The sequence below is a fragment of the Aulonocara stuartgranti genome (genome assembly GCF_965226115.1).
Source record: "Aulonocara stuartgranti genome assembly, chromosome: 16".
NCBI classification, from domain to species: domain Eukaryota; kingdom Metazoa; phylum Chordata; class Actinopteri; order Cichliformes; family Cichlidae; genus Aulonocara; species Aulonocara stuartgranti.
In genome coordinates, this window is record NC_138952.1 from 11699748 (window position 1) to 11771836 (window position 72089).

The window sequence follows — 72089 nt, forward strand, 5'->3', positions numbered from 1 at the left end:
GACATGCACTAGGAATTTCAATTGGTGGTGTAATCAATGGTCGGCTGCGCAACCAGTACGGTGCTGTAGGTGCCACAGGTTCTGTTGCTTGACCAACGATTATCTTCCACGCTTTTCGATCTAAGGCGATGGTTCTTGCCTGCTCGAGGTCAAGTCGAAGGGCCTTCAAATCATCCTGGATTTGTTTCATCCATGTCTTTTTTGGTGCATTTCGATGCACCCTCCAATCGGTGGGGCGGATCAACCAGAGTAGGCCATGGGGGTAGCGGCTCTGGTCCATTCGACAAATGTGGCCAAACCAACGGAGTCGGCGGCCCTGGATTAGGTCGCCGATCGTCAGTTGGCTACCGCAGCTGATGAGGATGGTGTCATTCGAATGACGGTCGCGAAGGGAAACGCCGAGAACGCATCTAAGGCAACGCATTTGGAAAACTTCGAGCTTGCGGTATATCAGGTCGTGTTTAAACATTGTCCACGTCTCTGCGCCGTAAAGTAGAATGGGCAGGATCAGGGTTCGGTAAAGACAATGAGATGTTGTTCTTCTTCCAAACGCACCAGTGCAGGGAAGCAAATGCTGCCGCCGTCTGCCCAATTCTGGAGCGTATCTCCACTGATGATGCCACTTTCTTCTCCTCGACGAGAGACCCCAGATATTTAAATTGTTGGACTTGTTTGATCTGCACACCGTCGAGGTGGACGATCGCTGGTGAGCCGTCGGTGGTCAGGACTTTGGTCTTCTCTGTGTTAATCTTGAGGCCGTACGGTTTGGAGTGCCGGGCGATGTCATAGAGGATGCGAGTCGCCTCGGTGTCGTCTTCGGCAAAAATGGCACTATCGTCAGCGAACATTAGATTGGTGATAAATTGATTTGTGTAAACACTTAAGGACATGTTTAAGGTTGTTCCTTTTTTCTCTTGACCGCAGGATCTGTGTGTCCTCGCTGGAGTCTATCTAGGTATTGGACGAATTTCTGTTTTGGCGTATTACATTTTCAGTCCATAGTTCCTCAACTTACTATGCAAAAATGGTTGTCTGCATATAGAAGCTAAGTTTTTCTATTCTCCCAGCATTTTTCAAGAGTTCCTTATAGATATTGAAAAGAGTTTGAGGCTCCGGAGCGCCATGTCTAAATTGAACATCTGGTGGACCCTTCGATGTATGCTTTTGTGCTAGTGTTTAAACCACTAAGAACTGCTACTACTACTACTACTACTTGGTTTGAATCTTCGCCAAAGTTATCTTTGACACTTTTATAAAACACAACAATCTGGCCAAAACACTGCTGACACAAATGATGCTGTAGTAAGGTTTAACTTGTCCCTATTGTTATAAAAAGAAAAAAAAAGCCCTTTGGACCTAATATCACAAAAAAAAAAAGAAAGAAAGAATCATGACTGCAGTACAATATTGAACACATTGAACAGCTTGAACACTATATTGTATGGCATCTGTCCAGCAGAAGGGTGAATTTGGTATTCATTGTCAATGAAGAACATCACACCAGGGATAAATATTCTTCTTCACAGCACTTTTATGGGACATACACGGGGGAGGGACTGAAATAAGAGTTTAGAGAGTGTATGTGAAAAAAAGAGAGATAAAATGACAAGGAAATGAGGAAGTGTACAGAGAGAGCAGAGGCAGCACTGTGGAGCTTATTAGGATTGACTCCCCCATGCTGCAGACATTTTAATAACTGTTCTTTATGTTATAATAACACAGGGCTGTCCTGGCATAGACGGTTTCAATTTCTCCACCAGTGTCCATCATCCACTAGGCAGATTAAGGGCCTTGTGTGGCCTAATCGCAGACAGAGTCAGATTGCCCTTAGCGTGGCTTCGTTGGCTGTTAATGAGTCAATTTTCTTGGAGTGAGCTCCACTCAGGGAGAACTAATCTTTGAGTGGTGTGAAGTAGGGGCTACAGAGGGGGCAGAGTACAGCACTGAACTCAGGGGAGGGGGAGGTGGAAGTTCTTATATCAGTGTCGTCAGGAGGATCTAAGGATTGTAGATAACATCAAATATTGAAAGTTGCAAATGCTGTCATTAATAGCATAGGTGTGATGCATGCATGTGTTTAGTATTCGAGATTTTGCAGGATGAAATGTTTAATTTCCCTTTTTTTTCCTCAAGATTTCCGTTTGTTTTTTTTCCGTTTAAACTGAGCTTCATAGTTTTGTGGCATGCCTTGTGAAATGCAATAATAAATTATAATTCCAGATGATACATCAAACAGAAGGATTATGCTGTCAAAATCATTTTTTAAAATTTGCAATCATGTGAGGAAACTTGACATTATTTCCATGTGGTCAAGTACAAAATAACACTGTGGTATTCTCAAATGGGTCTTACTGAGACCTTGAAGGTGTCATGGCTGTGTGGAAAAAAGCAGGGAAAGGACCCAAAATGCAGGACTCACAGAGGCAAGGTGAACTCAAAATGCACAACTTTTTTGTGGATTGCAGACTGGGCAGAAAACTAGCTATACTAACAGACAGGCAAGCAGGTAAACAGTACACACAGCGTAGTATGAGGGCGAGCAGATGTTAACGACGCGACACTGACACAGAGAAACACAGGCCTTAAATATACAGAGGGAGCAATCAGGGGATGACAGGAGGGAAACACTGCTGGGTCAAATCAGGGCTGACGAGACAAGGGGGAGCAAAACCAGACACACTAGACTCAGGACAGGGACTATAAAAGGAACAGGAAATACAGAACACAGGGAAGCCACATGACAAAACCTATAACTGGACTCAGGAAATACTAAAGGGCAAGGGAGCAAGAGACAGTGAGAAAAAAACACTACAGTGGAAATCTAAACACAAAAAATGTACAAAACTCAGAAACACTGGGTCACCAACACAGGACCATAACAGAAGGACTGTGAATTGGAACCTTCAGGAAGTAACAGCTATTGCTTCCTGTGCTATGACATTATTGGATGTCATGGCATGACAGCTGGGTAGTGTTAACAATTGCTGAAATATTACAATTCAGAGTTAATAACTTTTACCAATATTAAATGTATTGAGGTTGAGGGGTGGTGAATTTTACCTTCCTGACTGCAGTTTTCATCCAATAGAGACCTACAACTAACATTTGCATCATATACAATAATCGTTACTCTGGTTTAAACTCTACCTTTGCCTAACTCTTACTTACACATAAACATACGTGTAACCTCACAAACACTAACCCCACTATAAAGCAACTTAGTCCCAAGCAAAATGTGAGACAATCCAAATGTTCCCATTGTATGAAAATATAAGTATATCAAATTAGTCAAAGCACAAAGAGCACATACAAAACTCTTAACTTCCTGTTAATCTTGATGTCCTAAAAAGTCAAAAACATTAAAAGTTTCCTTTTGCTCCCTGTCAATAGACATATTGGCAAACAAGTCTCATTTACTGGATTCACTAATGTGCTGAAATAATCCACTTGTCTGTTGATGATTAATAAGAGCTTTAAAGCATCTTGATTCCCTTTATTGAATTTAAACCAAATCCATCTTAGCAGTCTGAGCCCAATGCGAGTTTGTCAAATAATATATTGACTGCAATATATTATGCAAAACACAGGTCTAACTATTAAAGACCACTTACTTCAAAAATGTCAAAATAGAAATTGATGGGTGGGAAGGAATAGTAGAAAGAGTTCCTGAAATGAGGATATAAATGTTATGTCTATGAAGGTAACAGTTTCATCATAGTTAAACTAAGGTAAGGAAGGTCAGTGATGTACAAAACAGCCACATGAATCATCTTTTTATACACCACACACTTTTGCACGTGATAGAACATTTTTAGGTAAAACAAGTAGTATCATAGTGTATTTACATAATTAAGTTTATCTTCAGTTCTGCAGGTGTTACAACACCTGCAATGGTTTAACCGTTTCAAATATATCAAAATATAATATGAAAATTCAAATATATATGAAATAGATCTGCAAATCAAATTCATGTTTTTGTGATTTAAATCATTTCTGATGCAAACCTGAGTTTGCAGTTGTGCTTGCACCTCTGTGAGGCATTGAAACTGAGCTGAATTCCATTAGTTTTTTTTCAGAAAGTAAAGGATTGGATAAACATAAAATTTCACCTGATACTGGTTGAAAGTCAGGAGACAACATTCCAACCTAAAGAACAAGTTAATGTTTGTACAGTATTTTATGGCAATCCATCAAGTAGTTTTTAGAGACGTCACATACAAATCTCTCTATACTTTATAAACTCTAGAAGGGGGCCTCATACGTTATTGACCTTGAGGATTACATATTTCAAAAGTCTAAATATAGAGAGTGTTATGTGGTGTACAGTTTGCAGTCCCTAAAAATGGTTTGCAATGTCTGATAGTGGCCCATGAAAATAAATCAAATTTACCCTGCTACGACCCATACTTTACCATGCATTGTGAACTCTTACACAAAGATGGCATATTAAAGCCTTAAAACAGCTACAGAATTCACTGGCATTGTGGTTAAAAAGGAACAAAGAAGGCTAAATGCACCAAAAGAGATGGCAAGCAGCAACAGTTGAGGCTAAGAAGTGAGCTTACATCATGATTGAGACTGTTCTGTGCAGTTTCCAGGACCTAATTTGTGGAACTGAATAAGTTGAAGACTTAAAATGTAAATGCAGCAGTGAGGACAGACACAGTTACAGGCTGCCTAGAGAAAGAAAGAACATTACCAGCGAGAGAGAATGATGTACTTGTGACACAGACCTTGGCAGGACAGGATATGTCTTTGTGTGACGGATGGCAGTTTGGACACTTAACAACTGGCCATTTACTTCCACTGACCTGCTTCTGTGGTGTATTTTGGGAAATCTCATTTCCTGCTGCTTCTAAAAGGTTACCATCTACATTTAGGAAATGTGATTTTGATTAGGCATTTATTAGTGATGGTACAGGCAGGCCAAAGGAAAAAGGAAGGTTGGGAGAGAAGGAAAATGACAGAAATTAAAGACTTGAAAGTTTATCCCATCCAAAAGTGAACCTGTGATCTTTATAATATAGTGGGGTTTTTTTTTCAAATTATATTTTCCATTTCTCCCCCCACTTTGCCTTAAGCAATCAGTTTGTTTTATATTATAACTAGATCATCTTTGTGTGTTCGTATGTCCACTATTTTATACTGTATGCTGGGTGTCCAAGGATGCCATGACAAAATTCTGTATGTCCGGCCATGAAGCAGTCTAAAAAGTCCAGAAACTAGAACACATGATGTAACTTAGAATTATATTTTTCACCTTAGATTGGCCTCTGAATGAATGGCTTAGATACGTCCTAAATTAATACATTTGTTTATGTGTCTCTCATATTGACCACATTAAACACATTTACCTTCACCCACTCCCACACACAGTCTCAGATCATTGTCTTGCCCTGTAGGGTGAGTGAAGGACAGTGTGCACCGGAGTGAACTCGTAGTTGATGAGAAAATCTGCTCTGGTGGTGGAAGCTTGTCCCAAATGAGTCAGTGCATGAGCAGGTGTGAATGAGTCAATTAAGAGTTTTAATGAGGGGGAGGCTAAGATGAAGGAAGGCATGGAGATGATGGAGAGAGGGGTGTTGAGGAGGGGAGGTGGTAGTGGATCTGCATACCTAAGTGAAGGCAGGATTCTGATCTAAGAAGGCTCTCATGTGGATCGGATCTCTGCCAAGCTTGGGCTCTCAGTAGTCTGAGAGCCTGTCTGTCTGCTTCTGCCAGTTTCTGTTTGCCCTGTTTGTGGAGTCTCTATTGTAACTCAGTTGAACCAAAGATGAAGATACTGACAGACTTTTGGTGGAAAAAAACTTCTGATGTTCTTTTATCATCATCCCAGAAAAGGCTCTTACTGTTCTTGTATGGTGAATCGCTTGTACTGCATTTTCCTTCAACTTTCTAGGAAGAGTTGAGACTGCAGCTACAGTTTGAAAAAGTCCTAACAAAATCCACTAATAAACTTTGTATTTCTGAGGATATAAAAGACAGAACTTATGTTACACGTAATATTTCAAATCAATTACAATTTAAAAGGTTTGGATTTTGTAATTGTGTAATGTTGCTACCAGTGTGCCTTTTACAATCAATACTATTATTAATTCTTTAAGACTTCTTTAAGGTATAGTTAAATCTAGGCCATATGTTCTGGGTCACCTTACTTAAAATGACTGAAATGTATGATGTACTGATTGTTCAGCAAACCCGCTACATGTGCAACTAATCAAGTGTAGCCAAAAAAGTGAGGCTTTCAATTCTCACAAAACTGCAAGGTACCTACTATGCAGTTGTGGTTTCATAATTGCCTGGGTCAGCCAGTTTTGGATATATTTTTGTCAGGCTTGCCAAAAAAATGGATGGAGCTATAGAAAACATTGACCCAGTTCTGAATAGAGTTCTTTATATTTCGTTTACTCTATGCCTTTCTCTGCAGAGCTACTGGTTTTTGTCTGTTCCATTTTCATGTGTGACCAGCTTCTTTCTCTTGCTCATTGAGTGGGCCCTGTTCCCAGGCCAGTTGGGATAATTAGATGTGGGAATGCAGAGAATAAGTCAGTGCTCATTCCAATACACATCCACACACACACACACACATACAGACACAGTACATTCTGGATTATGCAAATTAGTAGCTCATGTTTCCTTTGAAATGTACAGAATGAGGAAGGAGGATGGTTTGCTTCAGAGATAAACACAGGGTTCAGATGGAGGACACGGAGAAAAAGTTAAACTTTATATGATGTAAATGAAGCTTCTAAAAATGGGTTGTGCTAATCAGAGGAACAACTCACAGTACAGAGCCTTTGATGCAGCGTGATGTGATGAAATCAGGTACAAATGGTATGCCAAGACAATGTCTTGCTTTTCACGTAATTTCACACCATAGAAAACACACTATCCTTGACTTTAGACCTGACCTTAACCTTTTTGCTTGACAGCAAAAAGATACATGAAAAGCTTAAAATGCCTAGACACGATAAAAGTGTCTGGATTGGGTGCCTTATAAACACATTGCCACAATAACACTGTGTCTTGTTATTATTAAGGCACCTGTTCCTTTCCATCGCACTATAGACGCACTATATATATTGGGAGTTAACAGCTAATTACCAATTCAATTGTGTTGTTTAATCACACGCTAGTTTTGCGCTAGCATGCTGTCTATGTAGATGTTTGCTAAGACCGAAGTTTTGTTAGCAGTGTGTGTGTGTGAGTGCTAACACACTGCTGTCGTGGACTCAGTTTGCACTTCACGATTACACTATAGTGCTTTTTGTGTAGTTTTGTGTTTTATTACATAATATAACATAATATTATATACATATACAATTATAGTTACCTTCAGTGAAAGGTTGTACTCATTTGATCCCTGCCTGCTTATAGTTTGTATTTGGACCACAGTGGCTCATCATTCGATAATTCCTGGATTTATTTTACTAAATAAATAATAATAGTATCTTTAATGACATGAAAAAGAGACTCCTGCATGGGCCCACTGAGTGGTGGTGTTACAGAGGGCTGTAAAGTTGTGATTTTATAATGACCTATGGAAAATTTATGTTCATTTCTTTATACTGTGTTTAGTATGGCATTTGTGAATGAATGTCAATCTCAATAAACTGAATATTTTGTGTAATGCTACACTAATGCTACACTTTTTCATGCCTTTCTTGTCCTCCACATCTTCAAGGTTGTTGCACATCTACTACCATTCTCTGTTCTTTTTTTCACTTGGTCTGTTTTGTTGCCAGTCTGGACTGCTGTTTTTCCATTATCTCTGCATGTTAATATTCTTGTTAAAGCAAATCCCCTCTGAATGTATCCCTGTATTTCCATGTCCTAAATTTTGTTTATCATACTGTAAATACCAACAATATGGTGAGGTACAGCCATAAAGCCAATTATCCAGTGGATGGAAATTGCTGCAATCAAAGTTCAATTACCAGGACCAATACAAGGGGGAAATACTCCATTCCTTTGCAATGTTGGCTGTGGTAGAACAGTTGGTAAAGGATAATATGATCATCAATTTGCAATTCTCATATTGTTTCATTGTTTTATTTCTGCAGTTTGAGAAACACAGCTTTTGGTCACAACAAATGATACTAAATAACTTTTCTGGTCAACTGTAGTTTGACAACGTTTAGTTTTCGTGACATGTCTGAACTACAAAATTATACATTTTTTTCATATTTCTGAAAATCTCTATGCTGATATCATACAGTGAACAGGATCTGTGGTACATGTGGGCAATTAAACTGCAGAGGAGACAAAGGCGATACCACAGACTTGGGAATGCAGCCTCTATTGTTATCACGAAATGACCCATATCAGAATAATAGCAGTTTAAGTATGCATGAATTCCAAAGAATACAGGTAGAAAGAAACAATGGATTAGCATGGTGTGTGATTATTATTCATATGTTTGACAAACAGAAAGGAAGCTGCTGATATGCATCCAGCCAAAACAGAGAAAGAGTGAATGAGAGAGAGAGAGATAATTTATCAATCTGTTCATCAGCACCTTTTTACCAACACTGGAAGTCTGGAAATCTAAGTTCAGTCTCATAGGAGAACGAGGTGTTTAAAGTCTGAGAGGCAATAACAGAAGAAAAAAAGCATATAAAATTGCATTACTACATATACATCATAAATAATTATTTTAATTTTATTTATTTATGTTTTTAATTTAAAGACAGTTCCAGTGGCTGAACATGGATCTACCTAAGAAAAATTATTTACTCATTACCTTTGTTTGAAAAATCTGGTTGTGATTCATTTCAGTGATTCAACTACTCAGTATTATGCCCAACAAAAGTCCCCTTAGAATCTTGTATCCTGCAATTCATTCCCAAGCCTGGGGAAATGTAGCCAGTGACGCAAACTGCTTTCCTGCTAAACACCCCCACCATCCACTGCTCTTGAGCTGTGTCCAGAATTCTTTCAAAGAAGATGATCAGGTGTTGAGTATATATATTTTAATGTCAGGTTTGTTTGAGATAAAAAGTAAATTGTGCACATGGTTGCGCATGGCGGCTGGAGAAAGCAAGATGTGTTACTTGATGTCTATTGTTCTCCTTAGTTACTGATAATAGTCTGGTCTCTGTCATCTGTTACATAATCCTATTAACTGAAACTCAAACATCATGCTTCATCATTAGGCCATTACAACTCCGATGTAATCTTGGCTTATGAATTAAATTACCTGTGTCCTACATGACATTAATAGACTCTGAACGAGGGTTTATGCCAGCAGTGGGGCTAACGTTGATAGGAAATGAGTTATTCCTCTGGGATTGCTAATGAAATAGCCTTAATGGTTAAAGTCGTATAGCAGGCACAGCATGACATACTTTAATGAACAAAAGAGAAAAAGCGATGACTAAGCACAAATCAGATTGAGGTGAAACCCCCCCCCAAAAAAAAAATAAAAAAAATAAAAAAGATCGTAGTTGCCCCGACACTGCATCAATTCATAGTTTTACACACTGATATCATGATTTTGGATTTATTTTTATCCCTTCACACCTGTGGTGGCTTAAAGCTCAAAGAAGCTGTCTTCTTTAGCTGACTTTACCAAGAGTTCATGTGGAGGGCATGACAACTTATCCAGACATAAACAACAACATATCAAGCTATCAATACCTGGCAACAACACAGAAGACATTCTGCTGCCAACTGCAGAGGAGCTATAAACACCCTTAAGGCATCTGCTGATGAGCCTTTTTACCTGGGTTAAACGAGGCCTGCTACACAACATTTGTTTTTCACCTGCTGCTCTGTTCGGGAATCTGCAGACATGACTCATGGCAAGAAGAAAGATGTCTATAGGGGCTGTAAGATAAATAGGTGTGCTGGAAGATTTTAGTCTTTTCTTCAAAAGCAGTTTTACAGGTGGAAGGAAAAACAAACATACAAAAAAAGGAACCAAACTTTGAAAAAGTACATTATAGATTTGCTGTGTTAATAAATAACAGACAGGCATTCTTTGGGTGGAGATGGTACTATTTTGGTTTTCAATAAGTGCTTATGAAATAAAATAATCAATCTTTGAGTATTTTTCCCATTGTCATTAACCTGGACAATTACAGAACAATAGGATGACATTTCCTAATCACCAGTATTCCTGTGGAAAGTGAATAGAGACAATGATAGAATAAAACTTTTTCCTTTACGGAAAGAGAACTGATATATATTTACTCAAACAGGGCAATTTTATAGTGTGCATGCACTATGAATTTATTTATTGAAGTCAAACCACATTCATGCTATGCTTGGATCAATATGTTGTGACAGTTCCAAGTAAATATATTCATTGTCTCTCTAAGTATTGTCTATATCTCTCTGTGCAGTGTTATTAAAAAGTTCCAAGTATGAAATTCTGTCTCAGTGTTGTTCATGATTTTTGAAGTTTCACTATTCTGGAAGGTCTAAAAAAACGTCAGCTCTTGTGGGGCCTTTGGGAGTACAATGACCTGGCCGTTTGGCAGTCTTTGGAGCCATCAAGGGGTACTTAGCTACATGGTGATAATATAGAAGTGAACTGCATTCTTTCCAGGGGGATGATAGAAAGAAAACTGTCTTAGCAAATAATGCTTCAGTCGTAGTTAATATGCTCTGATAACACACGAATATGCTCTTATTCTCTGTCTGTGTTTTATAATACTCATCCATCTCAACTACTGAACAATTATTTTTGCAAAAGGTCCACATGGTCACTTCAGTAATTCACTAACAGCTATTAAACCCATAAAAACACATGTTGTAAACTCAGCCTGCAATAGGTTTGTATCCGTCAACTCAGACTATGGATAGGAATGTGGATAGTTAAATGACCTGATATCAGGTATGTCTGTACCAGAAGTAAATTGGACTCAAGAATGAATACTGGAAAAGGATAAATGGTGCTCAGCTGAGCACAGTCTGCACTCACTCATACAACAGTAAAAACATCTGTCTGCATGGACCATGAGTTTGTACCAGCATTAAAGGATTATTATGAGAACCTCAGGAAATAAGGAGGAAACCCTTAAGTTTGTTGTTTCATTAGATATTACTGAAAAGTTCCTAATATCAGTAGCTTATTTTTATTTAAACTAATAAAAAGAATGTTGTTGTGGGTACTTTTGAGCTCTGAGAGACCCAGCATTATGATCTGTTAAAAAAGAAATAAAAGTCTGCACATCTGACAAGCTAGTTTGATCCAACCACTATGTGCAAATGGGTTGAAGAAAAAATAAAATATAAGTGGTGCAAAGTACAACCAAAAAGTTCTGATACTTGGCATTGGGCGATCGTGGCTCAAGAGTTGGGAGTTCGCCTTGTAATCGGAAGGTTGCCGGTTTGAGCCCCGGCTTGGACAGTCTTGGTTGTTGTGTCCTTGGGCAAGACACTTCACCCACTGGTGGTGGTCAGAGGGCCCGGTGCCACCAGTGTTCGGCATCCTCTGTCAGTGAGCCCCAGGGTGGCTGTGGCTACAATGTAGTTTGCCATCACCCGTGTGTGAATGACTGGATGTGTAAAGCGCTTTGGGGTCCTTAGGGACTAGTAAAGCACTATACAAATACAGGCCATTTACCATAAATAATGGTACACCCCTGGACCTATTTCAGTACTGCCGTTATTTTCAGACCTTTGCCTGAAAATCCACATGACCATTTATCCTTGGTCTCCGCAAAGCACAGTCCTTCTCCTCTGCTGTATCAAAAAAAAGAGTCTTAATTTTTTCCAGAAAGTGGGTTAAGCTGCATAGAAGCATCTGTGGCAAGTTGGTGGTGAACAGCTATGAAAACTGCCATTGTGACCAAAAACATTTTTAATATACTGTGCGTTGGCACACAGAATATAGTAAAAGACAGAGCTAGCTACTGTGACTTCCTAGTAAAGTTAGAATGTTCAACATGTTGAACATACTTAGTGTCATGGTCCCCGTGCCTGCTCGGCTGGCCCTGTGTGGCTACATGTTATGTTTTGTCTTTTCTCTCTCTCCTCTCTCTCTGCTCGCTGCCTGGGCGGAGCTCATTGTGAGCTCCCGGCCTCCACCACCTGTAGGCAATCACCTGTGGCTCCTCACCTTGTTTGCTCCCGCTACTTAAGGCAGTGACTGAGAGCACCTCGCCGCTGGACTACTGAATAACGCTCGTCAGTGCTACTTTAGCCTCAGCCAGTTTTGAGCTCTGTCCGTGAAAGTTCCGTGCTAACCCTTGTTCTCTGTATGCAGATTTCTCGTGTTTGGTTTGGAGACTCTGGACGCTTTTCCCGACCCCGCTCTGCACCCCTGGGAACCCTGGCCCCCTTCTCCTTCACCTGTATATAGTGCACCTGGAGTGTGTAAATAAACCTGTTTTTCTGAGATTTCAGTCTGCGCCGAGTCCTCCCTGCTCCTCCGTGACACTTAGGGTTGCCAACTTTTTAACTATTGTACTCCCAAAGGACCCTACTTGGAGCAACTTTAAAGTGGGACACAAGTCAAGTGTGTCCCACTTTAAATAAAAGTTTCAAGTGGGACAAAGTTTCGTGCACGGTGGCATGGTGGTTAGCACTGTTGCCACACAGCAAGGTCCTGAGTTCAATTCCACCATCAGACCGGGGGTCTTTCTGTGTGGAGTTTGCATGTTCTCCCCGTGTTTGCGTGGGTTCCCTCTGGGTACTCCGGCTTCCTCCCACCATCCAAAGACATGCAGTTAGTGGGGATAGGTTGGTTAATCCAAATTGCCCATAGGTGTGAATGCAGGAGTGAATGTGAACGTGAATGGTTGTCTGTCCCTGTGTGTTGGCCCTGCGACAGACTGGCAACCTGTCCAGAACGTACCCCGCCTCTCGCCCTATGACAGCTGGGATAGGCTCCAGCGCCCCCCGCAACCCGCGAGGGATAAGCGGAAGCGAATGGATGGATGGAAGTGGGACAAAGTACAATGCACATCCAGCTGGGCATTGTGTAAATATGCACTGTATGTTCACATTACAGTAAAAATGCAGTAAAATGTTGGTATTCAGTTTAATCAATACCTCATCTAAAACATTAAAGAAAAATACAGTCAAGGATAACAAAAATTACATCGGCACTTCCTTTGAAAAGTAGGCAAAGAAGAAATGTTTTTTCAAATAAAACAGTGTAAATACAGGCTTCAACTGCGCAGTTTATTATGCTACACAGACTAAGTCACTGATGGTTGTGACTGGACACAAGCACTCGTCTGATACAACTGCGATCAAATCTAATTTGGTATTTGTAAGAGTGCTATCTCCTGGTCAGAATGTGACATTGCATTTAACAATCAATATACGAAACATTTACGGGTAGAATAAGGGACAAACCAGTGCTCATTACACGCAATGTCCCAGCTGAAGCGGGTCATTTGGCAACCCTACATACATATTATGTTTGTAAGTTTACCCTTTTTCGCTGCTTCTGAGCAGTACTGGCAAAATGAAAGTTGCGCTTTTGCATAGTAGATCAGCCATAAAAAGTCCTTTCCCACTCTTTGTTGTGCTTAGAAACTTTTCCTTTCTTGTGAGACATATCTTGTGTGTCTTTGTTTCGCCCTGTTGGGTTAATTTTCTTCCCTTTTCTTTTAAAGGTTTAAAATTTTGCTACATTCTTGCAGTGTAGAAATACTGACTTCAAATTTCATTGGACCCTCTTAGCTGCCTGCACATACCAGCTACCAGTGGACCGGCGGAAATCACAAAGGAAATGTGGGAATTGTAGCATTTAAAGCTAATTATATTGATATGATAACAATTTGTTATCAGGATAGACTACAACTACTCTGTAGCATTGTGACGCATCATGGCTTCGCAAAAAAACAAAGTGGCTTGCAAAGCTGTTACATGAGCGCTACATATGCAAAATAATTTGTCACACAGACAGTTTTTTTCTAAAAGTGCAAGGTTTTAAAAGGTTACATTTTTGGGAATGTTCAACTATCCTATTCAACAGGGTTGAATAGAATAGGCAAATCATGAATTTTACATTTCCAAAGCATAAAATGTACATGCTTCCAGAACTGCTTTGCTGCATGAAGAAGTTGCATTACCAGCGGGGGAAAATATATGAATATCTATCTGTTACTGGACTAATGTGTAAACGACAGTTGTCCATAACAAACACCATGTTTGAAAATAAGGGTGTCCATAAGTGGCACCAGGACACCCTTGGCCAAAGGTCGATGATTGATTTTGCAATCGTATCAGATCTCTATGGGAGACCATGCAGGAGGAACAATGGCCCTCAACCACAAAAGAGTGGACTGCCCACTCCAGGTCAGGGAAAAGTTATTGCCCCAAGTGGAGGAGTTTAAGTATTTTGGGGTCTTGTTCATGACTGAGGGGAGAGGGGAGCGGAAGATTAACAAACAGATTGGTGCTGTGGCTGCAGCGAGCATAAAAGTAAAAGTTTACAGGTCAATTTACGACCCTACCCTCACTTATGGTCCCGAAAGAACGAGATTGTGGAGACAAACGGTGGAAATTAGCTTTCTTCAAAGGGTGGCTGGCATCAGATAGGGTGAGGAATTTGGCCATCCAGGCGGGGGTAGAGCTGATACTCCTCCATATCGAAAGGAGCCAATTGAGGTAGTTCGGGCATCTGACAAGGATACCTCCTGGGTGAGGTGTTCCAGACACATCACATATGGAGGAGGCTCTGGGAGAGACCCAGGACACACTGGAGAGATTATATCCCTGGGCTGACCTGGGAACAGCTTGATGTTCTCCCAGACAAGCTGGAGGAGGTGGCCGGGGGCTTCTCTGCTTAGGGTGCTGCCCCCCAACCTGCCCCTTGATAAACGGAAGAAAATTGAAGGATGGATGGATGGATATTTCAGATTTGTTTTAAAGACAAAAAAATGCAAATGTACGTTTCCACACAGAATAAAGTTAGACCTCTGTTCTACATTGAAATCATGTTCACATTTGTCCATCTATGGTTCCATCTTTGACTTTGTACATAACCAGCGAGACGTTGGGAATTCAACTATATTTACTAGGCAGTGCTAAATAACTTATCTGAACAGGTCTTCCAAAAATCTAAAAATAGCGGTGCTGAACATGGTTCCCAGACTCACAGCAAAATGATCTTGAAGAAAACTTTACAGCAATGACAGAGGAAGAGGACCCAAACAGAAAGAGGCAGCTTAAAATCCAAAATTCAGTCTTTAATCTCTTTAATCCAGATGGTGGTCAATCACAGAAAGGCAGTTAGAGAAGCCAGGCTTTGTAGTCAAGGCGCAAGGAGAAATTAAAGAACAAGAAAACTGGAAATGAAAATATAACCATATAGCTAAAAAACATGAAAACTGTGTCAAACTGTTAAGGTAGGTGCGAAAAGCAGGAGGTGTATAAGGAAACTAATAGGAAAGAGACAGACAAATCATAAGTGATACTAAGAATGTGGCAAAATAGCAAACACAGAAATAAAAGTAGGGTAACAGTATAAAAAAGACCAAACTTAAAGAGGAAATATTGACAGACGTCAAATCACATATGATAAATGACTTTAAAGACTAAAGTACCAGAACGTTATGATCACACCTTCTACAGGCGATTTACCAAAGAACTCTAGAAACTATCATCGATTTAAAAACTCTACTAAATAGTTTGCAAAAGAGTAAAATGACTCTGATAAACTTTAATGATGTTCACCTCTGACGTCCAATGAGGCTTTCAAGGTGCAAGAGTTACAAGGGTTGTTTTTTTTTACTGTTATCAGAAACAATCAGGTTTCATTAGGAAATATCAGCAAATCTAATTTATTTATTAAATTGTAAAAAAAACCAAACAAAAAAAACTACATTGGGCCATTAGAGGAGAAATCGTCACAAAAGATATATATTGTTTTTTGGAGAAGCTATTTATTTTTATCTGGGTTTCCAACCATGTCCTCCCTTGCAATAAATAGCAAAGCTACAACTTGGCCTTGTGGTGGAAAGGTGTTGCTAGTGGTTGTGTTGGTTGGTGCTTGAATGATGCATGCACATATTGCAGACAAGGGTAAACGGAGAGAGAGAGAGAGAGATTTTTCCACATAAGTGCCTTTAGAGGTGCAGAAGGGGATGTGAAGGCCCTTGGCATTGGCTGGCGGGTCTAACGGACTGGAAACAAGGCTTTATATTCAGCAATTTATAGTCTCAATGCAGGGAAAGGAGTAGAAGAGGGAGGAGAGGAAGGAGTAGTGGTAGAGACCTTGGGAGGTGAAATGAAGGACATCATCCAAGACAAACCCTCATCAACAGATGTCAATGAGAGATGCTGGGCTAACAAAAATAAATAGGCTTGATTCGATCTCAATTTGACATGGCATTTTCAGAAAGCTTTTTACTCTGTTTTGCATTCATTCATTTTTCTCTGACATCCATCCACTGTGTATATTACTGAGCAGGCCAACTTGTCTGTTTCAGTGACAGCTAACAAGAGAGATCCAAAATATAAGGGCCTATAAATGACAATTCCCTTCAGAATTTTTTGGACAGTTATGTAGTAAAATCAAAACACACATTTCTAGACATTTTGATCTAATTTAAGAAAGTGAAAGCAGAACGACGCGGTATCCCCAGTATGTCTTTTTTTGGCATTGCATTACAAAATATGCAGTCCGAGTAAAGCAAAATGCATAGGCTTATTTGTTTTCCCTCCCAGTTCTCTCTGTCTTTCCCTGCTGTCTCCAGGTTTACTGTTGGCTGAGTCTCCCTATCTCTTATGGATGATTATGTTGGCAGGTAGTTATGAGACCAGGTGATTAATCCCCCAAGGGAGGGAAACAACATTAACCTGCCTCTCTGCATTTGCCACCACATCACCTTAGAAAAAAACACATACCAGTCCAATATATTTTCCAGTAAGGGTTGGGTTTTCCATGAAATCCTTGAAATAATTAAAACATTCAAACTAATGCTCTTGAATTGGGTACCTGTGACAATTAGACTACCAAGACTGAGTGAGTGACTCCCACATAGTCCCCAAACTTTTGTAAGCTGTTAAATTGATTTAATTTTCGAGATAAACATTTTTCATCCTTTAAGCTCAATCACTGCATGACTTGTATAAGAAAATTCCTAAATATGAGAACTGGATTTTATCATCTTTCAGCATAGCAGATTTTTTTTTCATGCAATGTTTAAGCTAAAAGCCACCTTGTGACTATGAATGATTTCTTCTAATATTAAGTGCTGTATTTTCCCCTTAGGGGAATATCTTATCTGCTGCTTGAGCACAGCTAAATAAGGAAAAGGATTGTTAGGAAACATGGTTCAGATGTCTAAGCTGTAATAGGAGATCAGTGACCTGTAAAAGACTGCAAGGGATAGAAAGGCTTCACTAGAGCAGTCTGCCCAGGAAGATAGAGAATAAACCCTCTACGGTAAGTATGCCTTCGAGCACGTGCAGCACTTAGGTGGCAGATTGGAGTGGCCTTTGCAGTGATATGTTCACTGTTAACACAGCTTTTTTTGTTCCACTGGCAGGAATGTTAGGGCCAGTATTTTAACAGAAAGAACTTGAACAAAGAAAAAAACTGGAAGAGCAATAAAAAAGTATAAAGAAGGGAAAGTCATATGTCCAATAAATGACCAAAGCCAGTTAAACTACATGTACATCTTACTAACAAGTTGCTCCTGGACCTTAAAACTTTATCACTTGTAAAGGTAAAGCTTTGAAAAATATGTGCTTTTAGCCTTTTTAGATTTGAGTGAAAAACCTACAAGATTTACTTCATCCATCAAACCACCAGATGTGGTGTTTGTATGTCTTGTCGTGTTTGAGGACAATCATCTTGTGTCTTCAGCCAGAATGTCTTACTTTCAGACTTTTACATACTCTAAAAGAAACTCAGAGAACACAAAAGACAATTAGAATTAGGACAATATAACAATAAATGTTTTGCCTAAATATATAGTCACATTCACCTGAAATTTAACTTTGACTGGTCCTGAAGTCATGCTCATCCTTCAGAGTGAAATCTGACTGACTGAATTGGATCCTTGAAGGGTTGTGCTATAAGATATGACATTTCCCATTAACTGACTGTTAAAGGACTCTACTAGAGTCTCAACAGGAACATTTTAGTCCTTACCTTTTGTTTTTTCAAAATTGACTTCAAAGACAGCTCAAGAAAAAAAAAGCTGTTACTACATATACTTTCACTAAACAAATGGATTTATGAATTATGCACTTCTTCTCCAAAAGCAGCGTTTATTTTGTTACCTAATATATTTTTCATTAATCATTGTCTGTCTTCCTGTACCTGTCTCCCTGTGCCACCCAGCTTTCAGCCTTGGAATCCATCTGTCTTCCTCTCTGTTTGGTGCAGATGGAGCAACATGACAAGGGCACAGGAGCCAATCCATTCCCACCTTGTCATCTGCAGGCATTTCGATCTGCCACAGCACTCTTCCATCTCGATTAGGGGTGTCCTGCAGCCGGGAGACAAGCCTGTGGATATGTATGTGCATGTTTATATAGCTCTGTGTCTGTGTATGTGTGTGCACGCACTGTGGAAATAGGGGCATGTGGTCTGTAACTGAGCCTGTACCACAATATCCGCCTCTCGCTTCTTCTGGTCAGCCACTTGTCAAAGCCACCATCATTGTCATAACGTAGACCTGAAGAACATTTCCACTTTAACCACCAAAATGAAGTTTACTGTTCCCTTGAGATGTCAGCCAACAAAAGTCAATCTCAAATCTGGCATTTCTCATAAGTGATGAAATTGTATGACTCATTTGTATATTTGGTAGGAGTGGGGAGGGTAGTTTGTTTTGTCAACAACTCCATCTAGGGGAAGTTCAAGTTAAGGGGAAGGTTAAAGAATTTAACCACGTTAGAAATGATTAAAGGTCACGGATTTGAAAACCACAGCATAAAACACACGTGTTCGGAGATCTTAGCTGTTTATTTAAGCTTTAGTTTACGGTTTAGCTTTACCATATCCTCGTGGACCATACCCTTATTTACAGAAATGTGCTTTTTTTTCCCATTTCTGCTGTTTATTTTATTTTTGTTTAAATCGCCGTTTGGGAAAGTATGGAGAGGCAGAGTAATACAGGGACCCAGGCACAAACACACACACACATACAAACGCTGAACTAACCTCCACTTTCTGTTTGTCCTGATTAAATATGTTTGCTCATCTCATCAGGTGGACACAAATCTCAGCAGTCCATCCTGGATAAATTACATAATAGTGTACTGACATATTGATGTCCTTCAGAACTCGCTGACTCCACTACAGTAATTGTTATAAAATGTTGACATGGTTTTTCTGTGATCTTTGCAACATTGCATGAAATTGTACATTAATTGGAGATACTTTTTTTTTATTCATGAAGAGGTGCAGGGTTTATGGTGAAAGAAAAAGGTAAACTGGAGTAAGAAGTATTAATAGAATATAAAACCAGAAACAACACCAGAGATAATAGTTTTCATTGAAAGAAAACACAGCACCAGTAAAGCATAGAGAATGAAAGCACAACTAGGTTATGTGTCCTTCTGGTCTAACTTCATGCAGTGCTTTTAACAGTCTGCCCTTTTCTACACAGAGCAGAGAATGATATAACTGCTTCATGACACTAGGGGGTGAAATGACCCATGTTTGAAGTGCTAACTTAAGCAGAGGGGGAGAGTCCAAAGCTACACTGACATAAAAGGCACTCATGAGTGTACTGAAGCTGACTGCTTTCAGCCATTTAACCAAAGTAGGTGCCGATTTAAGGGTGATACAGTTAATTAGATGAAGCAATTGAAGACAGTTCATGTTTTTGTTCAGTTTGTCTTCTTTTTAAAAAAACGAGTAACAGCATCTCTTGGAATTTCAATTTGTAGCTCCTCTACCAGAAACAAAGACAATCTTTAGACATTGTGGCCCAGCACCCTGTACTATGCAGTCACATCATGTTTATCTTTACACACATCTGTACAGTTTTGTTCTGTCATCTATCAAACTTACACAAGCTCTTGTTCATTTTAATGAAGTCAACAGGCAATTACAAGATAAAGCTGTCCTTTTCTATTGTTCTCTGTATCCTCTGTATATGGTTGATCCACTGAGATCAAGTAGCTATACTGAAAATAAAACAAGTGAACACTAAAAAACTGGTAATGCTTGTGTAGCAAAGAGAATTTTAGCACAGTTAGCAATTAAAGTTTAAGCTGCTCAGCTGTGAATTAAAACCCCAAACGACCGAAGGCACAATACCGCACAGTTCCCACAGGGAACATTTAATATCCAGATCACTGATTGCCTCATTTTAGAAGGGAAAGCCACGACCCCAGTATCAATCTCCCCGATTGGCTTAATGACAATGATTTTGACCTCATTATCCTTGCCCCTCTGACCATCTCTCTCTCTCAACTCACTCATTTATCTCACCCTTCTCTTTCCTTCTTTCTGTGCATCTATAACCCATATATCAGAGTGATACAGGTCTTTTATTAAAAGTCGGATATTGCCCTGTCATGTAATTCTCATACGATGTGATGGAGGTACCTTTGTGGCTGCTGGTAATTCAAGTTTACACCATGGACCAATTGCAGTTATGCTTGCAAAGCAAAGTCATGAAGTGACTAAAATGTGCATTTGATGATACAAGTTTACCATTTTAATTCACTGACTTAAATATTGTCTTTGCAATACAAGGTGTTTTAATATTACTGTCCTCCCTGTCAGTGGAGAACTTTTGGGATCTGTTGATAAAACTGGTTTGTTTAAAACCCTTGTATGGTGTTCGGGTCTGTGAGACCCGTTTTCAGTTTTTTTTCAAAAGAAAAATTAAACAATTAATTATTTTTTCAACCTGAAATTCATCGGCTTTGGCTTATTTTCTGTGAAGAACATAAATCCAAACTAATTTTCAATAACCTCATACTGTACCTCCCCCCACGCATTTACATTACATACAAGGTGTTTGGGTCCACTGGACCCAGGTCTAATAAAAGTGTTGAAAGTGTAGGTCCTGTGTTCCCACACTCTGTCTTCCTCCTTTCTGGTGCTGCTGATAGTGTTTTCTTCCCCCCCTGCTCCGCACAAAGTTGCAACATTGTTGAAAATTCAACTATCAACACCGTCTGCTCTGACATTCCTGCACATTTTACCCTCTTTCTTGAGGTATCCAAATTTTATTTTCTCATACCCTGTCCCACCTGCAAATTAGGGGCATAATACTATAAATAAGACTTTGCTAGTGTGGTTCTTTATCACAACTGATCAAGATGGCAAAAGATTATCTGCTGCGAGGGCCATCCAATTGATTTTGGAAGAGAGAAGGGCTTCGGATGATGATGTTGACAAAGAGGTTTCAGAATATTTCACATTTCTGAAAATTCAGAGTCTGACAGTGACTTTGAAGAAGAGGATGAGGTTGAGCACCATTTAGTAACAAAACGAAGACGATTACCCCATCTGCAGCCAGCTCCAGGACCAGAACAAGCCCACCAGACAGCAAGTGAAGAAATATGGATGTCAATAACTGGTGAAATTGAATGGTCTTCTTGCCCAAGAAATGAGCCACCCTGCAGAGCTGTTACTGTGATAATCCAGGGCCAACACGGCTGACAGTTACTCATGTGCAGGACATCAAGTCTTCATTTGAGCTTTTCATCCCAGATTCCATCCAGAAAATTATTCTGGATTGCAGTAATCTAGAAGGAAGGTGTGTTTTTGGAGAGAGGTGGAAGGAGATGGACCAAATTCATCTAAGAACCCCAAAGGCCTACTTTGGGGTTCTTATCCTTGCAGGAGTTTTCAGGTCCAAAGGGGAATCCACAGAATCCCTGTGGGATGCAGAAACCTTTCCACGCATCAATGTCTCTGGAAAACTTCCACAAAATTTCCAGGATTATCTGTTTTGATAACCGAGACGACAGACCAGCTCGACGGCAGAGAGACAAGCTAGCTGCCATCAGGACAGTGTGGGATAAGTGGGTGCACCACCTCCCCCTGTTTTACAACCCTGGGCCTAATGTCACCATTGATGAGCAGCTGATCCCATTTAGTTGTGAAACATATTGCTTCACGTGTAAATGTGTTGTGTCTTTCCACTCACTCCACTTGATTATAACGGATTTATGTTTTTTATAACATTTTATATAAAAAAAACAAAAACGAGAAGCACATTAATTCATAAATGTGATCCAACAAAGGTAAAGGGAAAAAATTAACCATGTTTGCTGTTCATATGTCTTGTAATTGGGATGAAGTAAACATCTGTTTAGTAATTTAACATAAAATTGTTTGATAGTGTTAATTTGGAAAGCCAAAACTCTAGCGGGTCCACCAGACCCATGAACACTGGCTGAGTAACAAAAATATGAACACCACACAAGGGTTAAGTGCTTCTCACTCACACCAAGGCCAGGAGTTTATTTATTTTTGATTGTCTATTTTGGTTTTCTCTTATGATAATACTTAACTTCACACATATGGGACATATTATTAAGTTAACAAGAAATCGCTATTTCAGTGTATTTCCCTCGAAAGCCCTACCAGTTCCTTGTCATCCTTCCTTCATGCTTTCCTTAGAGACACAACACTGGTCAAGACTGTGACCGAGAGGCTGTTTGGGAGTTTTTGTCTTTCCTTCTCTTCTTCCTGGCTCTGTGGACCTGAGAGTGAAGAATATCAAAGCACTTCTTGTGACATTCCTTCAATTACAGAAATACCCAGAGAGCTCTCATACCGCTATATTGTGAGGGGAGCTCTGCTTGATACAGTGACATTGCAACCTGACACGCTTTTTCATATCGAGAGTATTTCAGATAAAGCTTCAAGGACATATTGCATTTCAATGTTTTCCAAATAAATTCTTTTACACTATCTTTCTTAAACTCCTGTTTATGTTGACGGATTGTATGCTGTCTGGTATTAATACTACGCAACCAGTCAATCCTGTTCAGCTCCTTTTCTTTTGAATCTTCTCTGTTCTGCAACCTTTTTTACAGGAGCACATTTACATATTTTTTAACAACTGTTATCTTCCTTTGTAGGCCAACATTTTTGTATCACTTTTTAAAGTAGCCAATTTCATTGCCTTTTTAAAATAAAATAAAGATAAAAATAAAAATAAAAATAAAGAAGTATGCACAGATATCGTACATTCTAAAAGTTTTGGAGTCGTTATTCAAAAAAAGCTATATATTACACACTTCTTTTCTTAACAGTAATGCAGTACGTTACTTAATTACTCTTAGGAGAAAGTAATTCGTTAAACTATTTGCTGCAGAGCTTTCTCACTGTAAAATTATCTGAAATGCATTGTGCCATAATCACCAGTTAATAATATAAACGTTAGACTACAGTCCCTCACACTAATACCAATCCCCATCCTAATGATAATATGATCTTTCTTTTAGTATTTATGTAAGAACACAAAACCAGTAACACAAAGCAAATGTGAAAACCAGCACAAAGAGACTTAAGGGCACTCAGATGCCTTTACCTGTTACCTGTTGAAATTCGGGGTCTGGCGTTCTGTGATAAAGTCAGCAGTCACTCGGCTGTATCCTCACTCTGGGTTCTTGGCTAGCTTTGTGTTAGCATGCTAAATTCTGTTAGCAGTAAAATGTGGTTGTTTCTGTCCTGGACACAGTTTTTTCTACCATAGTGCTTCTGTCCTGAAAAATTAAAAATAATAACTATATCTCCACTTTAGACTGCTACACCATTTTTACACTAACTGTATTCAGTAGATTGTAGCGAAATTCAGCAGGAAAAAAACCCAGATTTGTGTGTCTTTTATGTGTCGTTTTTTTCTTTCTGTTCACTGGCCATGCAGATGACTAAAAAGTAACAACAGAGCTGTAACTTTAATTATATTAGTACTCATTAGGAGCTCAATAAATGTGCTTCTAGTGAAGTTTTCACCAAATTGCTCATAAACTGCTAAAAATTGTATCAAACATAAGTTGTGCAATGGTATTGAAAACCCATAAATCCAAACAATGAGCTGGAAGACACTTGAGTACTTTGTGAAAGCTGAGCAGTAATTTGATGACCAAGAAAGTGACCCATTCAAAGTATCCACTCATTTGCGCCAACGTTAACACCAAATTGATTTAGAATGTTTTAGGAATTCATTCTTACTTTTCGCCATTAAACTGTATAATAACTCTTCATTTTCTGACAGGTGAACGCACCTGTAAGGTATGAGATCCCAAAGATGTATTTGCATTATATCTTCATGCAGCTGTTTTATATGGGTTCATATGGCTTATTAATGCAACTTGCACTTACTATCTTAAACAGTGTTTTTACTTTTACTGTTTTTAACTAATTTCATTTTTACTTTTCTGTTTTTGCTACTGTTATAAATACATACATTCCTCCACTATCACATAGTATGAGGAGGCCATTACCAGGCGACTGTGGCACTTTTTTTAAACTCTGTTGTTTATTTGTTGTTTATTGTAGAGTGTACTATTTTTTTTACTGCCTATCATGCTTCTGTAACATAAAATTCACTTGTAGGATTAATAAAGGGTTTATCTATCTAGTTAAATACTTGACAACTAGTTTCTTAATATAAAAATTATGTTGGACTTGGACATATTTTTGGGTATATATATATATATATATATATATATATATATATATATATACTCAAAAAACAAAAAAACTGAGAGAGAGTGAAATGTCAGACTGCAGGCCTCAGTTAGCATTTTAAATGCTTAACTGTACAGTTACAAAAAGGACTTTAAAAGTATTGAAAAAAAACTCAAAACAAGTGTCAAGATAAAGAAAACACAAGATATCTGGAACAAAACCAGCACATAAGCACAAAAACCCTATACTAACCATCAAGCACAGTGGTAGATGCGCGATGATTTGGCTGTGTTTTGCAGCCCCGGGACCTTGCAGCCATTGAATTAACAAACTCATCTTTATACTGAAGGATTATGAACTGAAATTGAGGCCATCTGTCTATAAGCTAAAAGTACAATGATCCCACACCACACACCAAAAAGTCTACATTAGACCGAATCAAAGGCTTTCAGTGATCCAGTCAAAGTGCTAATCCTAACCCAACCCACCTGCAATGCCATGGTAAAAGCTTAAGAGAGCTATGCATAAATGAATGACCACGAGTCTCAGTGAACTGCAGCAGCATTGTAAAAAATGAATGTTGTTATATGCAAGGATAGATGGAACTGTTGTTTGTCTGTCTCTTGTTTTCCTGGTGTAGGGCCTCCACCTATTGGCCCATTCAAACTTGATTGGTACATGCCTATATGCCTACTGATCTGGACACAGGTGTGAACAGATGTAAAAAACTGATAAAGTTATAGAAACAACAGTTACTTTAACGTATTGCTGATCATTGTAGTTTTGCAAAATGTTGAATGGGTCTACGTGGGTTTTCACACATAGCTTTACTTTTTTTGTAAAATAAATAATGACACTGTGTAAAATTTCATTGTTGTTGTTCAACAGAGGGTGTATGTACCTACGTTTAAGACCTGCTAAGGACTGGATCATTTCTAATTATGTGCTGATGCATAAAAACTTATGTTGATTCCATCCATTTCCCGACAGTGATAAGGCATAATTGTGAGTCCAATGATCTTGGCAAACAAGTATTCCTCAGATTTAGTTGGGATTTCTCTTCCAGTGTTTTGGTTCTAGACTAATTTACACAGAGCTGCCATAATTAAAGGTTGAGATAAGATCTGTTTTGCCCAAAGGTATGGAAAGGATTTAATAATGAGATGTGGTTTGAATGTGTGTGTGAGAACAATAGCAAGCACAAATCTGAATCAACCCTAACAAAATCAGTGATGGAAGAAGATATTTAAGAGCAAATAATCAGGAAAAAAGAACAGGAAACAGATTTATACAGCAACATTTTCTCTGTGGTGCTGATGAAGGTGAGTTCTAATACTCAGAAATCTTGTTTTGTGTTGTTGTCATACAATCTCGCCATTAGGAATAGATGACTCACAGTTGACACACCATAGCAACACAGAGAGTTATTACACACATGGTGATCAAACTTTAACAACAGCATTTTTGTAGTCATCATGTGGTTAATGTTTTTCTTTCTTTCTTTCTTTCTTTCTTTCTTTCTTTCTTTCTTTCTTTCTTTCTTTCTTTCTTTCTTTCTTTCTTTCTTTCTTTCTTTCTTTCTTTCTTTCTTTCTTTCTTTCTTGCTTGCTTGCTTGCTTGATGTCTATGGAAAAGCTCAGTCACTCTAGTGAAGTATAGAACTGTGTAAAAGCTTTGAATCATCCCTCATTTCAAAATTTTGCTGTGAAAACGTTGATGTCCAGGCTCTGGGGAGGCCAATCCATGACTGATAGTGTTCCACTGCATTTTTCTATCTGTCTATATTTTTACTGCATTGGGATTTTGTTTGGGATCATTATCATGCTGAAGAATGAAGCTGTTGGTAATCAGCTGCTCTCCAGATGGTCTTGCACGGTGGCTCAAAATTTGATTGTTCTTTTCTGTGCTCATCATTTTAGCAGTTTTGGCAAAATCTCCAACATCTCATCAATGCAGCCGAAACCATGACAGAGTCTCCACTGTGTTTTACAGGTGGTTTTAGACACTAACTGTTGTACCTCTCTCCTGACATCCTCTGTGCATAGTAATAATTAATGCAATTTTTCAAATTTGCATCATCACTCCATCAAACCTCTTCAGACCAGTTCTTGTGTAATTTGGCCTTTCTCCCGGCCTTTCTCCCAGCCTTTCTCCCTGTTTTCCTTCCTTAAGAATAAGTTCTTGACAGCTACCCTTCCACAGAGACCATTTCTGATGGGGCTTCAACTGAAGGACCAGATGTGTCTTTCAGATCCTTTATTGGTCTCTGCTGAAATTGTTTTCTATTTCTTGAGGACATGCCTTTCAGATACTGTTCATCCACTTTAAATAGATTCTTTAGGCCTGCCATTTCTACTTTTGTCTTCCATTTGCCCAGTTTCATCAGTTTTGTAAGAATACACTTCACACCATACCAAGTTATATATCAAGTTTTTGGCTATTGTCTCTTTTGGAATCACTTTGTTGGTGCAAAAATGCTATATTATGATGGTCAAACTGTGTTATCTTTGGTAAAATGGGTTCTTGGCTAAGTTGTGTGTCATGTATATGATTCCTAGGTCAGTGTTAAATGACTTCACAAACAAACAAAAAGTTACTCCCCTGAAAATGGTCAGATATAAGGACTGGGCTAAAAATAAGCAGCCACTGTCCAAAGAAAACCTTTGAAAAACCTTCAGAAAGGCTGGAGAACTATTGCTCAAGACCACTTAACCAGACCAATTACAAGCAATATACGTGTTTTGGAAGTAAAATCCGAAGAAATCAAGTAGAGCTTATTAGTCTAGTTTTGGTACTTGCTCTTCCTCTTTTACGTATTTGTTTTTGTATCACAAAAGTAGGAAACATTATGGAAGAGGTCTGTTTTTAATATCCAAGTACTCTGTCCTAATAAACAAAAAAGAAAAAAAAGAGTACTGTAGTACACAGTGCTGTATTATAAGTCCTCTGCCTTTTTTAGTATTTTAGTCTCTTTTGTCCTTTGGTAACATTTTAAAGCTGTCTCAGATGAAGTAAATAAACAAAACAAAACAGGAATATATGGTGAGTCAGTATATCTCATTATTTCTGTTCCTTCTCGCTCATATATAGTTTCCCCATCATTGCTTGACTACCAATCTGAATTCTGAAAAACAGTTGCCACAGTTCTTGAAAAAAGACAGTAATTATGCAACCAGCATCCAAAGTTTCATCTCAAAAAGAGTGAACTCTTGTCCCCACTGAAGTCTTCTCTCATCCTCAAAACTTCTCTCCCCTCTCTTTCTCTGACAGCGCAGATCAAACAGCTTTGCACAGCGTGTTATGCTGCATAGCACAAAGTGACTGTGTCCCTTCTTGTGTTGAAAAGGCTCCTAGGTTTCAGGGAGCTTGTCAGTAGAAATCTGTCAAAAGTACTCAGCTGGGTTTGTTGGACTAATACCCAAAGACCATGAGGGCTTACCCCAGGAATCTGGACACTTCACAAAGAAATTAACTTAGCAAATCAAAAGCTCAACGCCCTAGCTGACACCCTAACCACAGTCCCCTTTGTTTGGTTTTAGCAGTGTACACAATACACTTCTGTTTGCTCTGCTCTATTTTCCTGCCCAGGAGTAAGCCTGAGGGTAGGGTTTGTGTGTTCTCTGTACTCACCATCCTGTCTCTCTTCACTTGTTTCTGTATGTAAGCAAATAAGCCTCCAGTCTGCGTTCCTATTGGCTTTACCCAGGACTTTCTCTAAAGAAGGGGAGGTCCTTGAAGCCAACTCAACCACACTTCCTCAAAACTTTCCTGTGAGGGTTTGCGAGTGTAACTGTCTTGATAGTGGCATAACTGTTGCAGTGTCGTTCTGATGACCATCCGGTAAATGTAAGGAGATCTAAAGGTGATCTGATATCATCAAAGACTGTTTGTCTTGGACTACATTCCTGGTGTGAAGGGTAATCCTACCAGGCAGCCTATGATGGAAAACTAACAACATTAAGGTAAAATACATATTTCAGATCAAACGATTGTTATAGCCTCAGAACTTTGTTTCTAGAAACATACTATGATTTGTATTTGAAGGGCAAGAAAACGAGACTAAGAGAAAAAGAAGCTGAATGTCCGTGTATGTTCAGTGTTTTTATTTATTAATAGCAAGCACAACTCCAGCTAAAGAAAGAGAAAAAGTTGGACCAACTACTTTATCTGTTACATTGTAAATGAATTCTTTCAAGACCAGCTTACAACATACAATTGTCTGACCTAGGAAAAATAGGCTACAACAATTGAGAACTCCTCCTTCTCTACCTGCATTGAAATAGGAGAATGTCATCAGAAACACAGGAAAGGGAGGAGATGGATGGGTGGAAGGAAAATATTTGCTTCTTTCACAGACCAAAAATGTTTTCACAGAGTGAGACTGAACTCCTTGAATTAAGCTCTATTCTGTTCCAGGTTTTTAGGCTAAACACAGGAGAATGTGCTCTCAAATCCTTTGAGCAATTTTTTTAATCGGCTCTTCCATGCGGAGCAGGTGGGGAGAGCAAGAAAGAAAAAGAGAGAGGGAAAGAGTTCACCTCAAACTATACTTGTACATTCTTTGAACTCCTGTGAAGTTTATATAAGTTACAATGCACACTCACACACACATAGGATCTTTCCTGTTTGAAATCTATCCAGAAGTGGGATACTCTGTGATTTGAAACGCTCCATTCCCCCCCCACACAATCATGTGCTTGCAAAAGATTATTTTACTGCCTCTAAAACTCAAATCCCTGTGTTGGCTAAAGCATTTTAAAAATGTTGGTATGACCATTTTAATGACAGAAATATGCAGTTGAGTGCACTTCATTGGTCAAAAGCATGTAGAAAATCTAAGTCAGTATCTCATGACTTCAATCAATATGCAGGAAACCAAAAATACATCAAATTAAATGCTTTCTTTAACAATGTTTCTTGAGATATTGTTTTAATAAACTTCCAACTAAATAATCAGATGTTTATCCAAGTGACGTTATCTGTTCTCTGAATTATTTAGAATGCGACAACCTGGCGACAACCTTCTCCGTCTTCTGTTTTTGTTGTGTGTAGAGTTAAACACAAACAAGGCAGTTCCCATGGGAAAATGAGCTCAAGTCTGTTTGACTGATTCCACAGATAAACTTTTTCCCTGTTTTTCTTTCTTGTTTTTTATATATACAGTTAAAAATGCTCTGTACTAAGCAGAATCCCAATATGACTCATCATTTATACTCATCAGAACAAATAAAGTCATTACATACATACAGAGTCAAGATTACAAGCTTTACCTACAAGTATTCTGTAAATATACTAAGGGAGGGATTTAGGTGGTTAGTAACAGCCTTTGTATGAAAACGTAAGGCCTTACATAATATATATATATATATATATATATATATATATATATATATATATATATATATATATATATGTATATAATGCATCGATTAAACCACCACTACGTCTAGTTGGTTGGTCAGCAGCTGTTTGTCTGGAACTTCAAGTCCCACAGGATCTTAGCCCTGTTGTTCTCAACCACCTTTGGTGCTGTGTCCCATTGGGAGTTGGGGACTTCTAGTCTATATGTAGCACAGATGTTGCTAAACACTGTCTCAACCACTTGATTGTCCTTGTCAGTGTACACTGTCCCAACTTGCGTCTTACATCCTGTTGCATAGTCTTCAACTCGGGTTCTGTCAGCTGTGGCAGACTCCTGCCTCTATAGATCTGGTGCTTAGGGCTTGTTCTTGTGCTGCCATGATTAGAGTGTCTTGGTTGTCCTTTAGGCTGGCCTTTTCTAGCCACTAGTAGGATTTCTTGATGTCAGCCACTTTCTCTGTTGATGTATGCAGGGGCTTGGTTGTTCATGATAGTTCCTCCTCCTGTTCCTCGTTGCCATAGCCATCCTCTGAGTAGCTCATCTTGTGGACCATCTTCCTGAATTAACTGTGGATGCTTTGTGTTTCCTCTTGAATTGTGGCTCTGAACCTCACTAATTCTTACCTTCTCTCTTCCCATTGCACTTAGAACTTCAGGCATTGGGTGCAGAACTCCATGCATTTTGAGAAGCCTCACACTTTTCCAATCTGAATGACGCCCCAATGCCCTTGCAGTAGATCCTGCGAGCTAATCGGCTAGTTCACTCCCGGCATACAGCTTGATGTCATCATATGGGAGGTGAGTGAGGGTCAATCCACCCCTGAATCTATGTCCATATTCACTTTTAGTGATGAGCTAAGTTGAGGCTTACACAGAACAAAAGCTGGGATAGCGCAGCCATCTTACAGCAACCTTATTTGTGCTGCCACGTATTCATGAAGTGGTCTTAGTGTCTTCAGACAGTAGGCTTGGATCATATAAGGGCCTAGTGCTGTCTAGCTCTTCACTGCGGATACTCATTGAATGTTCAGAGCACCAGTTATGGATTTTTTTATAGTACAACTAAGAAAGAAAATATTTTTTAAAAATAAAAAATAAAAAATATTATTGTATTTCATATTTTAAAATCATCTAGTATTGACAGAAGTAAAAAGAGCTCATTGCCCATGATCCTATTGTCTCAGCTGTTTCCCTTTAGAATAATTGATACTCAAACCTCTTGATTTAGTGTCATTCTTAAAATTTAGAAACAATCCAGACATGAACTCTAAAAAATATCCATATTAGAACTACAAAATGTTATTTCGTGCTTTTGGTGAAAAAAAGGGCATAGTCATAGACACTTTTTTTAAACTGATTGACACATTCTAGCTTTACTGTCAGTATTTCATACTTTTGTACTGTATATTTTGTTATTATTTACTACAGTGTGTCAAAATGAATAATTTTTCTTTTATTTATTCTGTTCAGGATTTTCTCATCAGCACTGGCAAGATCTTTACATACTGTAATAACTTATAACTGTGAGAGGAGTGCTTTTTCATAATGAGAGACAGATTGGTGGAGTTGCAGCAGAAGGCTCAAGAGTTATCTGTGGTTGCAACTGAGAATACCAATCCTTTCTCAGTGGAGGATGATGATGACGACTCTGTGGCGTTTGGGGTCATAAAGCCACAAGCTGTGGTGTTTGAGGAGGAGCCAGTCATTCAGGACTTTCTGTCAGAGGTTGAGCATATACAAGATGACATTGCAGTGCTGGAAACAGAGGTAAAAATGACTAAACTAGACTTGCATTTAGCATTTGTTTATTTATTTATTACACGATATTTGCAGGATATTACTTACTATGTTATTAACGTGTGTTTCCAAATCTTACCTACAAACAGGTCCTTAAGTTCACTCAACAGCAAAAGACCATGGTGGCAACCATGCGTCGTTTTAGTGTGATGAAAAAAGAGAGCAGCATAACACGAGACATAAAGCTCAGGGCCGAAAGCCTCCACCGTCGTTTAGACAACCTTTCGAAACAGGTCCAGAAAACTATGGAGCAGCAGGGACCTACTGCTGCTTTAACGAGAATACAAAGCTCCCAACATGCAGCACTACTCCGCCGCTTCCAGCAGGTCTGGAGTATATTCTTACTATTTTTTTTTCTTTTTGATATTTAACTCTTTCTTTCTTTTTTTCTTTCTTTGGTAGATTAGTTTGAAAAGAGTTAAAGTTTCACACACACAAACACACACACACATACACACACATATACATATATATATATATATATATGTATATATATATATATATATATATATATATATATATATATATATATATATATATATATAAAACACCCAGCACGCCCCTGCGGGCGGTTTATCCTTCAAGCTCGGGTCCTCTACCAGAGGCCTGGGAGCTTGAGGGTCCTGCGCAGTATCTTAGCTGTTCCCAGGACTGCACTCTTCTGGACAGAGATCTCCGATGTTATTCCCGGGATCTGCTGGAGCCACTCGCCTAGCTTGGGAGTCACCGCACCTAGTGCTCCGATTACCACGGGGACCACCGTTACCTTCACCCTCCACATCCTCTCGAGCTCTTCTCTGAGCCCTTGGTATTTCTCCAGCTTCTCGTGTTCCTTCTTCCTGATATTGCTGTCATTCGGAACCGCTACATCGATCACTACGGCCGTCTTCTTCTGTTTGTCTACCACCACTATGTCCGGTTGGTTAGCCACCACCATTTTGTTCGTCTGTATCTGGAAGTCCCACAGGATCTTAGCTCGGTCATTCTCCACCACCCTTGGGGGCATCTCCCATTTTGACCTCGGGACTTCCAGATTATACTCGGCACAGATGTTCCTGTACACTATGCCGGCCACTTGGTTATGGCGTTCCATGTATGCCTTGCCTGCTAGCATCTTGCACCCCGGCGGAAGGGGCTACATGAATAGGATGCGGGACCTATGGATTCTTCGATATATATATATATGTATATATATATATATATATATATATATATATATATATATATATATATATATATATATGAATACATACATACATACATAAATAAATATATACATTTATCTGTATTTGATAACGTGAAAAGAAATGCAGTAAATGCACTGTGAACACTGTGAAAACTGTCACTGCACCGAAGACCATGTTTATGTTTTCTACTGATGATAAAAAACATGGGACTAAAACGTCTCTCATTCTTCATACACTGTCTTCCTCTTATTTCTTTTGGCTGTAATTATTTTCAGGTAATGCGAGAGTATAATGAAGGCCTGCTGACCAAGCAAGAGCGCTGTAAGCACTTCATTATCCGGCAGCTGGAGGTATCAGGAAAACCTGTAACAGAGGAGGAGGTGGATGAGATGGTGGCCACCGGAAATTGGGAGGTGTTCAACGAGAACCTGCTGAATGATGTCAGAATCACGCGGACACAATTATCTGAGATCGAACAGCGACACAAGGTAAGGGAAGCACAAGTAACTCACTGGACCAACACAAAGGTAACAATAGATTCTTGAAGGCACCTAAAACAACCAGCCATTCATGGCAAATAAACTAATTCAGTGTTCTTTATTTGATAGAAATTTGCTCCTTGCTAAAGTTAGATATCCAGTCTGTTCATGCTGTGAATGTGAGAATCTTTAATAACAAAAATTAACAAGAGCGGTTTGAGAATGCATATGAGATAATATATCAATATTCAGCAATGCTAAACAATCCTTTAAAAGGCTCTTGGAAATAGATCTGGATCAACTGTGGAAGCTAATAACATTGAATCTGGCCCAAACCCAACCTCTGGTAAAATTTTCATGCAAATTCATTCGCTTTTTGATTAGCCCTGCTAACAAACAGTCAAACCTAAACAAACACATATCCTCTTTAAGGGAGGTAATAAAAAAGTGCCATTTTTAGCATGTTTTACAAATACACTACATCAGCTGACACAAATGGGTAAAGGAGCAGAAAAGGTTTGTACTGGTTGTTATTCTAGACATTTATCAGAGATTCGTGTAGACCTGGGACACCAGGTGAATAAAATTGACTCCTTGAGAATAGAAAGAAGTAGTGCTCTCTGTCCTAACAAACACCTTTACAGCCAGTGTTGAATACAGAGAGATGTGTTAGTGAAACAGGACATTAATCACTAAGTATATAAAAGTCATGAGAATGTTGAGCATTTTCCCATGCTCAGGTCATGGTCTTCCTCAGCCTGCTCCTTCATTGCGTCTTAAATCTTCTGGTCCTTTCTCCCATCATCTGACTAATGTCTCTCTTACCTGCAGTATTAATCCCACTATCCTTCTCCACCAACAGGAGTTGTTGAGCCTGGAGAACAATATGAAGGAGCTTCGGGACCTCTTCATGGACATTTTCATGCTGGTGGAGGAACAGGGGGTCTTTATTGAACACATTCAGACCAATGTAGAGATGACGCAGGATTACGTGGTTGCATCTAATGAGAAGTTTAAGGCAGCTGCCAGGTATAAGAAGAGGAACCCAATTCGACAGCTTTGCTGTTGCTGCTGCCCTCCATGGCGATGCTGCTTGTAATACATAGAATAATTTGAATCATAGCTTTTTGGAAAACTGATTTTACTTCATTTTACCTGTTGGAAGTAAGTAACACTGGCTTTCAGTACCGCTAAAGTTACAGGAAAGGTACTGAACTTTTGGCTGTTGAACAGAGCAACAGTGAAGACAGATTCAACAGAGCATAGAAACCAATTAGGGGGAATGGGCCAGCATTGGTATGGGAGGCACCTATTTCATTCAAGAAGGTGTGAAGCGGCTGCTATTAGAAGAGACAGTTCTGTGAGTGCTACTCACCAACACTGTTGCTTACTGGAGACCTTCACTGTCATCTGACAGAGGTCGCAAACAAGGGGAGGCCACTGACTTTGCTACATCAGCAAGACTGATATCTCACCGTTTTTCTTTTTTTTTTTCCTTTTGTCCTGCTACACGAACTCTTGATAATGACTTGTGGCTTGTTTTTAATACATTATCTGCACTTTAAAATGTCTTTTCTTTTGAGCACAAACATAAATTTACTTTAAGAGTGGCATTGAGCCATTAGATATTCATTCCAGTCTTGGTCCACATGCTGATGGAAAAAAGTTGTTTTACAATTAGTCATTAGTCTCATTTGCATTTCAAAGTAAGATCATTTTCAGTGAAAGAAAAAAGTAATTAATTTATGCACTTTCACATAGACGTATTCAAATAAAACTTTGAATAATGAGGCTTGATCAAAATATTTCTGCCATAATCACAAAACTGCAGGAAATCATCGAAGCCATTTGTGTAAAAATAAGAGCGAAAATTACATTTGAGGAAATTCATTAAATTCTTTATGTTTTGCATTTTGAGTGTTATCAATTCTTTTTCATTGTTCAGATGAATATTTTGCACCAATATGCATCATTATTAACCAGACTAATACACTACACAAAAGGGAACTGGTTTCAGAAAAGGAACCAAAGTATTACTGGGAATATGTTGACTGAAAAATAGAACCAGCAGACTCACACATGATGATAAGTAATGATCTTCTCTCCCCCATTTACTTAAGTTAACTGTATAATATTAACTAACAATCCCTGCTCATGACAAAGCCAAAAATAAGTGCTGCATTAATTCATTAATTAACTGCTGACCTTCCTCACTGGAACAGCTGAAACTCCTCTTTTTGTCTACAGTGCCAGTGATGTTCCTCAGTGAGTCATTGACCCGTGTTCTTGGGAATCCGGGACAACATACAGGTGAACTAGGTGTGTCAGAGCTAGCCTGGATAATCTGGTTTGTCTACTATCCCAGGATAGTTTCCACATAACAATCCCGCATTACTATAGGAATACTGTGTGTACACATAGCAGTTCACTTCAAATGCATGGTAAGATGACATGCCTTGGTCAAATAGTCTTCTGCTTAACTATATATTTAATTATATATATAGTTATATAGTGTTTATGTAGTGTTTAACAATAATATACATATAGTTAAACACTACAAGTATATTATAATTTTAACTCTAGCTGTAAATTAAGAATAAAATTTGATCAAGAAAATGTTAAAAAGTTACAATAATGACCTTTAAAATTTGTTTAGTAAATTACACATCTTTTTTTACAACATTCAAATGTAAAAAGATGTGTAATTTCCAATTTACTTGTATTATACTGTTCCCTTAGATTTAGAAGGAGAACAGGGTGCGACATGTTTGATAGCTTCTTCTATCTGACTGAAAAAGTATTTTCCTTAATCTAATCTCGCGTGTTGTACATCAGCCTTTCCAATATTAAAAAGACATCTTGAAACCAAGACATTAATGCATGAAATACTTAAATTTAATCGTGTATATCAAATAACAATACACGACAGTGCATAGTTTACCCTTTTACACTGACATAGTGAGAAAAAATGAGACACTGCTGCAAATTGCAGGGTTACTGAACAGCAACAATGCCATCCAGTGTTCACTAAGATAATTACCAGTTTTTTAAAAAGTTATTACTTAATATGACATGACTGTGTAGTTATGAAAGTGCTGGAACAGCAAATAAACAGCAGACAGTTTTCTCCTAAAAGTGCAGAGATTTATTTTATAAATATTGGTGTGGGACTAGTAACACAAATATTACTCAGATTAGATGAACACTGCAAGGCAGTATCAAGATTCAGCTCAAACCATGATAAATACAAACAGTTGTCAGCAAAGCCTAGGAATAAAACACCTTTTTTTCTTGCATTGGTTCTATAACCAAACTGCAGAAGAATTGTGTTTTTGTGGTCTAAGTAAAAACTGTTCAATTAAAATGCAGATGTAAAATATCTGTGAGATATTTGCCATGACAAATGGAATAACCCCCTTTTGACTCTAAGTTAAATGAATGTATTCACACAGCATCAGTGATTGTGACACTTAAACTTTACTATTGTGAAACTTGTACAGTATCTTATACTACTCTATTACTCTAGTAGCCCATGACAACAGCAGACTGCTTGAGAGCAGTTATCAGTTCATAAATCTATGGACATCTATTCAGACTCACCAGGTTTTACCCAAAAGTCTGTTGTTTTTTCTTCCTCCTAGCAACAACTTGCTTCACATTCAAAAGGTTTCACTCTGTGGGAGCGGCTCTATTCAGCAAATATGTTCAGATGTTGAGAAGTTCCACTGTGGATTTATCTTGTTTACCCCCAACACTCAAGCCCTTATCCAATATTTCATCTGAAACCCTCTAGCCTGGAGCCAATGTAAAGTTTGTTCCTTTTAGCCAAATCAGATTTTCTTAGACAGTCGGTTTGCTTGGACCTGCTCCACCAGGCCTGCTCATACAGCTGTTATGAGAAGTCTGGACCTAAAAGCAAAATGTCCTTACTACCCACTTGTCCAAAGAAGGACACGTTTTTCACTAGTACAGTCTAACATATGAAGCAGCATTTTTGGGGTCCTAACCTCTTAAAGGTTTTTTTTTTTTAGTTATTTTCAAATACCAGAAAATGCTGATGAAGGATAGGTCATACTTATGGTTTCTCATTTAACCTCCTAGGACCTGGCGTCCACATATGTGGACATCACATTTTTGTTTATTTAGACCCAAATACTCAATTTTGCTCTACAAGGGCCAGATATCCACTTATGAGGACATTATACTACCACTGTTCTATCAAAATTTTAAACGAATATCCTCATTTGTGGCTCTCATTTTTCTTAGAAACAAAAATTGGGTAAAAAAAAATCTGGTAATTTTTTGTTTTTACATTCATCGGGCCTCAATATGCCCAAATATCAAAGAGAAATTAAAAATGCATGCTGCGGAAGAGTTCGGGTCTTAGGAGGTTAATGCTCATGCAGTTCTCAGTGTGGTACATTTGCATGCTACCTATTCATGCTACCTATTTGTCTTTGATGTAAATATATAAAAATTGTGTATGTTTCTGTTCTGTGTCTTATGTACTGTTTGTTTGTATATGTGTCTTTCTTGCTGCTGTTACACCCAAATTTCCCCTTGTGGGACAAGGATTCTTCTTCTTCTTCTTCTGCTTCTTCTTCTTCTTCTTCTTCTTCTTCAATTTAGTACCACATATTCATTGTGAATAACTTTACTCAATTGCCCAACGGCCCATCAGTCACGTCTGATTTAACAATAATGTGAATAGTGTTCATGGGAATTTACAATGCAGATGACTGCTGACAGGGTTGCAGTGACGTCTGTTTGTGGTTATGTACTGTACATATTTCTTCTGTCTGCCCTGTCAGTCACAACATTGATCCCAAAGACTTTCTCCAAATGTCTGTAGAACATCAAAGCAGCCCTCCGGTGAGTAACACCAGCTGTGGTTATAGAGAGCTGACATTACTTTACTGCCTGGTTTTATCACACCCATCAAAATCTGAGCACGGAGATATCAGTGCCCTCAGAAACACATAAATCACAAAGAAACTGCAGTGTCAGAGTGGCACCTCCTTTGGAAATGAGTATGGTTAATAATTTCATAGCAGTGCTGTTTGGTTTCTCTGATCAGAAGGCAATGTCCAGTTTCTGATAAATTTGCACTATTTCTTGACCATATTTTATACCTTTTATGTGTGATGAAAATGAAGTCAGCATTATTGTTGGTTTGAAACAGGGCTGCTTTTAGCCAGTTATCACGATGTACTTGGAAAAATAATAGGTGAGCAACTCGGAAGGTATGTGTTACCTTAGCCCAGAGAAAAGAGCCCATTTCTCAAGGTACAACTTTGCACAATGCCCCAAAAATGCACTAGTTAAACACTAATTCTCTCCATGCATTTCATTGTGTGATTTTTCGTAAGCAGTGTGTGAGCAGTCTGAGGCATCAGATTTAATTCTGTGCGGCAGATGAGTTCGGCTTCAGGGATCTTATGTTACTTGACCGTAATGGGAAGTAGTGAGCAGTGAGCAACTTTGGAAACAGAGTGTATGGTTCATACCCAATCAGTTAAATGGTAATGGTGTTTCCTTTCCTGTTTTCTCTCTCCTTTTTAAACTTTTGATTGGGTGGGAAAGACACACAATGAGCCCCTGTCCATAGCTCTGTCCAAAGCTGTTGCCAGCCTAGGTTTGAAACAGGAAATGAACAATGCTTTGTTTGGCCACTGAGGTGCTCCAGTCTTCTTTAGTCTAATATAGTCTTTATACATGGTTTGCCTCAATCATATTTATAACAAGAGTTGAGGGAAATGTCATAGTGTTCTCACAGAGATATTTTTAGGGTAGGTCAGTCTTCATTAAAAAAATGAAACTGAAATTGTTTGAAAGAACATAATCTTAATATATAATTAAATTTTAAGGATGGGCTCCTGGTTTTCAGGTGACATTTCAGTTTTAGTTCTGGCCATCAACTTTTGATACACATCAAATATGATATAAAAAAAAAAAACCCTGAAAATATCCTAACTGAACCAAAGGAAAATAAAATCATTGGTGCTTTAAAGATTACAACCATTTGTAATAAGTATCAGACAGAGTAGTTATGATCAGTGTTGGTCAAGTTACTTGAAAAAAGTAATCAGTAACTAATTACTGATTACTTCCCCAAAAAAGTAATCCCATTACTTTACTGATTACTTATTTTCAAAAGTAATTAATTACTTAGTTACTTAGTTACTTTTTAAAAACACGATTTACAACCTGAAGAGGTGATAAAGCGATAGATCGTTCAGCCCAATTCTACTTTTTCTGCATAATCCATCATACAAAATGTAATCAAATGGAAAAGTCTCTTTTTTTAACTTGTTTTATCAGTTTTAATATTTTAACTTTATGCATCAAGCAAAAATTTCATTATATGCAACATTCTCTGACTTGAATAAATTAGTTTAACATTTAAACCTATTTTCTACACATTCCAGCGCATAAAATAAAATATTTTTTGTGTTTACACTCAGTCTTTCAAATATATGCAAGTAAAACACTATTTTCACCTGTAAAGCAGGACTGCAGTAGGCGGAGGTTTACCCTGGTGCAGGTGTGCCGCGGTCAGTTGAAGAATCCGCGAGTTTCTCTGTGAATTTCCCATTACGTCGTTGCGCACTTGGTGCTTGCTTGGAAGTTTAGGGGTTTTTTTCGCTGTAAAAAGAAGTTTTCTTCACACGATGGACGCTAATGTTTTTGTCACTTTTTATGGAATCAAACTCAAAGTAAGGTCAGTACTTCCACGCTTTAAACGCTGCACGCTCATACTCTCTCCCACAATCGATATGTGATCCATTGTTGATCTGCACACAGCTGTTGTCACTAACGGCGCACTCGCTTATGTCACTGTCACTGTCTCGCAAATAATCACAGTTTTAGTAACGCAGTAATGCAGCTTTCCTACGGGAAAGTAACGGTAATCTAATTACCGTTTTTGCAATAGTAATCCCTTACTTTACTCGTTACTTGAAAAAAGTAATCAGATTACAGTAACGCGTTACAAGTAACGCGTTACTGCCCATCTCTGGTTATGATAGTAGTGAGGTACAAAGTTATAAAATCCAAGCAATGGTTTTGTTAATACAGATAGTAGTTAGATAATATAAGAACAGTACTTTACAGGATTGAGATCAGTTATTTTTCAACAAGATCTAGAGAGAATGTATACACAGCAAAATCTCCAGTGTTAAATTAACACTGGAGATTTTGCTGTGTAACAATGTATAGAAGATCAAACCTTCTGTCCATGATAATGATAAAACGTTTTTTTTTTGTTTAAGTAAAATCAAAGGGCTGTTCTTTCTAGATGCATTTTGTTTATGTTAGATATTTTACATTGACCTTATATTGACTGACATAATATCTATTCCTTCAGAGTCAGTGGCTGCATGAATAGGTATTCAGACACTTTCCTTTCATACCGTGCTATCATTCCTAAAGAGTATAAGCAAGTCCATAATATAATGGATAACGTGAGCCATCTGCTCATGCAATGTCATAATTTGTCATTGCACATTAAAGACTTTTGAGTAGAAAAAACATTATTTCTTAAATCTATTGCTCTGGTAAATATTAGATATAATTGAGAGTGAGAATGTTGGAAGGCCAATAAGACATTAGCCTCTATGTACTTTGTAACTTCGCATAATTTTTGTCACTTTTACACCTCTCAAAAGTTGTTTGTGCTCTTCTTTGTGCGTACTTATTCTAATCTCTTATAATAATTTCTTAAGATGCAAAGGTAAGCTATGGTAGCCCGAGATTTATAAGCCAGCTAATGTCAAAAGTTTACTCTTATATATATTACCAAACATAAGATAAATGTCCCAACTGAAATCTTTTCTCACAGTGATATATGAGCTTCAGTAATAAGAGCTTTGAGAAGGTCAGAACTTGATTTCCTTCTGTGAGCCATCTGTGACGATCCTATGCAGATACAACAAATGGTGATGCTCACATCTGTGTGTATCTGCTGCAGTGGCTTAAAAGATATTTTCATCTTCTTGACAGGTGTGTGGATCGCCACATGTGAAACTTGTGTAAAACAAAGGGAAGCAAGTATAGTACGTGTCACATGGTATCGCTTTTATGGCCACTGTTCTTTGCAGTGATGGGAGAAAGTAAACTGTAACTGTAAATCCACACTGGGATCCTGGCATTGTATCAGCTCCCCAATAAGAGTAATAATGTTTGAAATGGTCGTTGTATGAATGTTTATGCTTGGTTTGATCTTTGTGTATTTTCTGCTCCTCCAGAGATACTCAGCACGCTACACTCAGATTCCTTTGGCTTGGGTTCAATCAAGATTTTTCCTCCAGAATTTTCCTATTCCTCTTGACATATGGCGTTATGATATTGACAGATGTGTGTGATATGGGAAGACGCGAGAAAGCTTTCAGCAGGGGTGACGCATGTTCCAAGCCACAGCTGCAAGTTTGAAAAGAACCTGATGTCACACCGTCATTCAATTCAAGTGAATATAGTAAACTGTCAATCTGCGATGCACTTTTAATGAAAAAATTTAAACCTACACAGTCATCATTTATGAGCGGATCTAGCAAGATTCAGGCAATAAAAGTATTACTAAAACAGCTGTTATTACATTTTTTTAATAATTATAACATTAAAAAAAACAGAATTTAAATTCACATAACTTCATTTTTGAGATACAAATACATAAAAAGTAAGATATTCAAATTCCTTCTGTATTTAAACATGCAATCAACACATAGCACAAGAACTGTGTAAACAGCATTTACAAACCTACACATATCTGTGGACAATAACACAAAAATCACAACATAACAAACTTATCCAAAAACATGTAAAACGTTTAAATGGTCCTAAGCTATTTTTTTCACAACTCTGTACAACTCTTAAATACATTTAATACAATACAAGCATGTGGTTGCTTCTATGTAGCTATTGAAACTTTGACACGTCTTAATTTTTCAGGTCTTTAGTTGTATACCTTAGTATCATATATAATAATTCAAAGGCCTTCACAGGCTTAAAACAGACTAAGTCATAAAAACCATATGCCTTTTAGTCATATCTGCTGTCTTAAACTTAAACAAACAACAGAACAGACTTGTATACAGCTATCCACCTTGGTATTAAATGTTTACATTTAGCAAATATGATAAATTTCCCAGTTCAGACTCTAATGGGTATGTAGTACTTATGGCTTATTTTTAATTGCTTGTCACTTGATGACTTGGGTCAGAAGTTTGTATTCCAGTCTTATGTTCAGTGGAAACATTCTGGATAACAGTTGACTAGTGACTGAATTATTGAATGAGCTTTCTTGTAAGGCCCTTCATGAAATGGGAATTGACCAGCAGAGGGAGCCGAGATCCAAGAATTACCATACTTCAAATGCTTTGGTGTCTGTGACTTCCCAACAAGTAATAAAACAATTCTCTTTTGGTGCGCACTGCAGTCGTGAAAAATTATCTGTTACTGGTCTTAAACAAGATAAAACCTGCATTTAGATAAAACCTTTATAGCATCGCTTTTTATTCTGTGCTGTTGAATATTGATTCATGGCCTCAACAATGAAAGGTGAACAGAGGCAGGGGCAGTCAGGCCACAGCTGACACATACATGAGGATGGAGGAGAGGTGAAAATGAACTGAGACGTGGGTGAATAAAACATGTCTCTAAGGACTTTGCCTTGTTTCACTCCTCTGTGGGCTCCAAGAGAACTGCGAGCCTCCCTGATGGTAAATCCTCTCTGTAATAGGAGGGCAAATACATTTAGTCCCCTGGGCAAACACACACACACACACAGTGTTAGACATGTACGTGCAACGTATTCACAGGCCGAGACACATCACTCGCAATATGTTGTATAGCTGTCTTTTTAGTGCTGTTAGCCTTCATTTTTTGAAAGTAGCGTTATCTTTTGCAGCACTGCCTCTTATTAGTCAAAATGATTGCAAGTGAAAATGTGCTATCGGTTCAGGGGCTAAATACACAGGACATTTGTCTGACCTTGTAAAAAAAAAATGCAGACAAGCTATTAAGACCTATTAACATGATGCTGTCGTGGTCCACTCCATTCTATGTAATAAGTAATACGATCTTGACTCCATGCTTTATTCTACCTTGTCATCAAACTCTGCAGAAAGTGATTAGATTTCTCCCTGAGCTTCATAATGTTATTTACTCTATTGGATAACAGTGTGGGGGAAATAGTTGTGTGGTCTACTGCAGAAGCAGTAAGTGCATTCAGCACAATTTCTGCTATCATAATCAAAAGTGGAAAGTTGAGTCTAATCTCAAAGATAGACCGAAGTGCACTGCTGACATTGAGATAAACTGTAAACTGTGACCATGTGTGTATATAAAGACTGCAAACAATGCCAAATATACACGTTTTTAAGAAAAATAACAAATTTCATTGTAAGAATTTTAAGATAAGTTTCAGCTCTACCATCATTAAGTTGATTACTCAAGATAAATGAAAGCTATTTAGACTGTTAAAAAAATCTTTTTGCTCACTTAGATAAAAATGCAAAACACATTTCCTCCAAAAAAGGAAGACTGATAAAGCACAGGAACTAAAGTTTGGGATTTCAGAGATTTCTTCTCTTGAACTGGGAACAGACAATATCTGCTTCTGCAGCATCTGGCATAACTGTTATAGCATAACTGATAAGCATAAGCATATAAATGAACAGTTTACATAGTCTTGAAATAGTCTTGAAAGCAGTGGTTTTGCACTCAGACGAGGCAAAATAAATATAAAATAAGCTGACACTGACTTTTTACCACTAAAATTTGGTTCAGATTTTTCAAACTCTAATTATTAACTAATTATTGATGTCTTCCTGACACTGGGGAATGTGAAGTTTAGTTTAGTTTTTTTTTTAATTAATTAATTTTTAGGCTTGTGATAGTGTGCACGGCAGTGTGAGTAGGAAAGTCTTTTCAATGCTCACCACAAGATAATGAAGTTTAAATATATCTGAAATGTGCACCTTAAATTAAGAGAGATGCATTTGCAACAGCTTAAAATCTCCAAGCAAAAATTGATTGCTACGATTATAATATCTCATTTTTTGGGTATTTCAGTGAAATAAGTACTACAGCTCCAGGAAGAAAGTCGAGCAGCCAACGCTCATAAGGGTTCTCTGGGTTATGGATTACAGTGGTTTCACCTCAGTTCAGAACTCACCTCCGGGACTTCATAAAGCTCCTGACTCTTGGCCAGACTCTCATTAGGCCCACACAGCCCTTTGCCCTCTATCCGACAGCACTGGCAAGCGCTGTAGTAAATGGGAGTGAGTCAAATGTCTACATTTGTGAAGCCAAACCATATACATCACAGCTCAGTGACGAAGACATAAACACACACATTAAGACACAGTCCTATGCGTGAGATGATTTACAGCAGTGAGGACAGCTTCTCTCTGAAACATCAGAATTTGGATGCATAATCTCCTTAAATTCTGCCAATTATTTATTTATCACCGCTTCCTGTTAAGATAAAGATGCTCCAGAGAGCGTAAGACAGTAAGAGTAAAGGACTATGTGCTTTATAGCTATTTTCTAATTACAGCAAATGTTTCTTTTGTAGTACAAGTAGATTATGATAGTTTTTCATGCTATTCTTTATTTTTCAATTAAATCTAACCTCATCAATCCACATGGTTTAAATCTGTGACCACCGTTTAACTAAAAATCTGAACCAAGTCATCAAGTTTTTGTTCAAGCATTTTGTGAATCAGAATCACTTACCACTGCAAAGTAAACACCACAGTACAGTACTGTGATCTGTTACATTGCACAGTACTATTGCATTTTATGCCGAATGAATTTATCTCTATAGACTTTGATATCATATCCCTTTAATTTCCTCAATTTATTTGAATTCATGCCTAAACTATTTCTCCTCCATGCTTGTCAAAACGGACATTGGTGAAGAAGCAATGTCATTTACTTTCACTTTTCATAAGGCATTCCATTTTTCACTGTCTGTGAACAGCCTCTTGTGTCAGTTTAAATGGAGTGTATTTAGAGGAGTTACTGGGCTTCACCCTGAAAACGACTGCTGACACTTTACAGACATTCACTAAACTCTCTGCTGGGAATGGAAGTGGAAAAAAAAGACTAATAATGAATAAATTTTCCCTCATCCACGTAGCCAAGATATTCTATTTACAACCCATTTCTTTGGGTCTTTATATCCAGTTAATGAGATTTCAAATAAATGTAAAGTGAACTGCATTTAAATTGCTATTCAGTCTGGAAGCATGGCACTGGAAAGGGGAAGGATTCCGCCAGATGACAGAAGAGCTATTACCAGACCGCTGCGTTCGGTGAACAGAGCAGGTCTAGGAAAAGCAATAAATGGTAGGCACTGGTGAGGATTGTTTGAGGGCTTGAGACTTCTAATCTAGTGAACGTGTCGAGAGGGAAAGAAAATAAATAGAGAAGTGAAAAGATGTTGATAATAGAGCAAATGAAGAACGGTTGTTGAGATGTACTAACAACTAACTTGAGTGTTTTAATTAATCTTCCACATAAAATTACATCATCTTATTTTTGTCGTCACACACTAAGGTTAATTATGGAGTTCCACAGGGTTCCGTGTTAGGACCAATTCTGTTTACATTATACATGCTTCCTTTACGCAAGTATCATTAGAAGATATACAATACATTTTAAGTGCTATGCAGATGACACCCAATTTTATCTATCCATGAAGCCACACCAATTAGTAGCAGGAATGTCTTAAAGGAAGACATGCAGGAATGTCTTAAAGACTCAAATTTCCTGCTTCTAAATTCAGATGAAACTGAGGTTATTGTATTTGGCACTAAAAATGTGGTTTCTAGCCTTATGCAAAATATGGATGGGATTATGCTAGCCTCCATTAACACTGTCAGGAATCTTGGAGTCCTTTTTGACCAGGATATGTCACTTAATGGGTATATCAAACAAATATGTAGGACTGCTTTCTTCCATTTGTGAAATATCTCCAAAATTAGAAACATCCTGTTTCACAGTGATGCTGAAAAACTATGCATTGATAACTTCTAGGCCAAACAACTGTAATTCGTTATTATCAGGATGTCCTAAAAACTCTTCAAAAAAAGCTTTCAGTTGATCCAAAATGCAGATTAGTATTTTTTGTACTAGTATTTGTATTATAGTAGGGTCTTTACCTTACGGGCGATTACGGCTCAACCGTTGGCAGTTTGTCTTGTAATCAGAAGGTTGCCGGTTCGAGCCCCGGCTCGGGCAGTCTCGGTCGTTGTGTCCTTGGGCAAGACACTTCACTTACCGCCTACTGGTGATGGCCAGAGGGGCCGATGGCGCGATATGGCAGCCTCGCTTCTGTCAGTCTGCCCCAGGGCAGCTGTGGCTACAACTGTAGCTGCTTCTACCAGTGTGCGAATGTGACAGTGAATGAATAGTGGAATTGTAAAGCGCTTTGAGGGTCTGGAAAAGCGCTATATAAATGCAATCCATTATTATTATTATTACAATATAAAGTGCCTTGAGACAATTGTTGTCATGAGTTGGTGCTTTTTAAATAAAACTGACTTGAATTGAATTGGACATTTTAAAAACAAGCACACTTTGTGATATGTGGGTGATACATAAACTAAATGATGTGAAAATAATTTTCACAGAGGTCATAAACCTATTAAATCACTATTTTGGTTGACATTTACATTTCCAAATGATATGTGTGTGTGTGTCGGTATGGGTTGGTTTGTTGACAACAACTTGGGAATCCTCTGCGAGATGAGGACACACCCACATCTGCTCCATACCAGTGTCATGGAGGATGTTACGGCTCTGAGTCAGTTTCGTGGCATCTGACACCCACACAGGAAAAACAGCAAACTTACTGCAGGACAGACTGCCTCAGTGATGATTGACTCTACATCCTGCATGCCTGTTTTATGAATTATATTTGAGAAGAGTAAAGTTATTCACATAAATAAAGTTTTTTTTTTCTTTGCAACTGATCACTACAGTCATACTACACTTGAAAAGAGAAAGAGAGAATATGGAACTTGTTTAGTTACACATTCAGCAGAACACAATTATCCAGCTTAAGCGGAATTATATATAACCATGAGTGTTAGTTCCATTACCAATTAGAGATCACCCTCCTAACACCCAAACTCATTTGTTGTTTGCATTTTCAATTTCTCCTATTAGTTGGACATTGTAAGTATAAAAAGTAAGAATCACCTTTGAACAGAAAGTGTTTTTAAAAAGGTGTGACATGAGGACAATGGGTTTATCTTGCAGCACAACACAGAGCTGCCATATTTTATTAAATTTTAAAACACTTAAAAAGCAAAATGAAGGTGCAGAAAAGCCTAAATCAGATAAATCGTACATGGCATTTTCAAAGCATGCAAACTTTCTTATTACAAGTTGCCAAATCTGCCAGAAATAGGCAGATTAATCAGTCATTGCTCTCTCTCTCTCTCTCTCTCTCTGGAATTGCTGCACAGAGGATGTAACATCTATAATAAGCACTGAGGTTTGTGTCCTTGTCAGGATTAAGCCATCCTCAGCCTCCAGGTTAAGAAAAGTGGAACAGAAGATATTCACATACATCTCTCCACAACTGCTGATGAATTCTACAAAAATAAGAAACAGTTAGTTAAAAACACTTCAATTTCACCACTGATTTATCAGTGATATCCATTTATTCAAAAAATACTGATAGGTGGATGACTGGAATAACAGGATCCTATAGAACTTTACAGTAGTCATGCTACTTTACCAAATTTTGATGGCAAGATGCACAGTTCCTGCTTTAAATCCAGTCATTTATTAGATTCAGATATCAGAACAATCAGATTTTTAAGAGGCCAGAAATGTGAATACTCGCGTATTAAAATAAATTAACTCAATAATGCGATCTCCAGTCTTAGCAGGGCTCGCAGCAATATAAGGAATGAGAGAACTAACAGCTATTGTTTTAGTAACCCTGTATGAGTTCTTTTGACTTTAAGTATCAGAAAGTAATGTGGTAACATCTGGAGTGATGTGTTTACAGACATCATTTTAATCACAAGTTGTAGGCTGCGGCCATTGCTCTAACACTGTGTATAAATGTAACAGGGCTGAGTGCTGGTTCTTACAGTTTCAGCTGCTTCAAGCTTCATTTGTTAAGCGCACATTAGCTTACAAAACAACGGTAGCTAGCTTGTACAGTTGGGATGTAATATTTTCATAAACTAAGATGATCTTAAAAAAATAGCTACATGCGGTGATCCTAGCATTAGCCATGTTAGGACTTGGCACGCTCTGAGGTTCAGCTCAGCATTTCACTGCAGAGCCCCTTCATTCTTCATACATCCGTGATAGGCACAGTGCAAATACCGAGGCTGAATGACCTTTGCACAAGCACAGACACTTCTTAGAAGTGCAAAGCTATCAGCACAAACAGCACTGTAGAAAAATCCAAGGTCTAACCAATCAGAGAGCTCCTTACATCACACTGCGTGGCTAATTTGCATTGCTTGGAGAGTTTGGAAATGAGCTAGCTAATCTAATAGTTGATTCCAAAGTTTATCCATTTGCTAATATAATAGCTAATCCGTGAGCTAACAGGAAAAAGAAATGTAGTGAGGAAATGGATTTTCAAATGAGAAGTGGAATCACCATTTTAAATGTCAGAAATAAATCTTTGATTTTTGAATCCATTTACTTATTTCTCTATTTGAAATTGTATTTTAAAAAGATTTTGAAAATCTGTCTTTGAAATGAGGTTTTTATTGATAGTTGAATTCTTTTTGTAAAATCTAATTTTTCATTGATAGATTAATAATTCATTTTGAAACATCGATTTATACAAAGTGTTTTGTAGTCAAATTATTAGATAATAAATTACTTACTAAATAACCTATTACACATAGTGGTCACTACAGTGGTCAGCTATTCAAATGCTGTTTTCTTGTATTTGTGTCAGTGTTGATGGTATACTTGCACAAAAATCTCTACATTGGACACTGATGTTGTCCACCTAAGTGGAAATGTAAAAAAAACTCTTTGAAAAGTACATGTTTAAAAAATGAAGTTCAAAAATCTTTTTTTCATGCCTAAAGATGAATAAAAGTACTTACGAAAAAATCCTGATTGAGGTTGTCTTAATTCATGCATGAAGGGGTCAAAGAAGAAATTCACAAATTTACCAATTTACAATTGCATATTGTATTGCACCATTAATTATTTAAGTTATGTCAATGCATATGACTCTTCTTGTCCTCCATGAAACATAAGGATCCTACTCACTTTGACAAGCTAAAAATACTTTATTGTTTTGAGGAATAATTTGTGTCTGGTATGTTTTTTCACTTAAATGTTGTATATTTTTACATGGTGAAAATATACAACCATGTAAAAATATGGTTGTATATTACATACACACACACACACCACCACCACCATACATATTTTATCGACTACATAAAGTGCCACTGCCACAGTGGTTGCATTGACAATCAAATATATTGTTAAATATCTTGTATTTTCTCATGAAGTAAGTTATAGTTGATCTGGGAGTAGTCTGTCATTCCAAATGTACTTATTTTCCTCCCTTTCCAGTTTCTTTGGCTCAGACTCCTCCAAGTCCCTACTCACAGGTTCCACTGATTCTGGATGAAACCAATACCTATGGATTCCATTCCATGCAAGAAAATGTATGGAGATATCAACGCAAGACATGAAAATGACACAGCTGCAACAGTCATGCTTCTAAAATTTCCTGTCTGGACAGCACTCATAAATACTCTTTGGACATTTTGACTTTTGGACAGATGGTTTTCTAATGCTGCAACATTCTTCAGATAATAGTTTTAAGGGATTTTGGAGTCAATGTTGCTTTTCTTCACAGTTGACATCAAGAACTAGGTAGTGGTCTAATCCATCTTGTCAGGAGTCCAACGGTGCCCCTCACTGTGGGATTCCTGCTCAAATACTCAAATTGGACATTTATCATAACTGCTGCTGTTTGTACTTATTTTGACCTAGATTTTGACTTCAACAGTATTTTCTAATGGCTTTTGTATATTCTTAATTTGGTACAAAGTTGCTAAATTAGATATGGAATGTGGATCCCCTTTCTAAATAATTGATACGGGTCTCTTTAAACCGTGTAGGATCACAGTCTTTCTCTAACCTCAGTGTACAGACTTCTAATTGCAGATGTGGTTTTGACACTGTGACATTAATGCCTTTATTATCTGTTCAATTGCAAGCTTTTGAAAGAGACATGTGCATGCCTCTGACCCGAGCTTGACTTGACTTGACTTAACGTAGAATGTGATCAAAGAGAAAAAATAAGAAAGTTTTAAACAGAGAAGTTAACATCAGACACCACCCCTCGTTCTTTCAAATTTTTAATATTACAGTTTTGTTCTGTTCTTTTCACGCGCTTTCTGTCCTCTCCTCTCTTCCTGCCTCATGGGTTTTCCTGACAGCTGGTTTCCCTGACATGTGTTTGCTAACAACAGGCTGGTGAACAGTGATCACTCAATCCTCCTCTGTCCAAATATTTCAGACTGTTTCCATATCAGACCCGAATCATTGGAAACTCCACAGCATCTCTTATTCATGGTGACCATAAATTATTCTCCCTGATATGAGCTCCAGTCACGTAAGGAAAAACTGGAGACTGTGGCACATTTTGACAGAGAGCGAGTGACAAACAGAAATGAAAAGAGAGAAGAAGCTAGACAGCTCATGCTCAAAACAGATTAGTAGAGGATCAATGAAAATAAAATGAGAAATAATGGAATAATAATAATGGAATGGTTCCTTCTGGGCCAAACCTTTCACATAAATTCACAGAAGGGTGCAGGTACTGTACTGTATTGTGTATCCGCCGGGATCTACAATATGAGTGAGCAGGCTGATTTTTTTGCTCAATGAACACTGGACACCTGTAGGATTTAGACTTTGAGCTTGTAAAATTTCTTTTATGAAGCTATTTCTAAATAGTAAATTATGCTGGTTGGATTGTTACTGTTTTTCCTCATTTGTACTTATTGGTAAGTTGCTTTTATTTTATTTCTTTACTTTTTATTGCTGCAAATAAACAAACTAATCTGAACTTAACTAAGTTGTTAAAGAGATAGATTCTTGTTTTTTTATTGATGGTTTAGGGCACTAGCATTTCTGGCAGTTTGCTATAAATATTTTGGATTGTTTTAATCAAAAGTAAAACAAATCACAATTAGTGTAGTTAAAAAAAATGAATTGTGATTTCCTTCATGAAAATATACAAGCCGCAAACTTAAATACCATGAGCCGTCTGGATTAGAACTATATTTGAAATAATTGTTCGCAGTTTAAATTTTACTTGAACTCCAGAATGCACAAAAAAGAAAGCAAATAAACACTTTAATGCAATGTATAGTCTACAGTGAAAAATTGGAATTATAAAAGTGAATTGCTAAGAAATAAAATCTGTGAAATACTCAATAATATATTTTACAATAATACAACAGATGAGAAACATGCAGAGCTATTTTAATTTTTAAAAGTTTTAATGAGTCAGTTTGCTGTCCAAAGAGATCTTAAGTTCCTTTTGGATCAGTGTAACTACAGTAAATTCTTTTCAAAACCCCAATTGCACATTTTTCCCACGGAAATAATTAACTTCTCACAGATAATGATGCTTTTTGTGGCAGAGCAGCTGGGAAAACATTATATGACTGGGTTATGACACAGAAAACCTTTGATATGGTGGCACTGGTTTCCTTGATCTTTTTATTATGGAACATTTAAATGGCATACAAAAATGCTGCATCTTGGAAATTCCCTTTTCTTTTTGTGTTTTTTTCAAAAAGAGATGTGGGCACACGTGAGAAACTGAAAAAAGCCCCAAACAGAAACAAACAAAAATAAAAACATTTGCAGTCATTAAATATGACTTTGAGCTGTTTGCCAAGCATAGTCTCATTTGTCTGAATCGTCACTGTGTGAGGAAGTGCCATTACATTTCATTACTACTTTTATTCAAAGAAGCTCAAACACACACACACACACACACACACACACACTGTAAACACATTCAAGGTTATGTTCTTACAAGCAGGGGGGCAGATCAGCTCCATAATAAATCAGCTCCCTGGTTGGTATTGGTTTGTGTATTATTGTTAAACCCACCATAGCGCAGCACTTAAGGCCTCTGATCCATGAAGAGTGCTGGTGTGTGTCACAGTGATGGATATAGTCATTACCATGCCCTGCTTGTCTCTGTATCTGTCCTTCTGCTCTGTGGCTTGCTGTGCCTTCACTCCACATATTCCTTAAAACTTTCTCTTTGTTACAAATATTCGAGACGTGGAGGCTGGAAAACAAGTTACAAGTGATGTGACAGGTGGTGTAGGAAAACGTGAATGAAGGTAGATTTTGGTTTTGTGTGTATGTGTGTGCTTACAACAGCTTTGAACTTTTTGAATATATGGAGATTCAGACTGTGTTGCTGTTCATATAAATCAGTTAAAATGTTTTATTGGTTGTAAAATTTATTTTTAAAAGTGTTGTGAATTGAATCATTTTATATTAATTTATATGAATGCGTGCACTTGATATGAATTTATTCATTTAAGATACTTTACATGCTTGTATATAAAAGATTTTTAAGTTTGATTTTGTGGTGTAAGTTCATTCTTGAATAAAAAGTTTAAAATGAGTTATTGAACCATGATTTTCCATTTAATTTGATTTAAAAAAAAATCAGTAACAGTGTTTTTTTTTTTACCAATAACTACTATATAAAAACACTTAATAGTTTATAGTTTTATCAACAACAGTATTTAGTAACAGACTATTCTTTTCAGTTGTGGATTAAAACAGATTTGACACTAGTATAAAATACACTATACTCAAATACCCAATCAAAGTATATTTATTATATCCAATAATAATACATTATTGGACTGGAATATTACATTTATGGATCATTGGATATCAGATCAAAACCAAAGTTAAAACTGCACTCATGCAGTTCTTCTTTAGCCAAGAGAATGATTTCTGTTATTAACTGGCTTTGACTTGAAAATATTTTTTATGTTTTTAAAATAAAATAGAATTATTAAAGCTTGAAGCGCTGGCATCCTTCACATTTCATTCACAGCCCATGTGTGTCTGTAGATTGCATGCCTCTAACACTACAGCAAACCGCTTATTTGAACTTTCACACCACCGCAAGTACTAATACCACACCAGAAGGTGTAAACCCACCTCAATTCACCCCCTGAAGGCCTTCAGGTAATCTCACAATTTCCTGGGTATTCTGGTACATTTGTTGTCTAACACATATGTGAGTCCTGCAAATTAGTTTCTTTTCTGTTATACAGACAGCGAGAGAGCTATAGTACGCAGTCCATTGAGAGGCGGTATTGACCAAAAGGCACTACACTGCTAATGATCTCTACAGGGAGAAGGAGCCCCCCCCACATACACACACACACGGATAGATAGATAGATAGATAGATAGATAGATAGATAGATAGATAGATAGATAGATAGATAGATAGACACACACTCCTCTTTCTACCCGAGGAGTTTTCAAGTAGCCGAAGATTATAGCTGAACTTGGAAACTCTGCAATCACACATTAAACATACAGGAGTGTATGAGTAGGTTCACTGTCTTGTAGAAGAAATATTACCTTCATGGCTGTATCATGCCTCTGCAAAGAATCATGTGAACAACTATATTTAGGAAAGCAGGCCAGGGGTTACAGCGGCTCACAGAGGCTCTCAGCAGCTCTCAGAGGAGCTGTTGTGCACTCCCCAAAAACTGAACTACATACATCAAACAAAGCCCTCTGTTAATGCTGAAGTTGGGCCAATGCCAAACATGGACTACAACAAAGAGCACCTTGAGGTTTTGTTTCATGTGGTTATTATTATTATTATTATTATTATTATTATTATTATTATTATTAATAATAATAATAATAATAATAATAATAATAATAATAATAATAATAATAATAATAATAATAACTCTGGACATTGTTTTCTGGCTATGGCCCTAACTTTCTGCATCTGTTATAAGCAAAGCTCAGCATATTAAAAACAATTAAAAGTGTTTTCCAAGCGTCAGTAAACACTGAATGGTGACAAAATGATGAAAAAATATATATATAATTTTTTTTGTTTGTTTGTTTGTTTGAAAATGTTTAGAAAAATATTATCTGCATGATAATAACAATCAAGTTCACTTCAGACTCATATAATGTGAACACCAGCTTCATGCAGTTTTCTCATTACGCAAGGAATTACTCATTGTTGTTTGGATTTTCTAGGTTATTCAGCAGAGAACAAAATATACAGAAGTGAAAGAGTAATATCTTTCTTTTCCTCGTTTCATAATAAGGTGGGCCTCGTTCCTAAGCATATGCAGCAGAGTTTTTAATTGAAAATGGAAATTTCTCTATTTAAGTCCTGATTATCATAGCAGGTGGAGAGCAATTAAAATAAATGAATGGTGATGTGCCTCTGTCCTTGCATTACAAAATGCTGGAGGCGTTTTAGCACGCATTTGCACTCACCTACATCACAGATCCTCTTGCGACTCTTACTGTATCACAGACTTCATTTAACATTTGGTTCAAATTCAAAGGAATTAGAAGAAGGTGAATTATATTCATGTGTGGTTTATTTGTGTGTGTGTGTGTGTGTGTGTGTGTGCATGGGCACATCTGTTCGAGTTAGTCTTGGATAAGAAAAAAAATGGTTTACATTTGGCTTTTGAATAGTGGACAGCTGAGAATGCAGCAAAAACTGAGAAAGTTCAGTGAAACCATCTGCCATAAGAAAAACCGAAAAGTTCACATTGTACATAATTATCATCATCATGCAGACGTGAGGTTCACACACACACACACACACACACACCCACACAGATCACAGGGTGTTGAGTCTCAGCTCGGAGAGAGAAAAATGAGCCTTTCAAAGAAAGAAAAAAACAGATATCAGTGGCAAGTGTCTTACACTTGTTGTTACTTCTAAGTTACAAGCAAGTTATATCAAACTTGGGTAAATATTTCAATTGTGGGATCTTCTAGTTAGTGACAACTTGAGAGAGCCTCTATAGAGTATAAATGCTGTTGGAGTTAAATGGAGGCTTAACTTGCTGCAACAGTCAACACTATGAACATTTTGTTTGAGCAATAAATGTAAAAATTTCGATGACTTCAACATGCATATGTCCATGAAAAATGTGGAAACCCCACATATAAAAAAGAATAGTTTGCTTGGTTAAATTTACCATTCATCACATGATTATGTGGAAATGTCTAAATTAGGAATCTAAATTGTTTGATGTGTGCTCTAAATTCTTAAGTTGCAAGCAGCTTTACAGAAAATCTGCTGCGGTTTGCACCAGATACTTGTGTAAAGTATCCCTTTACCACAAAAATGAAAGCATGCGAGGGCTGTTTCATGTAGATGTTGGAGTCGGTAACATAGATGGTGGTTGTCTTCTGATTGGAGCATGTCCTGCTGATATCATTATACCCCATCAAGGAGATGCCAGCAGCTGAGGTTTAACTTAAAGCAGTTTTCCAAAATAGTCATAATGCATTACTGCCTCACATCTTTACAACATGCCTGTGTGCTAAAATGTGCTCTGTTATGTTTGTCATGTTAGCCAGACCGGCTGGGGTTAAATGCACAAGAAAGAATGAGACATATGTTAACATAAGGGAAATCTCAAAATAAAGTGGGACCAAATGACAAAGAGACGCAACAGAGCAAGCATAAGAGCAAAACAAAGAGGCACGGAAATGTAGTGGTGATACAAAGAGACGTCAGAGGTGTGCTTGATAGGAAACACAGCCGCGGTGTTGTGCTATGCCCCAGTTGGGTGTCGTCTTCAGCTCCAGCCCCCACTGATGGATGATGAGACACTAGTCTGAGTTGAATAGTGAGGCGGGGGACGGTGAATTGGAACCAATGTCTAAAGCTGCCTCGTTCACCATAAATTAAAACAGGACAGCAAGGATTGAATGGCACAAGTGTGTGTATGCACACGTGATTGCTGTTCTTTCTTTGTGAGAACCAGTTTGACTTTAGATTTAGTCCAGTCTGTGGAGTTCTGGTAAAGTGACATCATCTCGGAGTTAGAGAAGATGACAAAAATTGTATAAAATATCATGAAATCATGATTTCATAAATGTAATTTATATCAACACAAATATAAATAATAAGAAATAATGGTATGCGTGTGGCAGTTGTAATATCTTCTAGGTAACAGCGATATATGCGTAGATACAGAGAGATACCGTGTTAGCTGTGCAAATCTTAATAGTGCCATTACATGCATTTGTGCGTGCTTGCCCAAGCATGACTATCCAACCGTATTGACTAACATATGTTTGGAAGCTCATATTGCATCCAGATGTCACGCCAAATCAATTTAAGTCAAAGAGAGCCAAATGTGTTCATGAGGCTCACAAGCCCACGGCAGGTGCAGCCCTTTCCACAGCTTTCAACAATGTAGCCTAGTAACACGTGTGGAAAAATAAAAGCACAGATTTGACGTTGATCTGAAATATCAGTCTTATATTAAGCATGGGATATAATCTATAGACCGCCGGCCACCTGTGATACAATTCCAATTTATTTCAATATTATTTTACTCCAAATGTATGACAAGGATTGTTCTGGAGCAATTCTAAATGATAATTAAATGTTTATAATAAAGGTTAAAACGAGGAAATCTACTGTTAGTGGTGTACTTGTACACAAGTGTACAATATCTTAATGTGCATATTTATTAAAAAGATTGTTTTTTTAAACTATAGTGAGAATGACCAGCCTGTCATTGTGGGACTAGTTAGGCACTGCATAAATCCAGCAGTTATCATATAATTTATCCCTCGATAGTGCAAGATGTTTTATGCTATATTCAGTTCTCTTTTTTTGCTAAATATGTTTTTTTGGTGTATTTTATTGTATGTTGCTATTCTACATATCGTTATAGTTAGTCACTCAATTATTATAAGTGATACCGCTTAACAAATATTACATTTTCCACGAGATTCTCGTGCAAAAGGTCACATAGAAAAGTAACAACACAATAGAAGCTTAGGTTTGATCTGTAAGTGAGCTACGCTCAGTTCCACTGTCTACCTCTCAATCAAATGCATGCAGTGATCACACTCCCTAAGGTCGTTACCAACATGACTCTATGACCTGCATACAAACTGGATATATCTGTTCAATCTATTGTAAAAGACATGTGTGACACATTTATGAAAAATATCTGCAAAGATAATGCTTTCAGTATGTCAGCTATTTCAAACCTCCAATGTTAAATCCTCTGTCGTTCCAGTACAACATGATGCATTATCCCAAATGTCTATGACAAACAGTCTTTCGTGAAGAGACTAGAGTGAGAAGTACGAGGGAAAAGGATCTCTGCTGGAGAGAGGAAGCAAGACTGTCATCTGTCTGGTTTATATTGTGCTGCAGAGAAAATGTACTTGGGGTGCACAAAGAAAACACAATAAATTACACTCTGTGCTCCTCATTCATAACCTGGGATTATCATCCTCAATCCATACATCACATAGAGAGAGTAGTTCGTATTTTGCACACATACACAGCCATATGGAAATAGGCAGGACTAACGAAACGCACATACATGCAACACCAAATGTAAGCCAAAAGCCATTAATCCACTGAGTGACTGGGAAAAGTTCCAAATGGACCCATGTTTGAATGCATGTGATGTGTTGGTATGCAATCAATTTCCCGTGTATGCTAAAATAATTATCAAGTTGTCATCTGGAAATGCACCTCAGAAGGCTATCACAGCAACAAAGAGCCGAAATGCAGGTAAACACAAAATATGCTTTTTAAATGAATAAAACATTCATTTGTTTTTCCTTTTTGTTCTACGAGCTTGGGGTGTGTAAGGCTACGATCACTAAATTAATACAGTAACACTGAACACAATTAAAATGAATACAAAAACATTTCCCTTCCCCTTGCAAAGTGGTACAAAGTGAGCAAGGAGAAGACATATATTAAACTGATTAAACATTTTTTTTTTAGTTTCTTAGTTACACATCCAGACATACTGAAGCTGGCTTTATTTAATGACCTCCATGATTTAATTAGGAAGGAGGTGCCTGGGAGAGCTACTATCCTGCAGCTTTTAGATGCATCCCTACTCCAACACAGCTGAATCAAATGGTTTGATCTCTTCAGCATGACATCATGTTTGGCAAAGGCCTGATAACAAGCCATTCATTTGATTCAGGTGTGTGGGAACAAGGATGCATCTAAAAGCTGCAGGACGGTAGCTCTCGAGGACCGGGATTGGGCACCACTGGTTTAGCCCATTCTCATTTTTTGCATTATACACTAGGTTATGGTTGTGGTAGGTCTCACTCTACCTCAAATCACGATCTCTCCCTAAACCACTCAGAACTTTTTAGAGCTAAACAAACAAAAAGAAGAACAACTTCAAAAACTAAAAATGATTTCATAATGTTAAGAGGGGTTCATATTGAATAATTTAATGTCCTTCTATTCTTAACATTAAACACAAACTGAAACAAAAGCTACAGCCTTTTAATCCATCAACACTCCTGTTCACCACTTTAAATTAGCGTGTTGCAAAAGTGAGTCAAATCGTTCTGTAAAGATTTCCAGCATCTGTCAGGTGGTTATTATAATGGCACATTAATATGTAAAATCCACCCGCTTTAGCATGTTTAATTCAATTAACTTACCTTTCCTAGAAACAAGTATCCAACAACATATCCTGCTGTCTCTGCTGAGACTGTTTTCATGCTACTTATTTCAATCCACTCCCTGAAACTTTTGCTTCTGTCACTTAAGGTATGTTTTATTCTTAAACAAAGAGATGATGAGGCTTATATTTTGGAATAATATTGTAGTTTTAAATTTTTTTCTACCAGCTAACATTTTTCAGCACTTTAAAAAATATCTGAAGAAGCTGTAAACAGTACATAACATAGTTAATGAGGAATCCACTGGAATCTGTTGGAATCCACTTAAAAGTGTTGCTGTCTGTTGACTGCTTGAGTAACAGTCCAACATTTACACATTTTGACATTTTATCTGCACCAAGGAAAATGTCTGTCTATGTCCTTAGAAAATAGTCACAAAGCAACTAACCAACTCAAGAAGGATTGAAGTCGTGAACTGTTAAACTGATGGCTGGCTCTACTCATTTATCAGTTTTTAGGGAAACAACCACAAAAAATGTTGAGAAAAGATAAGAAATAAAAGTTCCTTTGTTACATTAAAAATGATCCACTGTTAAGATGAAAGTATTGATTAGATCTGCTGTAAATTATGGCTGTATGGACTAAATGTCGGTCTTGTCTGGGAAAGTTGATTCCCATTCAGGTAAAGTGCACTTTCAATTACATTTTGAGGTGTACTTGCCATTGATTTTCTTGCTTTCCTAGTGCCACTCCTTTTCAGCCAAAGAAACATTTATTAGGTGATGTAGGACTGATTATTATAGCAATCCAAATAATGAACAAAGACTAATGTGATTACATTTACGACTGGGTTTCCCATTTTTCTAAACCTTACCTCACATGTACTTTTTGAAAAAAAGTAAAAAAGAAAAAAGTACAATAGCTAAAAAACGAGGGAAAGTAACGGTGCCACTCTGGAGTCACCCAAGTTTGCTTGGTGAAAGTCTTTTACCTCTGTCAAAGAAAGTGTGATACATCTTTTTCTTATTCCTCAACCTCTCTTGGCACCTCTTATGACCAGGGAAGGATGATGACAGGAAAAACATGCTGTCGCACACCTGCTTTCTCTCATTTTCAGCTTGCCATCTGACCATCTGCTCTCACGCTAACTTATTACACACATCCACAATCCAGACTAACTCATACAAACATCCTTCAGTGGCCGAGGGAAGGTGAGAAGATACATATGGTCACATGTGATTCAAGCAAGGAGCTTGCCCATATTCGGAGTATGGATATAGACATCGTTAATATAAAGGATAATATTTTACTGATCATATATAAATATTAATAAATTAATGTGTTTAAATGACAATCTGGAGACTGCTACCCTCCCAAGAAGCCCATTGTACTCCATAGGTTAGAGCAGGCATACCATTTTTAATGTAAAAGTTAGTGTACACCCATTTCTCAACATTTTCCAGGAAAACACATTAAAATCATAACCGCAAAATAGCATTTTAAAGACAGATAGTATGAAATATAATCAATAAATATCAAATAAAAGTAATTACACTTTAAGTTTGATTTTAAGAGGAAACAGTGTCTTCTGATTTTGGAAAAAAAGGAAAACAAACTATCAGCTGCCTACAGCTTTCTACAGACCTCACCTCTGTCAGCCCTCTTCTCTGCTCTCCACTTGTAATTGTAAATCATTTCTTTTATCTTCCCTTCTCGTCTCTTCTCGTCTTTTCTCCGATGAACAGACAGGCTAACAGTAGATGAGATGAATAGTCTGGGACAGTAATATAGATGGTGACTTTGACCTCTACCAACTCCTCAAACTCGTTCCAAATCAATCTACCATTCCATCACTGTGACCCAGATGTCCACCCTTCTTCCCTCTCTCTATCTTCTTCCCTATCTCTTGCCAATCTCCATTCATCAGTGGTTCTATCTCCATTCTCTTCTCTCATCTCTTCTTCCAAAATGACTAGAGTCAGATTTTCTTGACAGTGAGAAAAAAGTTTTTTCTTTGTGCGCAGTACTTTAAAGAAGAAATGAATACTTGAAAATGAATTGGACTTTCAAAATAAGCTTGCCCTGAAACCTTTTGTTCCATTACTCTCATGCACTATTCATATATCTGGATGAACTATCTCTCGCTTTGCTTTTTTTTCACCAAACTAATCAGGCACAGAGTTAATGACCTTGAGGCATTAGCAAAACAGTGTGACTCACACCTGCCGCTTATTTTCTATGCGCATGTGTATGTGCTCCATTAGTTTGTCCAGTTGTGTAGGAAGGTGAAACAGAAAGCTCTTCCTCTGTCCCACGATGTTTTTTAAAAAATTATTAAAGGCACAGTTAAGCAGACACGGATTAAAAGAGAACTTCTATCTGGAGGTGGAGCAGAGTACCAAGCTGCTATGTGTTTGCTTGATTGTTTGTAAGGCTGTCACTACCTTTCTGTACATCTGTCCTAAGTTACAATGGTGACTTTTACAGCAGAGATATGTTAATGCTGTAATCATTACAGCCATACCTCTGGTAATATTGTCGCTTGACATGTTATTGTGGTATTGTGTCAGGAGCAGAATGAGATCGGGGTAAATCCTTTTTTGTCCCTTTTGTAATCCCGTGTCTGGTTTCCGACAGGGTATTAAAGCCACAGCCGACATGTGAATCGATGATGGTATTTGCACAGTTCTTATCACGTTGCTTATCTACTGTCATAGAAACCTAAGGATTACTTTCACCTCCGGCTTATAGCTGACAGTGATGGAAGCAGCGGGTGGTTTCTGTGATTTGTTTTCTTTCTTTCTTCTTTCCTTTATCTTTCTATATGAGGCGCAGAACATATTTGTTAGGTTTCTGTGTTTGGTTTAAATGTGTAAAGATAGCTTGTTTGTCTCATCAGAAGAGTCAATTGAAAAAGGTTTGGATTTCACTCAGCTGATCACAGAAAAGCAAGATCAGGAACAGATGTGAACATTACAGGGCATCAGGCAAGGACCGAACCAAAGGATTACGCAGGGATCGCAACATGCAACAGACACCAAAGGAAAGAGAGGAAGCAAACTCAGAGGAATACAGAGCAGCTTTCTGACCTTTTATGATGATATTTTCAAGGTTTTGAAATAGGTATTCCACAAATTTGAGTAGAGATTTGTTTTTAAAACTTTGGTGGGTTCTGAACTCAACTCTTGCTTTTCATTGTGTGAGAAGGGTAAGCACTGCAGTACAAGAACAAAGAGCTGCACCACACATCTGTCCTCTCTATTCTACATGCAGGGGACCACCTCCAGCTGTCTGCATAATAAACACTCTCTAACACACGCACACACACACACCAAAAAACAAGAAAATAGTCAAGCATGCACACACAAACACACACTCACACACCCACACAGTCCTAGTGAACATTGCTGTGAGCGCAAACATTAAGATGTTGTAATTTTTGGGGTAATTAGTTGGCCTGTCAGTTTTATGGCTGTACCTTGCTAGCTCCAAGATTAGGCCTCTGAGACCTCCTGCTCTGCTGCACACACGGCTTTGTACCAGTGTGTGTGTGTGTGTGTGTGTGTGTGTGTGTGTGTGTGTGTGTGTGTGTGTGTGTGTGTGTGTGTTTCTGAGAAAGCGAGAGAGATGGGTGGCGACAGAAAAGCAGAGAGAATATCGCAGAGAGGGAATATAATGCGGCTATTTAATTAGCAAAGCCCCATTCAAGTTCATCTCTTCCATCAGTGATTCTGACTCCTATCACCATTAACAAGATAGAGATTTCTGTTGTATTTTCTAATGTGTCTTTGCACATGCAGCGATTTTAAATTCATAGCTGTCATTTGCATTCAAATACCCTTTGGAATTACTGTAATCATAACTCTACCGAGCAATTATTTCAGGCTGAATGAGAAATGCTCATAATAACTTTGAAATTGTGATAATGGGATCATCTGAAAGATTAAAGAAGAGAAGAATATGGCCAGGACTGTGGTGACAGCAGACTATATTTACTTTACATAAAACTCCCCTTAGTACTAAGAGTGTTCTGAAGTGAAATATTTAAATAAAGGAAGAAAAAAAGGAAAGCAGTAAATATGACATAGATAAATTATAATCATACAGTAAGCAAGTACAATTTTAAGATAATTCATCCTCTTGAAATAGTAAAATATAACATCACAAACACATGCGAAACCATGTTCACAAACTGGATTTGAATTTTGAAATAAATAATAATCAAAGAAATAAATGTTTAAGGAAATTAGTAATAAGTAAAAGAGGCAAGCCAAAGCTCAAGAGACAATGTCATCATTTTATTTAGCAGCTTGCAGCTTGTGGACATATTTAACACAGTGTTTACTGGCCGCGCTCCATTAACTCATACATTCTGTTAGTAATTCATGTCCGTAGACATACACAGACAAAGACAGACTCACTTACATGTTCAGTGCAATTACTCAAGACTTGAAAGAGGAGAGGACAAGTAATTGAATCATGTTCCATATAAACAAACTTGGGAGAAAAAAGCCTGCTGTTTCTATACTCCCTGCCTTACACTCAACCTCTTGGCAAGTAGCCTGTGTGTTATCCACATAGACACACAGTCTTGCACACACAGAGACAAATATGTATGCTTTAATATATATATATATATATATATATATATATATATATATATATATATATATATATATATATATATATATATATATATATATATATATATATACACACACCTAATCTTCTGATTTAATAAGGTTTCTTCTCCATAGCAATAAACCTTTACTAGGATAAGTTTGATGAAAATAACCCTACTTGTGCTCTACTCTAAACACGTAAACCTTTGTATATGCTGTGTGTGCCTTTATGGCTCTTTTCAAGCCTGTATAGAGTTTGGATGATAAGTTACATTATCATCCATCTCCTGAGGAAAGTGCTGACCCTGGATATGGGTGCCTCTCTAAAGGTCCTTTCTTCCTTGTCATAATCAAAGACTTGGTTGGAGAGAGGTTTTGCAAGGAAAGAGCCTGTTTCCTCATTTTTTTACTTAGTGTGAAGGTAGAAACTGTAAACACATCAGACAGAGTGTGCTAGGGAGAAACAAGAGCCACTAACGATGTCTTAGTTAGGTCCATTCAGTTTTTGGTTTAGTCCCCTGACAAGAAAACTATTATTAAAAACAGATTCGAAGCAGTCCCAGTCTGTAAAGCACGTAAAGGACAGAAGATAAAAGTATAGAACAGTAAAATAGGCAATGCTTGAATTCATGGTTTATGATTTAAATGCAAAATCTACTTAAAAATGTGCCAATTACAAATCCCTGAATTTATACCTACATTAGAACTACATTAAATGTTTTGCTGTATGACCTGATGACCATCCAAAGCACATGGCACCTACCAGAAATAATGCTATACTGTGAGAACTGCCCAAGGTATTACTCAGTTTACTGCTACTACACACACAGACACACACTCATTTATACACACAATTTCCCCTGGCCCTGTCCCGGGCAGCATATGGCAGACCTTGAAGTTCAAGGACACCAGTGTTTCTCAGATTTAAGAAATCCATCACTGACAAACACATTCATCTCAGCCTCACCCTGTGGAAAACATACACATGCAGCCTTGCATGTTCACAATCATATGGTCACTACACGACAGAAAAGTCAGACAAAGACAGAGGTAGCGACCAACACTGCACAGATTAGCTCCTATCTGACGACTGGAGGTCCATGATAGGGGCTTAACAAAAGGGAGTTTAAGGGATGGCTAAACACACACACATGCACATGTAAACACACAACATGTCTTTTGTTGAGCTTGCATATCCACAAAAACATTTCTTTCATGAGGCTGTAACCCTCATAACTCTTTAACAGTTTATACATTAAAAGCTGTGTATATCCCCATGCTTACCATTTCCTTCACCAAAGTGAAATCTAGAAATGTGCTTGTTTTGTGCTGTTGATGTGGATGGGATTAAATTTAGGCCAGCCACACAAATGCTGACATATGCGCTGACATACAATCAACAACAAACACACATTGACCAGTTTCTCTTATTTTTCAGCAGCCCAGCCTTGGTGTCTCACCCTGACATGTTTGAATAATTCAGGTTGTGCTTGAATAAGCATAGCGCCTATGAGCCTCCCATATATCCGATGGATCATAGCTGTTGGCCCAAGCATTTGTCACAACAAAAGGAGAAAACAGACACTATGACTACGGTATCTTACATTATGTCTAATGCCTCACCGATCGTTGTTATTTATAGCAAATGTATTGTGGTTACACAAGTGTGCTGCATGTGTGTGTTTGCACTTTATTGCTATTCTATCTTTATTTTTTCACTTGTTTATAAAGCTATACTGAAATCTCTTCTATTGCTCTAATTATCTAAGATGTTTGTGTTTGCTGTAATTTGATTAACTGGACAGTTTTGTTTTGTTTTAATTACAAGCCCAGTCACATTTATGCAAAAATACATCTAGGGTACAGTATGCGTAAACAAAAATATTAAACTAAATTTTTTGAAATAATAGGTCATATCATTTCTTTAATGTTGGTCAAAAGGAATATGTGTGTTGGTTGAAAAGAAAAAAAGTTCAAACCAATCACCAGAATAGGGAAGAAATGTGATTTGTGGCTGTGAACATGTCATGGTTGTTGGTGCCAGACAGGCTGGTCTGAGCATTTCAGAAACTGCTGATCTACTGGGATTTCCCCACACAGCCATCTCTTGGGCTTAGACAGAATGGTCTGAAGAGGAGAAAATATTCAGTTCTCTGGTTGAAAATGCCTTGCTGATGTCAGAGGTCAAAGGAAAATGACAAGACTGCTTTGAGCCGATAGAAAGACACCAGTAACTCAAATAACCACTCATTACAAACAAGGTTTGTGACTCCTGTCAGTTCAGAAGAGGAAACTGAGGCTTCTGTTCAAACAGGCTCACCAAAGTGGACATACTAAGATTGGAAAAAATATTGCCTGCTCTGATTTCAGCAGTGAAGTTCTGATTGTAGGGTCAGAATGTGGCGTAAACAACATGAACGCCAGTAGAACCAATAGAGCACTTTTGGGATGTGGTGGAACAGGAGCGTCACATCATGGCTGTGCAAAAAGCGTATATAGTTTTTACATATTATATATAACCTGTTACAGTAATTACTATGAATGCAGTGCATCAATGAGCATGACTGTGTGTGTGTGTGTGTGTGTGTGTGTGTGTGTGTGTGTGTGTGTGTGTGTGTGTGTGTGTGTGTGTGCGTGCGTGTGTAGAGGACTAATGAGCTTGTTTGTTCTACATGCTTTATAGGTCCTGGGGGGATGACAGGAGATGGGCACATACACACCTTGCTCCCCACAGAGGCCATCTGTTGTGCAGACACACAGAGATACACACATTCATCCACACACTGCCAAGGAAAGCCGCTATAAAACTGCTGATGAGGGAACACAGATATTGATAGGATCACTCATTTGAGCTGTCTGTTTGGAGATATTGCTCTACTGACTGTAGAGCTGATACAATGATGAAGAAGAAATGGAACAAAGGCTCAGGACAAAAGGCGTCTCAGAAACATGCTATATTAAAAGAAATACTTACTGAAGAAGCTAATTTGCTCTACTTTGTTGTGCACTAAAGTTATCTTTTCAGGTATAGTACATTCCACATTGGTCATAGGCCACCAGTTTTCCCAGATTCAAACTAAGAATCTTGTTACTCCTGTTCTTTTGTATCTTTCAGTTAATCATAAATGGTTCCTAACAGTTTGTTTGCCTTCTTTTACAACTGATCTGCTCATAATTCAGCGTTTTAAATAGCTTTTGTAGGACAATTAAAAGAATACAGCCACATTATTTGTGTGCTATTATTAATTATTAACTACTTCCTTCACTGAAATCTATATTGGATTTAACATTTCTGCTGAACAGTATGATTTTTCAGAATGTATAGTTGTGAAAAAATACAAACAAAGCGATCTACCATTCTCTTTTCAGAAGCTGCCAGCCTCGAGGCAATGTACAACTCTGTGAAATATATTTAATTACCGCACTAGACTAACGCTGCTCACACAAGCTGAATAAACAGTAGTTCAAACAACAAGGATCTCCCACTGCACGCCATCAAAAACTCCCCAGTAAAACGAAGAGGTAGAGGAGTCAATATTCAACCTTTCTGAAAGACACATAGCTATGAGACTGAGCTATGATGGAAGCTCTTTCTCACTTGGCTAACCTTCAATGAAGCCTCAGATGAGAAGAAAATACTATTTTCACCTCACTTCTGGGCCAGAAGTGGCTCGCTATGGGCTGTGTGTTGTGTTGTCTTGTGTGTGTGTGTGTGCATGTCTTTCCATGTCTCTGTTCTATTTTCAGTCTATTTTCAGTCCGAGATTGCTTTCATACAACCAAGGCTATCTAATTACTAAGTTACTAGTTTATCATCTACACCTGTACCATCAAATTCTTTTTTTTTAATCTACTGCAGTGCAATCCCTTTTTTGCTATTTCTATTCCTATGATCACAGAAATGTGCATAGATGAATGGAACAGAGCATAAGAACTGACTCTGTATCTGCAATGCAACCCAAAATTTCACAGATTCCCATTGCCAAATCACAGTTTTTGAGCCATTGCAAAATAGCGCAATTATAGAGCTACTGGAGTGCTGTAGGTTGTGTAATATTGCATGTATAAGCTGATTAAAATCTTTACTACTGAGTAGTAAACCTGAAGCAAAACTATTGTCCTTTTTTGTAACAGCAGCTCTGTGAGTCTGTTCCTTGCGTGGTGAGGCTTAATGCAGAAGGTAATGGTAAAAAAATGTTAATAGCAAATATTGTAATGATTGATCAGAAACTCTTTATTTATTCATTGATTTGTCATTTTAGGTCACTTGAATGGGAATGATATTGTAAAACTGTGACTATTCAAAAAAGCCAGATTAGGAGCAGATATGTAAATGTTTTGGCAATCCCTGTAAATGTGCTTACTAAAAATATCACCCAGAGCTGCACCACTGATATCAGCCTTAAAACAACTCTTCTTTGTATTAAGGGCTGTATTAAAAGTGCCTGAAACCCAGATAAGACTTAAGTTAACTCAAGGCTTATTCCAAATCTCACAGAATGACTGAATAAAGCAGAACTCCTTTACTATCTTTACATTAAAAATATTGCAGCAACCTGTTTTTAAATGGTGATTACTGTGTGAACTTTTTTTCTTTTGCATTAGCAGAAATGACTGTGCATGTTAAAGACCCATTTGATTCCTTTCAATGTTTCTTGAGCTGTTGGTAAGCTATTCAATCTGTGAGGGCAGTATCTTAGGTCAGTAGGAGTTCTCCAATAATAGTCCATTCATGCAAGCCGGGAGATTCGATCACAGGGTATTAAAGTTTTAGTTGAACAGCTCAGCTTGAATAACACCAGGTGTGTGTAAAATTAATAGATCTTGAACATGTAAAAAAGTTTCCTGTAGTCAGCTTTTTATTAAAGTTTGGATGTCTCCAGATATCTATAATCCACATATGTTAGAGGGATTTAAAATGGACTGGTTTCAGACAAGTTGCAAGTATTTTTTTTAAATTATTATCATCATCGTTATTATTATTTTCTGAGCACCAAAATGTAAATAAATCATAACAGATATTATGACATTGCTTTTTGGCTTTAAAGTTGGGGTGGAAAAGGTCTTTGAACCTTACTTTTAACCCAGTATATGACCCTGCATCTCCTTTTCATACCAAAAAACAACAATGAGATGAGTGTTGAATAGAAGAATGAACTTGCAAAAACAACATCTCCTAGCTGTACAGTTTTTTTCTTTTAGACCTCCATCACTCATTTTCCCTGCTGGCTCTTGGTCGCTCTCTCTCAGTGGGATCCAGGTCCCTAAACTAGATTTCCTAAGACCTATGACTCCTCAGGTCACATCCTCCTTGTCCCTGACCTTCAGAGTCAGAGCAGCCTTGGGAAAGCATCGCTAGACTGATTTACCGATACACAGGACGGTGGAGCATTGAAAGGTCAACAGGGCCATGCATTGCTTCACAATCCCATGAACCAGGCCTGTACCCTAGGTTAATGGTGATTTAGTGAAGGAGTGTTCTGGAGCTGAAGAGTGATGTCAAAGGGCATGTGGGAAACATGTAGAAATCCTAGAAGTGTTTTGCAAGAGAGTTATGTCTATGTTTGCAGCTTTATCATCATAGACATGCAGGGGATGGGAGGAAGGAGGTATTTGGTGCAGTTAGTGAAAACTTTCTGTGCACCAAGAAACCAATTTACAAGCTGAGGGTATTAAAATTTTATGTATATCTCCCTCTCCATCTCATACTGAGATATTTTGGATACTCAGTGTGGTGTTCTGAGAGGGTTTCGTCTTACCTGGCAGACACAAAACAAACAGCGGCTGTTGATCTTTGGAAATTGTTGCCAACCAGCCATCCCTCCATCTTTTTCCACTTGTCCAGTTCAGGTTCATGGTGGGTCAGGAGCCCATCCTAACTATATACAGTCAATATCCATCCATTTATTTTTCTTACAAAATATTATGACATTGTTGAGCCGAATAAAATTGTACGGTTGCTCTAAAGTCAGAAATAATGAATGAATGAGTATTGGACATACTGTCAAATGACTGGTACCTTTAAAGTATATCAACATAAAATGTATAATTATATTATATGTTTTTTTTTTTATTAAAAAAGGAAAATGCTGAACCTTGCAATTTATTTAAAGGCATCTGGGGTACAGATATTAAAAGCACACACACAAAAATGTCAGAGAAGTATCTGCAACACAGATTTTGTGTTGCAGATACTTTGTGTGCGTGTTTTTGTCAGGCTGAACTTTTTACACAGAGAGAACCTGTAGACATTAATACTCCAGAGAACAGATAGGGGAAGTTGTGGATTTAGATAAAAGCCAATCTTCATGGATTAGCTTGACGTCCATTCCTCCTGTACATTATCAGAGTGCAGTTTTAATCTTGTGTGCGTGTTTGTTTATCTGGCAGAGAGGATTAAACACATTGTGTGCTGACAGGACCATGTGCCCTTTCCATCATTTCATTCCTCTTAGATTTTTAAGGAGCCAATTAGCTTCATCCATCTGCCATTATATTTTTAGATGCAAAGCCCAGTACCTTATGAACACGCCATCTCACTCACTCAGTTACTCATTCTCTTTGCCTATGTTTATCTTCCCCATGAGCACGGAAACAGCAAACTTTACATATGGGGGATGTTTAAAATGTTTTCAATATTGATTTTAATAATCATGGGTGAAGGTTTTGGGTGTCTCACCCTCAACTTCATTTCTTATCAATGCTTCATTTCATATCAATAGGGCTAAATTACACTGTTCACCAAGCTAGGGGAAAAACAAAACAAAGACCCACTCGTGAAGCTATTCCCAGAGGTGCACTTAAAACAAAGACTGATGGATGTGTTGACTTACCTCCAACTTCGATTCAACCTCTCTGTCATGGTTCTAAAATTATGTTTAGCTTGGTGTTTTATTTGTGCTGTTTGTATTATTTTTTTTACATCTGGACTTGGTTTTGTGTTCCACCTGTGTCCAATCAGCAAATTATTCACCTGTGTTTCTGCTCCCCTGGTTCATTTTGTTCCCTGCCACAGTGTCTTTGAACTTTCATAAGTCAAACAAGCCAGTTACTTCACTTTTTGCCTTGAAAGAACACATACATGTGTGTCTGTGTGTGTGTGTGTGTGTGTGTGTGTGTGTGTGTGTGTGTGTGTGTGTGTGTGTGTGTGTGTGTGTGTGTGTGTGTGTACACTTTGGATACATTCAGTATATTTTCATTTGATTCCATATATTCAAGTTCCATTCTATATATTCAGACTTTAATTGTAATACACACACACACACACGTATATATATATATATATATATATATATATATATATATATATATATAGACGGAAAGAGAGAGAGAGAGATTCCTAAACAACATTCCATAATATGTAAAGATACTGATTCATGTAAAAATGAATTTGTGTACATCTGACAACATACAATATATATATCCTCTTTGAAAACCTAAAAATATATAGTATGATAAAATTCACACTAACGAATGTTTATGGTCATGATATATTCAGAAAACATGGTCAGTTGATCATTTTTGTACGTTAACATACTATACAGCCATTAGTAATGGGTAACAATCAATGTTAAAGTCAAGTTTTCCAAAAAGCCACAGTTTATATTATTTAACAAAAAGGAAAAGTAAAGAAAAGTAATGGGTCTTTCTTCTTACTTACGTCTGGTAAAATACAGAACTCCACTGTCATTGTTACTTGTTAACAAAAATAATCTTGATAAAACTTTTTAATATAACTTCTATCCAGTTTCAGCCTCTCAGTCATGGTGGTCCATCATTTATTGCCTCTATTAATCATATGGCAGTCATTAATATGGTCAGGGTAAGAATTGGTTGGATTTACTCTATAACCAACAAGAGCCAAGCCTGGCATATTTAGAAACAATGTCAAATCACCTAATGACAGCTCACACTAAACAGGCAGCTGAGTGCATGACATGTTTTCAGTTTTGTTTATGTTTAGAATTTTATTCAAACAAACATCATCAATATTGTTTCACTCAAGCTTTGCTTTTCCATATGAGGGAAATACCTAACACACCACATAATTCTCTACTATGAGGTTTCTTAAAAATTGAATATTCACGAATGTTAACAAATGAAACCAAGCCCAATTTGGGACAAAATTAAAACTAGTTATACACTGCATGCACCAGCATATATACATGTAGTAAGCCCTTTTACTGTTTTAAAGTACTGTCTTATTTTGTACTAGATAATCTTTGCATTTCAACAAAATCAGGATCAACGGTCACGTTACTTTCCTGGGCACAAATGGTAGCTGACCTTAACGATCTTCTGAATATTTACTATTTATGATGATGAGGATAATAATGGGTGGAGGCATTTTTAGGACAATTTATTTAGCAGTAGTACCAATAAAACTCACAAAACATAAGCTGTATTACTAACAAACTGTGC

General features: G+C 37.7%; 1 protein-coding gene and 1 long non-coding RNA gene across 3 annotated transcripts; one reads left to right on the forward strand and one right to left on the reverse strand.

Moving 5' to 3' along the window:
* Positions 1-17919: 17919 nt before the first annotated feature.
* Positions 17920-23638, reverse strand: LOC309691358. Of its 2 annotated transcripts, XR_014271966.1 has the most exons (4): positions 23424-23638; positions 22472-22590; positions 18236-18423; positions 17920-17985 (listed from the first exon to the last, which is right to left on the reverse strand). It is a non-coding gene; the product is annotated as an uncharacterized lncRNA (long non-coding RNA). The 2 variants fall into 2 exon arrangements; XR_014271967.1 differs by lacking the exon at positions 17920-17985 and having other exon boundaries at positions 18212-18423.
* A 4631-nt stretch (positions 23639-28269) lies between these two features.
* stx19 (syntaxin 19) lies at positions 28270-34515 on the forward strand. The gene is made up of 6 exons (XM_082508972.1): positions 28270-28488; positions 30536-30685; positions 31358-31654; positions 31774-32010; positions 33147-33359; positions 34213-34515. Exons 3-6 carry the CDS (start codon positions 31433-31435, stop codon positions 34447-34449), a joined length of 909 nt encoding a protein of 302 aa, XP_082365098.1. The 5' UTR covers positions 28270-28488; positions 30536-30685; positions 31358-31432; the 3' UTR covers positions 34450-34515.
* The last annotated feature ends 37574 nt before the right edge of the window (positions 34516-72089 follow it).

Bases quoted from the DNA above. Each gene is read 5' to 3' on its own strand.
- stx19 (XM_082508972.1), top strand. From the start codon at position 31,433: ATGAGAGACAGATTGGTGGAGTTGCAGCAGAAGGCTCAAGAGTTATCT. The intron at 31,655-31,773 runs GTAAAAATGACT...ACCTACAAACAG, and splicing joins TTGCAGTGCTGGAAACAGAG to GTCCTTAAGTTCACTCAACA. The intron at 32,011-33,146 runs GTCTGGAGTATA...AATTATTTTCAG, and splicing joins TACTCCGCCGCTTCCAGCAG to GTAATGCGAGAGTATAATGA.